This window comes from Mugil cephalus, chromosome 16 (assembly GCF_022458985.1).
Source record: "Mugil cephalus isolate CIBA_MC_2020 chromosome 16, CIBA_Mcephalus_1.1, whole genome shotgun sequence".
NCBI classification, from domain to species: domain Eukaryota; kingdom Metazoa; phylum Chordata; class Actinopteri; order Mugiliformes; family Mugilidae; genus Mugil; species Mugil cephalus.
The window spans coordinates 6,896,382-6,968,470 of NC_061785.1; the positions used below are offsets into that span (position 1 = coordinate 6,896,382).

The 72,089-nt window shown below is 41.4% G+C and overlaps 1 protein-coding gene and 1 long non-coding RNA gene across 4 annotated transcripts; one reads left to right on the forward strand and one right to left on the reverse strand.

Annotated features, from left to right (window-relative positions):
* Window positions 1–785: 785 nt before the first annotated feature.
* Window positions 786–32,585, reverse strand: pax2b (paired box 2b). Of its 3 annotated transcripts, none has more exons than XM_047610033.1 (10): window positions 32,326–32,585; window positions 29,346–29,511; window positions 28,622–28,819; window positions 25,397–25,476; window positions 25,178–25,297; window positions 15,989–16,164; window positions 13,102–13,216; window positions 6,191–6,292; window positions 4,027–4,113; window positions 786–2,837 (listed from the first exon to the last, which is right to left on the reverse strand). In XM_047610033.1, exons 3-10 carry the CDS (start codon window positions 28,705–28,707, stop codon window positions 2,716–2,718), a joined length of 888 nt encoding a protein of 295 aa, XP_047465989.1. In that variant the 5' UTR covers window positions 28,708–28,819; window positions 29,346–29,511; window positions 32,326–32,585; the 3' UTR covers window positions 786–2,715. The 3 variants fall into 3 exon arrangements, with proteins under 3 accessions (XP_047465989.1, XP_047465987.1, XP_047465988.1); XM_047610031.1 differs by lacking the exon at window positions 32,326–32,585 and adding an exon at window positions 31,134–32,268; XM_047610032.1 differs by lacking the exon at window positions 32,326–32,585 and adding an exon at window positions 31,134–31,792 and having other exon boundaries at window positions 786–2,856.
* A 31,508-nt stretch (window positions 32,586–64,093) lies between these two features.
* LOC125022746 lies at window positions 64,094–70,017 on the forward strand. Its single transcript, XR_007114477.1, has 3 exons — window positions 64,094–64,175; window positions 68,594–68,820; window positions 68,906–70,017. It is a non-coding gene; the product is annotated as an uncharacterized LOC125022746 (long non-coding RNA).
* The last annotated feature ends 2,072 nt before the right edge of the window (window positions 70,018–72,089 follow it).

The window sequence follows — 72,089 nt, forward strand, 5'->3', positions numbered from 1 at the left end:
TCAAGAAAATATATGTAAATTATGAAAAGTAGAAATGATCAAGGTGTAGATTATAGATATTTGTGTTTTAGACCTTTTTTGAGAGAAAAAATAGTTACAACAATCCACAAATTCTATCTGTTTGTCTGTCTATCTATTGTGGTTAAGGCCCTTAATTAAAAAGACTGAATATCGAACTATCTCTTAACATCCATCTGATGAAGTTTTGTTTTTTAATCTAAATTGGGTGACACAAATGAGGATTCATTTCATTTCTTTAGGAATTATTTTACCAATGAATTAAATCCTATAGTTTTAAACTCTTCATATGTATGTATATGTATTTAGGTGTTTTTTTTATTTGTTTTTTTTTTTGTCTTGCAAAAAGATTAGTTACTTCATTCTTCATTTTTATCTCGGCGCTTTTTAGTTGTTTTAGTTTAGTTTTATCTATTTATTCTATTTATTGACCATTGACTCCACTGTGTCCCTCTGCATTTTACTTGCTCCATTCAGATTTTTTATTTTTTTATTCTACTTTATCTGTTCCAATCGTATGAGTATTGTGTTACAGTCCGCAAGCTGTCTAAACCAGTTGCTCCTGGTGAGATTAATAAAGTTGTTTGAATCTGGATCCTTCACCATGATGATGTAAAACTGAGTGAAGCTTCACGTTTGAGGAGCCAAAACCACATTTCATACAACTTTAATAATTAACCGCTTAACAGAATGTTTATTGAGCTTCTTCCTCCCTCCGCTCCGTGAACCAACCGCGTGACCCCGTCCAGTCAGAAAACGTGCAGCTCTTTGTTTTGCGTAAAAGATTTCAGACACTTTTATTATTGTACAAGTGATACCAGCATAATGAAAGTGATAATACCCATGAACATGAAAGACATTTTTTCTTACTGTATTTACAGAGAAGTGTCTTCACATCACACACGCACAAAAAAAAAATAATAATAATAATGCTCCTACAAAATGAACAATCTGTAAATAACATAACATTAAATAAACTCCACCTACCTTTAGGTTTACAGCTGAATATGCATATGATGACCATCTCTGCACTGCATAGAATTTATACATAGACTTTTCCTCATGAACAACGTGGGATTATACTAATAATAATAATAATAATAATAATAATAATAATAATACTGCTCTCATGATGCATATAGGCGGCCTGTAAATAAACAAGAACTAAGTCTTTGGCAAATGCAAATACATTCACTTGACAGATGAAGAAAAAAAAAAGCATCGTCCCAGCTTGATTCGAGGGAGTGACTCGGCCTGAAACATGTGAGGGGAGCTAAAGTTAGGAGGGGACATGTTTAAGGCATTTAGCTGAAATCGTCGCCCTTCTTGCTTCTTTTTTCTTTTTCTTTTTTATGTTAACCGGAGTCGTCAGAACCATCTTTTCAGAGTGAGTCCGGACGCTTCTGCTGGCGAAACGAGACGAATAATGATGGCGGGCTGACTTGGTTGGATGGCTGTTATATCCTTTCTCTGTGGTCGGATGCCAAAGACTTAAAAACTTAAATAGAAATGTGAGCGGTGAGAACATAGTATAGTGCACGTCAAGGCAGTGACATGATGGGCCTTGAATTATAACTGTAAAACCGTTAAGTGCCTTTTCAGACTGAGACTTATTAGACTTATATATGCACATCATATTTTTTTTTTCTTCTGCATAATAACGCTCCAGTGTTGCAAAACCTCCAAAAATAGTGCAAAATTAACAGGAAAAAGAAAGAAAAAACAAAAAAGAATTAAAGGATCTTGACAAGAAATAAGAAATAGTAAAACGCTAGCCAAGCAGTCTGCAGTTTAGTCGTTACGAATTATAAAAAATGAAATAAAAAAATTATTTTTAAGAATATATTTACTTGAAATCTTGCAAATAGCGGGGGCCGCGCTGCTATACTGTCACGGCTCCCTCTATTTTTATTTTATTTTTTTTCCCCCCCATCGGATGTTTCTTTATTTATTTCATTTTTTTATTTATTTCTTCTTTTTTTTTTTTTTTTTTTTACATCTTGATTGTGTGTCACAGAGAACGTGTCCTAATCTTCTCATGGCATCAAAAAAAAGCATATCGATTTTACTCATGCTGGATGTTTGGTCGGTGACTGTTGGGGTGGATAAAAACAACTTTAGCCTGCCACAGTCTGCACGTGTTGCTGCTAATCCCGTCTGATCTCCCCGCGCTGCCGTTTTTTTGAAATCAAGTGGGAGACAAATGGATAAAAAGGAGGAAAAGAAAAGATAGGAAAAAAAAAAAGGCTGCTGCTACATTTTAAGCTCTGGACAGTGTCCCTGCTGAGAGCCATCAAGAAAAGGAATGTACAGTATTGATCCACGGTGGGATGAAACTGTGACACTGCAAGAGAGAGGTGGTGGTGGGTGGTGGGGTGGGGGGTAAGTTCTGGGGTATTTTTGTTCTTTTTCTTCAGTTTTTTTTTTAAACCACTGCAATTAGCCACAAGTTTCATCATGATGAAGCGTCTTTCAGTGTCCGTGATGATGTCTTGGTGGAGATTTTATCTTCCTTTTGGCTTTGAGTGTCCAAAAAAAAAAAAAAAAAAAAGAGGGTCGTCCTCGGATCCTCCCCCTTCTCCCCCCTCCCCAAAAAAAGAAGTTCCTATTGTGTGAGACGTTTTGTTTTTTTTTTCCTTTTTTTTCTTAATTTTAATTTTTTTTTTATGATGCTCAGTGTCCAGTGGACCGTGCCGCTCACACCGGGGCAATATGGAGGCTGAGGCCGTGGTCCTGCAGGTTGATTTGGTTTCCATGGTAACTAGTGACGGTCATAGGCAGTGGCAGCAGTGGGAGGGCCGGAGCCTCTCGATGCGGCACTATAATAATAAGGGGAACCTGAAAGTTAACAGAAGAACGAACCATTTGAAACAAACAAATACAGACTTAACCGGCATTTGCCAAATTTATTATCAGAACAGCAGATTTCAGTTGTTAGCCATTGATGAGCTGTTTACCCCGTAGTTACTGTCACCTCGTTAGCTGCAAGGTTTCTAATCTACTCTTATTTGTTTTCTGAACTTAGCATTTCTGAGCAACAAATTGAACAAATTGCAAAAAGTTAGTTTTCTCGGATCATGGATATATCAACTTATACCAGCAACACAATAGCTAGCTAACTAATTAAGCTAATGCTAGGTCCATTGCTACATCTCAAATCCTACTATAACTCAATTTCCCTGTTATTTTTATAAGTATTGCAACATTCAGTATAGTGTATAGTGTGGACAGTGCACTCAATATGGTACAAAACGCTACGTTAGCCTTGTTAGCTTATGTAACGGAAGGGGAGGGACCATCAACCAATTATCAAACTTGGGAGAATGATAAACAAGAAAGCGCCAGCATCCATGACAAACAAATGTAACCTTTTTTTGTTGAATTATTTTAGCATTCTGTAAAAGTTGTGTGCCGCAAAATTTAGCTAGTGCTAAAGGGCAAAAGCCTTTGCCATTTTCTTGCTATCTTTGAACTGAAACACCAGAGTAAACAGTGTACACAGTTTACTAAATGAAAATTAAATGAAAAGTATGATATTTGAGACACGGTGCATGTTTCTGTTAGCATAAAGCTATTAGTCCTTGAGTTGCAGCATGATAAATATATGAAGGATCAGACTATTTGCTGGTTTATCTTCATCTATTTAGCCTAGCTCATCTTAGCTCATCTTTAGGGTGAGCTCTTAATGATGCATTTGGTCAATATAAGGCTATATTTGTTACTGAACATAATCAAATTCAGTAGTGGCTAAAGTTGCCGTCAAAATTGTGGCAGCAACAGCCAGAACCTGCTAAAAAACCTGCGGTACAAAGTTAGCTAGCTACTAGTACAGGCTAATGAGAGAGTTGATGGTTTATTCCATTTAAGATGTGGCTACATTCACATCTCTTTGGCTTCTACAAACACTGAAATCTTTAAGTCATATGTCTGGCTACTATTGGACAATTAATGTCGGGGAGATGACGCTCAATTAATTGTTCTCGTTAGACTTTCTTTCTCTCTACTCACTTAGTAACGCTGGGTTGCTGAATCGCCAGGCTTCGTTGTAGGTTGTGTACTGCGGATGACTGTAGGGGTTCCCCGAAAACTCACTCCCTGCAAAACAAAACAACAAATCAATTAGCATTTCAATGCGTCAAACCATTACCCCCCTCACATGCAGTCATTTTTCGTCATTCAAAACAGGATGCAATTTGAGGGTGGAAATGATAGTCATCGATGTGCGACCAGTCAAGCAAGTAATTTATTTCTTTTTCATTTCACTTAAGTTATGCAACACTGAACAATACAGGGATGTGACACTGAAGGCGGCTTTCCCTGTCCCATTTATGGATATCTACCCATTCTTCTTCCTCCAGTATATTCCAAACCAGTCTAATAAATACAGAGTGGTAATAAACAGTTTCATGCATACATTTTTGATCTGCTGCAATAAATCCTGCAGCCCTTTCTTGGACGATTTTTTTTTTTTTTTTAACCTCTTGCAATCCGAGAGCCGCCCCCCCTCTGGCCCGAGCTCTTCTTGCAACATCCTCACATTGCAGGGGAAGTAACTTGGAGCGTGTCAGTGAGCACTGCTGTTGGTTCAACACGTTTCTTTCTTTTACGAGACAATAAAGGCTAGATTTTATATGAAGCCGGTGAGGAATGGCTTTGCTTTAACAGTGTTTTGTGCCTGTCACTAAATCTTAGCGGTTGTGTATAGGATGAATCGGTTGTAACACAAAACCACAAGCCATGGGATTAAGGTCCTCATCTTTCGCTTTGTGCCACATAAGAACAAATGGAAAGTAAAAGTATGTTTGACTTGACTCCTTTCCACTCGCATGATTTAACAGTTTTGTTAGCTAAAATCTAAAACTATGTCTGGACGGCATGACACCGGCTGCTACAACATCTCCCTTTGGTTTTGCTAGTAGCTAAATGGACTTTTTTGCAGAAGTAAATGATAAATTGTTATTTGTTTTTCGACTTACGTGTGCATCAGAACATACATGAGATATGCACGGCAGATATTTAGTGCAAATTAATTCATATAAAAACTCAATTTGCCAGAATCGAGTGAAAGTCACACAACAAAATTCAGTCTAACCCTAGTGTAAGGACCCTAGTGGTCCTGCAGAGGTACTGCAGGTGGGTCACAAAATCTTTGGTTGATTATAAATCAACATATATATATAGGTTCAAATTTTCACTTAATCTCTCCATCAGTTTGGGAGTCCCCTGGTCTTGATAAACAACTATATGCATGACAGGATGGCAGCACTGGAAAAAGGAAGGAATGTAATTTGGATGAATTGAACTATAACCTTTTTTTCTTCATTGTTTTGTAGCCATGAAATATATTTGGGAGCTTCCCTTTAAGATTTCCTGGAAGGTAAATGAAACCTCCCTGTCTAAGAGGATTATAAAAGATGTTACGGCAGCTCTTTACAATGTAGGTTAAAAAAAAAAAAAAAACTGTCTGGGTTTGATTGGTAAACGATATGCTAACACAGCACACACTCGACTGCTTTCGGCCCCCGTCCGTGTGGTTTAATCACATCAAAGTGAAACGCCCTGTGTTTCCCTAAAAATGTGTCCGGCGGGCTGACGCTGCAGCTCCAGAGCCGTATTAAGCCCGGGACCAAAGCTGGATCTTTTGTCCTGTACCTTTGGCTGTGAAACACAAACCCCGACCTCCTCAGAGAGACAGCGATTTGAATATTTACCGGGCTCTCATGCCTCTGCCTTTTGACCCTTAACTGTTTGCTGTGAACCTGAACTGCAGGTTAAGTAGAGGAGGGGAAAGGGATATGCTCCGGAGCGCAGAGGCTGGGGAGGGCCCCCGGTTGTGCTGTTTATCGAGGCCGGTGAGAACGGCCACTCGGGGAGATAATGAGCAAATAAGGCTGAGGGGAAAGCAGGAAGTAAGCGATAGCGGCTGTCCTCCTCCACCCTCTCTGATCACTTATTCAGCTTGTCTAATCCAATCATACACACACAGCTAATACAAGGATGTGCGCGCCTCTTACTCCGCAGGTCAATATTCATCGCTTCTGCATAATTTGGCACTAAAGCCTCCTCACTCTGCTGCGCAGCTTCTACACATGTTCCCCTTTTCGAAGGGCGCCGGCACCTGTTAAATAGACCCTGGTGACAATACGAAGCGGCGGCGTCATCTCTCACTCACCAGGAACCATTCCAGCGAGCGTGGATGTTGGGTAGCTGCCCTGGCCTGTCGGGGGAACGTGGGGGGGGTACCCAGGTAGGGTTGTGTTGGCCATGTCCCGACCTGCAGAGACAAAAACAAAGCACACAGAAGGCCTGTGAAAGGTGCTGCTGGGTTTTAATTTGTGACTTTTGACGGGTTATCGAGTGGCTCTGCTACTCCCCTTTTTAGGCTTTTATTGTGATTAAAGCTGCATTATGATACAATTTGTTTGGATCTTTGACTTAAATATGCTGTATAACTACTTTATAGAGTGATAGAGAGTTAAATTATTAGAAACACCTCATATAAGTCAAATAAAAATGTTTTTTTTATGCAAGTCTGCTAAAATGCAACCACAGTTTAGCGTAAACATGCTGCGTTTTTTCAGCGTCATGACTCATCACCACCACCACAAGTCAGCCAGCACACGGAACTCAGATTTCGCCGTAGTAGACACTCGACCTCGCCGGAGTAAAACGTTTCAAAGAGCGCTGTGTCACATAAACCTGTCACTTAACACCAGGCAGCGTCGGCCCCGCTTGTCTAACGGTCAACTAAAAACAAACAGCTGATGCAGCTGAATTCCGCTAAATTGTGTCTCCTCATTAAACAGCTCGAACTGTAAATATGGCAGAGGCCCATAAGGCTTCTCTATTCTCTGCTGTAAAGGCCCCTGAAACCCCCCCACCACCCCCCCACTCCCCACTCCCCACCCTCCCCAGCAGAGCGTCACCCGTCTGGCTGCAGATATTCAGCTCTGTAATTGAGAGTGACGGTTGGCCTGTCCTCACGGGCCGCGAGGACATTTGGACCGCAGCACGTAACCCCAATCTGCACAGTGGCTGGGGGAAAGAGAGGCCCCCGCTATATTGTCAGCTGTGAGGGCCACTTGGACTCAAAGGGACAATCATCTCCCGATGGAGATTTAATGAGGAACTAGTGGATGAAATGCACCATAACGCCGCGAGACAACAGTTGTCCGTGTTTGCTAAAGAGGCAGTCAGGAGAAGTTATTTTTATGATCATCCGAAATGGAAGATGTCTCCATTCCTCTGTTTCTTGCCTCGCGGTTTGACTTTGTCATGGTTTAAATACTTGCGCTTCATGTTAGATGCCTTGTTTTAGATGTTTTTGACTTGGCAGCCTGCAAGAGTGGTTAAAGTGCTACTGGAAAGAATCTAATCTATTAATCCAATGTAATCAAATCAATGTAATACGAGTCTACATGTACAACGTACTGTCAAGAGAATTCAACCTTGAAGCACAAAACATATTTATATGGAAAACTGAACCAGACTCAGAACATTGTAAGAAAATGCATAAATACCGTATAAATAAGCTGTATGTAGACGATAAGAGTCGAGACGTGGATGGTGTTCGGAGGAACAGTTTCATTGAGGGTGCAACTACAAACTGGCAGGTGTAAAAAGGTGAAGAGGTAGGATGACAAGTCTAGGAGGAGGAAGAAGAGGAGCCACAGAAGTTTTGGCTCTTTCTTCTCAAATGTGTTACTATGTTTTTGGTTGTTCCAAGTCGTTGGAATCAATTAGAAGCTACGGCATCTTTTGATTTCCTCCTTCTTTTCTAATAAATGTTAGGGTTAGGGGTTAGGGTGACACACAATATGACACACATCGTACTATCTGCTAACACGATACCTTGAAATGAAACTACCAAACTGTATTAAAAGCTCCTCCCTGACCCACTGACCCGCTACACCGTTCAAATCCTGCATAAATGTTAAATGTGGGATGTGATAAACGTAAGTAAAGGGGATGCTTCTGCATCGTAGCAACCTCTTTACACTACTTTTTCTTTTTGTGTTTGTTTTTTCTACTTACTTTATAACGAAATAGAGTCTAATCTTTATAGAATATTGCAACGCAAATGTCTAATGTTGAAGAGCTTCATGCAAAATGCTCCAAAATAAACTGAAAAGATGTGTAATATTACAGAAAAATCAAAGAGGAAGTGAATTTTCTCGTGCAAAAAAAAAAAAAGGTAAAGAACGTCTTTAATGGTCACGACCGTGAATCATCTGATAAAGAAACAATTCAGTCACGCTGTCGAACAACCGCTCTCCATTGTTGGCGAAAAAAGAAACCTCGGGCGGTGATTGCTGTAATTGTACGAAGGCCTGGGCGAGATGTGTCTTTTTGGTTGAAGCGCTGAAACGCTGCGGAGGTAAAGAGCTTTACAGAGAGGAGTGAGGTCATGCCGGACCTTTCATTTGTAATAAGAATTAGTTAGATACAAGCCAGTGCACATAAGTCAAAAGGAGCCGTGGGAGTACTGTAGGTGGGGGGTCCAGCAGGGGGTGAGGCCATTGTGTATGAGTGTGTGTGTGTGTGTGTGTGTGGACAGGGGTAACTATTGTCTAACTGTTTTGTTCATTATTAGCGCAGCAGCTACGGCGTGTTTAATAAAAAAGTAAATACTCTTATCTCTTCTTTGACTTGTGACGGACATAATGACGACTGGAGGAAACCTGTCTTTGCTGCACAGTCTCAGGACAGTTTAATTTATTTTAGTTTTTTTTTGCAAAACGCTGAGACAAGTTCAACGGGAGAAATGCAATTTACTGAAAGCTGACGTTCTGTAACTAAGCGCACGTGCTCCTTGTGATTCAGACGCTGGTTCTAATCCGGGTTGGTTTACGCAGATCTGGGATTTTGTCCGAGTTTCACCGACTGAACTGAACTGAAAATCTCGCACCAGATCCGAAGTCACCGAAGTTTCTAAAAACGGCCGTCTTGGGACTCATACATCATCAGTACTGTATTTACCGTGGGCTGGCCACCTCATCGATACTGTCCCTGCTACCGACCCAGAGCGTCAGGTCAGGGATCAATGCTCTGCTCTCGCTGGCGTCTTCAACCTTTACACCGACCTCAAACACCTTCTCTTTCCCACACAGTTTTTAAGAGCGGAGATGTGAAAATATCCCCATTTTTACGGTAAAAGGTTCTTATCAACGCGGAGCGGAGATGGCATGAGAGTTTGCCGTCCTAACAGCCCGCGTCGAGTCTTGTTTTTGTACATTTCCAGGATGCAGTTGGCAGCGGCTGCCAGCAGCTCTGTGACTGTTGCTTTATGTCCCCCTTTAAAGCCTCTCTTTCAGAGAGGCGCCCGATCGGGAGAACTCTCTGTGCGGCGATGATAGCCTCATTAGCTGCTTCCTAGCCTTTGTTGTTTTTACAACAGAGATATGTGTGTCCAGATTCTCATTAAAAGACGGGCTTCTTCGCATTGTCAGCTCCCTCTGACAGTCCCCTTAGATTGAACGCCAGCGAATCAAGGTATTTATTTTTCCTCTTTTTTTCTCCCCTCTTCCCCTTCACAAAATCAATTTAAAGATTAGTTTTGGCTTGCTGCGATAAAAGCCGGTTGATTTCTGTCTTAATTTGAGAAGTAGATGGCAGTTTCGCTTTTTTTTTTGCTCTTGGTGAAACTAAACGTCTGAGTTCAGCAGATATTTGAGAAAAAGGTTAAAAACAAATGGCCGCAGTTGTTTTTTTTGTTTTTTTCCCCCACACTTGATTCACTGGTTTTATCTCAAATGTGGCGGGATACATTACGCCCGGCTTCTGCATTAGCATCAACTCCGCTTCTTAAAAACATAAACTGAAAAGCGCAGGGTGACCTTCCCTTTATCTGGCACACGAACAAAGTCGTTTGCGAGCGACTCTTTTGCTTGCAAGAGTATTAAATTTAGCATGACAGGGACACCTTCATGTTTGCTACAACAACAACCGAAAATCTCTGACCTCCATTTTCTGGGCTATATACGCGCCGAACGGGGCAATTCATCACCAGCCAAAAAATCTCAGCGCCCTAATTAATTACAACTAAGTAAAGAATGTTTGGAGAGCCAAATTGCTTTAATTCCCCGAACGCCAACTGAAAGTCGTTCATTATCAAATGTGTGCTCAAAGGTTAGTTTGCTTTTGCGAAGACGAAATAAGCATTAATTTTCAGAGCCCGCGTTTTTCTCCCCCCCTTGTGGGAAGACACGCGGGGGCAGTTCGTCGTGAGGCCACACATCACCGGTGGCAGGTCTCGGCCGTCTGATCGTTGCTCGCTGCTCACTGGTCAGCGGCAGGTCTCCGTGCTTTTTACCGCGCGGTTCACCCTGAGAGCACTCGCTCGGCTTAATTGAAGTGCTATTCGCCGGGAGAAAAAAAAAAAAAAAAGAGCGTGCAGAAGGAGCTTCTCGAGGAGGAGGAGGAGGTGTCATTGACACGGGGGCTTTAAGCCTGCGGAGGCCTCCATTAACAGGCCCAGCAGGGAATATGTTTAGAGTCTTCAGCGTGCAGTCGCCGGGTGGAGATGTGGTAAAACTCCCACTGAATGCTCAAGGGGGAGCCTCAATCTCCGTTCCACCGCGCTCGAGGATGGACCCTTAAACCTGAAGCGCCGTCAAGAAAAACAGGTGGGCCCTGACTAATTTCAGGAAATACAGAAGCCCCCCTCCATCTATAGAAATAGTGGACAATTGGCCGTATCGAGGCCATCTCTCCATTTATTTCTCAAAATACACACACACACAAGCGCGCGCACACATACCAAAAAAAAAAAAAGTTCTGAGCTCCTCCCTCTGCTATTCATAAATTCACCCACGGCTCACACTATTTGAATTTTAAGCGGTTCGAACGAACAAGAATAAGAAGCACTTGAGATGAAATCCATCTCTCGGAAGGGAATTCATCAAAGAAATTACTTCCCATATCAACAATAGAAATTACCTCACAATATGCAATTGTCCTATCCACATATTCATGGAACCCTTTGGTGTTTTTATGGGGTAAGAGGGACTATTTAGCAGGTAATACGGCGTTAATGTGGAGGAAAGGGAGAAAGGAAAAAAAAAAAAGTGTTTTAATGGAAGTGGCTTCTTGCCTCTGAATTTCGATGATGTGCACAATGCCCTTAAATCCCTTTCTTATTTGAGGCTGCTTTGCAGGTACTTTTGAGCCTTAATAGGATAAGCAGAGGACACAAAAGATTTCTATCTCTCAAGTCTGCCAGTTCACGGAGAATCCCGATCTCTGCCAGTGAGCAACTTCATGAATCATTCATTTTTAATAGATTATGCAAATTCCGGGACATAAAAATCAACAAGATCAATAACCGCTGGCGTTTTAATTGGTGTGCGAAAAACATTTTAAGGATGAACATAATCTCCAGTTCTTTACCCCGTAAAGACACAATTAATTTGAAATTGGATCTCGGCCTAAATACTGCAGATAATTTACTACTTTTTTTTTTTTTTTTTTTTTTTTTGCATGGCTTAAAATTCCTCTGGTAAGCTTATCGCTGGCAAGTAAACTGTAATGCTCAGCCATTAGAGAGACCACACACCTGAATATCACCTATTATCCACACAGGCGAGCACTGGGGGCAGGGGGGGTTGTGAGGGGGGGGGGCAAGCAGAGGAGCCACTAAGCAAATAGTAATTACCAAGTGGAAGTAAGAGCAATGTTTGTTCCATTAGTTTGACCTCTGCTCAGTTTATTTCTCTGGCTCCACTGAGATCATGCGATGCACAAATGCAAAAGCAAATCATGTGACTTTCTTTTTTCTTTTTTTAAACATGCAAACACGCATGTGCACATTCCGACTCCGGCTCACAATCCCATCTTTCTTCCTCCGCATGTCTCTTTGCACCTGTAAAGCGAGGTAAGGAGACCCCCCCTTCGGCCTTCGGAGACCATCTAAAATATCCCAGGTGCAAAACAAAGCTGCCCCTCGCGGAGCCAGGGCCGCGCGCTTTCTGCAGGGGCCATCGGCGCACAAAGGACAAACACACACCTTTCTTCTCAGGAGGCCTGCCTTACAGGGGAAATCTACCTCCCACATATTAATGAGAAAAGGGCCCTTTCTTTTCTCATAAGGCTGCTTGGCTATCATTTGAGAAGGAGGGCTGCTGCAATTTTCAATCACCCTGTGTGTGTGTGTGTGTGTGTCCCCACCCCACCCCACCCCACCCCAACGCCGAACTCGTTGCCTTTGATGGCTGCTGCATAATTATATGAATTTTAATAAAAGCTCCGTATATTAATCTCAGGGCTCCCGACAGTCATCGTAAACTTTCAGTAAACTTAACCTTCTTCTTGGTAATAACGCTGCAACAACGGGACAATATTTCAATTAGCCAGGCAGTCATTAACTGTGACAAGGAGAGGAGACAACTTGGAGGGGAGGGGGGGACAAAGAGGGAGGTGGGGGTGGGGGTGGGAGAGAGGGAGATAGGAGGGGTGAAATAAATGATCATGGTGTTAGAGTAAGGCGGCAGAAATGCCAGAGCGTATTTACAGAGGCACATTACTCGTGCTTCCAGACACACAAACTGTCTCCTGGTGAACAAATCGCAAGAGCAACACAGCAGCAGCAGCAGCAGCAGCAGCCACCCAGCCTGCATGGTGGCCCTTCTTCTTCTTCTTTTTTTTTTTTTTTTTTTCTCTTTAATACCCCGAGACCTTGCTCTGCTCTGATACACAGTCATAGTTCTGATGTGCTGACACCCAAAGGTCCTTGTCCGGCGGTGACTGAACAGCCCTCCTCCCCTCCCGATATCTCTTATCAACCTGCACGCTCAGCAAAAAAAAAAAAAAAAAAAAAAAAAAAACAGGAGACGGAGGACAGCTGCTAAGCTTTCATCGCGTCGGGGTCGCACCACCTTTTCAGCTCAGAGTGATTAAAAGAGGTATTAAAAAAGTCTTCACACTTAACTTTTGTGGTTTTGCCTTTATTGTCACACATTTCACTTTGTCTTTGTCAATTTGCACAGGCGTCGACTTTTTCTCGTCCTTTTTACACGGTTCAAAACCCCCTCAGCTGAAGCTGTGGCCTGGCGGCGTAAAGGCGGACTGTACGGCACTCGGTCTTACCTACAGGGTAGCTTTGCGACACGCTGGGGCCCAGGTCTGGGTTGGCGCTAGAGGATAAACTGGGCTTGACTTCGTCCAGGCTGGAATTCAGGGCAGGGAGCGAGTACTCATTAGCCTGGGAAAAGGACAGTTGAATCATTACACAACCAAACAATACCTAGATGGAAATCCTCCTTTCTTCTCCTCCATTAAGCGCTCCGCACAGGCCCGCGCGAGTATAAATTTGTATGAGCGCATTGTGTGCGTGTTGGTGCTGCAGGGTGGCAGTTCAAGCATATCATGAATGTATTTTGGTATTGTCTGAGAGGAAGTGGGATTTTGAGATGAGTGAAAAGCCAAGGCGTCAGCTGGCCCTTTGTGCTTGACTGCAGTCCTACCCCTGATCAGCCAAGGGAGAAAGCAGTTCTGCTTTGTTACAGACACACCATGTGGCCCTGTTTGAGAAACACCATTCACTTTCTTTCTTTCTTTTTTTTTTTTTTTTGCTTTTTTTGCTTTTAATTTAGAGTCAAAACCACCTTTTAAATTTCATCGCCTCTTATCTCTGAATAGAATCACTTGTACAACTTGCCAATTTTGTCCCGTCAAAGCGCTTTTTAAAGGTTGTTTGTGTTGGGGTGTAGGCTTAAAGGGCTAGTTCGCCCAAATCACCAAAAAAAAAAAAAAAAGAGAAGAACGTAGCGGTCTTCTCTGCGCCAGCACTGGAAAGGGGGAAGAACTCCCGTCTTTCAACCACTGGATAACGAGATAAGTTTTGTCTATTGTCTCACACTTTGTTTGATTGTCCTGTAATGTTGGTCCATAAAATTATTTTGTTATACATACAGGGGAACTAAAGGATTGTTATTATGCACAGTTTGTTAAATCTGTACTGAGCCTGTCTTTTGCTTCCCAATAAAAAACATAGCGATGTCAAGCTGAGCGACTGTGCAGGTTTGAAACTTGAAATAAAAAGGAAACGCTGCTTTGATTTTTCTGCAAACTGTTTTTTTCACGGTGAAATAATGATAATAAAAAAAAATGGCCGTTCTCTGTATTGTTTTAAAAGTTTTCTAGAGCCAAAAAGTTATGTGAGTGCTGTCACAAATATATAAGATATATTTTTTTTCTTTTTTTAACAAAACCTCTTTTTTATTCAATAAATAACAAAATAACTCTTAAACATTTAATAAAAAATCCGAGCAAATCATTAAATATATGAAACTAACTTATCTGATACCAACACATTACTGCGGTGGAAAAATATTAATGACATCTTCTGTAAAATACACAAATTTCGCAATTTTCATTAAAACTAATTCTGTTTCTGAGTAGGAACTAATCTCCACACATAAAATCCTACCCGAACGACAAAAAAAAAACTTCTTCCTAAAGACACTGACGGCAGATGTTAGCATTTTTTTTTTTTTTTAATGAGATGAGACTTCCGGAGTCTGAGTGTTGACAATGTTTGTCCACGGCCCCAGTGTGAGTGGCTCAGTGGGCCGCGCTCCCACAGGGGGGGACGCCTGTGACCCCGCTCTTGTCTGCCACTATCGCAGATAAACTCTAATTGTCTGCTACAACTGTTCGCTGGCACAATGTCGGATGTTTTCCTCTATTCTCGCAGGCTTCAGACGCCAAACAGCCGTTTTATCATGCAGATAAAGGGCAGGAGGGGGAAAGCTGAAAAGATAGGTCTGAAAGGGATGGCCAAATGGCTAGCAGAAGTGTGGGAGGGGTGAATCCATTCAGTTTTGCATCTCCAGAATGGGCTTTTAATGCCTCGCTACAGAACCCAGACACTGGCTAATAGGGCCACATTTTGCAGAAAGGTGGGGGGGAGAAGGAAAAAAAACAAAACAAAACATGAGGCACCCATGAAAGGGACAGAGCTCTGATTAATATTGCATTAAATTAAAGCTGATTTTTCTGGACTGTTCGTGGCCTCCTTTCTTTTTTCTTACTTACTCGCGGCTTTTTTTTTTTTTCCTTCTTTTTCCAGCCCCTTTTTCCCTTCGCCTTTTAATACTCTCCCTGACGCTCTTTGTGATTGCAAGTCATTTCCAATTCGTTTTGGTATTGATCTTCCAGTAGAAATCAGTTTTGTAATTAGCTGCAAATTAGGCCCTCTTCTGGAGGTGAGGCCTGTCCCACTGATTTATCACCTGCGTAATTCGCCCCGATTGGAGAGAAATTAAAATGAACTCAATTAGGCGACTGCTTTTGCTTTATGGGTCCGACTTGTAGTTTGGGTGGGAGAAATTAATAGTCTCTTGTTGTTTAATAGTATAATGAAAGTAAATAAAGGTTATCCATTGTAATAAGCCCAGAGCTTTTAATAAGCTTTGGTTTCTGGCTGTCGTTTTGGTGTGAGGGAGGGAGGGGAGGAGGTTTGTGGCTGTTTCCCCCAAATGCCTCTTAATTTTTAAAATGAGGATGGATGGGAAGTGTTTTTTTTTTTTTTTTTTTTTTTTTAAATAAGGACCGTTTGCGAGGCGTGCTGCAATAAAAGCAGCTTTCAGCGGCGCCGCGTCGTCGAGACGTGTCGGGGAAATAAACAGCAGCGGGTGAATAACACGGTAAAAATGAAGAAAAATCTAGGTATCGATTAATTTCATGTTGCTTTACTGTTATTCTCAATTACAGGGGGTACAGGGAATGTGTTTTTCATCACAAAATCAATAACGTGTGGGAGTTTTCCTAGTGATCCCTCCAGCTTTATACATGCTAGGACTGTAATCCAGGGCCCGTCGCAGACGTTTGTTTAATTAGCTTTCTGGAAATGGTTTGGGAATATTTGTGACAGAGGTGTTTTTTTTCTTTCTTTCTTTTCTGTGTGTGAACGCTCCACTACAGTGTTTGTGTTTGTGTTTGTTGTGTATGCGTACAAAGAAGTGCGACTCACCTGTTCGGGTTTGATATGCTCCGACGTAGGGAAGACGTCAGGGTACGAGGGGCGTTCAAAGACCCGGTCCAGCGCTTCCAGCTGCTGCTGGGTAAAGGCATCTGCCCTCAGGTGTTTCCGTAAACTCTCCACACTACCCTGAGAATCACTGTTTGGGCCAGAACCATCTGAACCATCTACAAGAAGAAAGAGCAACATTCGAGACACTGACCCCGGGAAGCTGGCCTTAACTTCAAGCTATGCACTTTATATTCTCCTCATGTTTTTTTTTTTTACTCCTTCTGCACCGCCTCTGTGGGGGACAAAAAGGGATGGAGTGCAGGTTGTAGTGAGCCACTGGCTACATCACACAGACCGTTCCTCCCCTGCACCCCCCACAGTATTAACACCATCATGATCTGAAAGCCCTCTGGTAATTGATGGATTACCGTCACTTGCAAATATATACATGTTGTGGCGAGCGCGTGCGCTAATGAAAGCAGCAGCTAGCCCATTATAGCGTGTTTTTTTTTATTATTATTATTATTTTTTATTATTTATTCCAGCCAGGGGATTTTTTTTTCCTTCATTCTTTCCTCTTCAAAAAGCCCCAGTGATGCTCACTGACGCCATGAGCATTTTTCTTTTTTTTTTTTGGTTAAAAAAAGCAGAATTTCCTTTTCACAATTCAATACCGCTTTCATTCTCTGTGAGCGCGTGGTTCCATTTGGAGGCAACGGCGTACGGCGAGAAGCTGAATAAAATTGTACAGCCTGGTTCATTCATCCTGTTCTCCAAACAGGAATTTTCTCCCGACTCCTGACCTGATTACTCGGCTGTTGGGAGAAGGATGCCTTAGCTTTTTTTCTTTTGTGCGCGTGTGTGTGTGTGTGCAATGCCTTAAAACCTTTACAGAGCATCCTTCCATATCTCCCTCCCTCTTCTCCTTCAACCCACCCTCCTCCCTCTCCTCCTCCTCCTCCTCCTCCTCTTCTCCTGGCTGCTGTAGTGGCTACGTCGGTAGGTCTCCTCCCCGGATCCCAGAAAGCTTCAGCTCCCTTACAAATCTGTCATTCTAAATTTGCGGCAGATTATGTTCTCCCCTCGGTGGGAGAGCGGTGATATATGATATGCAAGGCCGCTATTGATTGCCTGATCTGGTGGCAAGAGGGAGCTGAAATGAACTTGAAATGAACATCATGCCTCAACTCATTGTGCGTATAATACTCTACTTAATCCCACATTTTTCTCTGCCATGGAATTCAATTGATCAATCATGTCTGGGTGATAGTACCATTTGGGAGGGTTATTGCCATTCTATTCTGCTGCTTGACCTTTTTCCACCGGCTGAGGCCAGAGGATGAACCCGACTCTCCACAGTAGAGCTGGAGGAGCTATAACAGACAGTGTGAGTTAAGTGTGTGTGTCTGTGCGTGTGTGTGTGTGTGTGTGTGCACGTCTGGTCGTGTGCAAATGTGAATAATGGCCTGAATTTGTACTGAAGGCTGCAAAAAATATCACGCGATATAGAAGTTATGAGTTCTCGCCAACTATTTTTTCCACTATACAAATAAACGCATTCGGATTTTGGAGAGACAAAGTCGCACCGGAGCATTTTTCGCCCGTTGTCGTCGTCGTACCGATTTATGTGTTGGGTCTATCCACGCCACCATAACAACCTTCTACAGTTTTGGATTTTCCAGCTGAAGGCCATGACACATCCAGGCCTCAACGAGGAAACTGATTATTCTCCTTTTATTACATTTGTTTGGCAGGGATTTAAACGCTGCCTTAGATTTAGCTTATAGGTGACAAGAGCATTTCTTTTCTGTTATCATCACCTGTTTGTTCATGTGCTGGTTCATGATGTCACTTCCTGGTATCACTGGAATGTGATGTATTACAACGTATTAGCTACTTTTAATACATTTTTTTTTTTTTGGACCTCAAGAGTGCCTTGGTTACCTTCTTCTTAGTTTGCCACAATTGATCACCCCTACACCGAAGAGCACCTTGAAGGTTTTTTTTTACTTTTTGTTTTGTTTTTTACACACAACTACTGCTAGTTTAGCAAGTGCCTTAAAATGGAATTGCACAATTGCATGTGAATATGCCAGATTTAAAGGGAAGGAGTCAGGATGTGGGCACCGTAAACTTTCTGGTTTCTGTATAAAGTCCAAGTGTAGTATTGTCCCGTCACGTTTGCGCAGGATTTGGTTGGATGGAGACGAATAATCCGCGTGGAACGTAAAAAAAGACTCAGATTATCCTGTCGTACGCTGTCAGCAAACACGTTAACATGAAGTTGGACTTGAGAGACAACATGTATGACCGGACATTTACGCGAGAAAAGCTTTCTTTCTTTATTCTTCTTTGGTTAGACTTTTAACTGTGACAGCAAAGGAACTCTTGACCCGCGATGCCGCAAGCCCAGCAGACTTTGCCTGTCGACCTGTTAGGCTAATGCCGCGCCACAGTACCAGCAAGAAGTAATTCTCAGAGGAATAACACTTGTGATTGGGAACAACAACGAAGAAACAACGTCAACCGGCTACAATCGGTCGTTTTGTAACTTTTGAACATACTGTATCATCAGTCATAACCGATGGTTTCCCACGATTGTGATGGCGGTAAAGGGAGAAAAATCTGTTGAATATGCAGGGATGCAGCAACAAAGTACATGAGAGTCCAACAATTTTATGTGGACGACTGGTGTTTGTTCTTTCTCTGTTCCAAAACACTGATGGCGTTAAGATGATTGCGTCATACATGAGATAACTGAGCAAATCCATATCAATCCCAAATCTGTATGCTTAATATACACCATAACATTATGACCACCTTCCTAATATAGTGTAGGTCTCCTTTGTGCCTCCAAAACTGTTGTGACTCATCAGATAATGAACGTGGGCCTTCTGAGGGGGTGGATCAACCCACAGATTCTTGATCAGTTTGGGATCTAGTGAATTGGGAGGCCAGGTCAACTGTCCAACAGTGAAATCAAAGATTTCTTCTTTTAGATTTATTCTGTCCAAAAAAAACAAAGGATATGAATCATTTTACATCGAGAAAGGAAGTAAATAAACACTTCCTTTCTGAACAGAACCGCACACCTGCTACACAACAAACTAACATGATTTCTTAATTTCTGTAGCTACAGTTGGACACATTCAGGTGACTACTCGGTGTGTTTTCTGCACACAGCCACCGTGAAGCCCCTCACCTAACGCTGCTGCTGCTGCTGCATGTCACTTTATCAAACCCAATTGTTCTCTTTGCTACCAAAGCAAATAGAGTCATTAATTACTTTCCATCAGCCGGCCTGAGCCACAACACCTGATCAATACCCCCCCACCATATTTGTCATTCACCACCGAGGAATACACTTCCCACACACAAGACAAACCATCCTGGGTCAACCTACACACTCTTCCTCCCACTCAAGCTAAAGGACAGTCCCACCTGCCCCCTCCACGCCTCTCGATTCTCATCTGACAAACCAGCGGAGGGTCGCAGGTCTTTTTGGTGATGAAGACGACGCCGGTGACATTTAGCACATCTATGAAGCCGTGTAATTATGAGTACGCGAGCGTAGATGGAGATCATGCATTCTTAATTAGTTTGGAGGCTCTCCTTCCAAGAAAGAGTTAAAATAACCCCAGAACATGACTTGTTTACACTCAGTTTGATACAGATATTTAGTTAATTATATGAGTTCTGTGCGTAAGATGTTATTATTTATAGACTCAATAACTTTATTATTGAAACCATCACTTCTCTGGCCTCAGCTAAGCAGTTATTTAAACTTCAACCACAATCTCATACAATGAAGAAGTACAAGAAGATAACTGGGTAACAAGAGCCATGATATATAAAAGAGATTTCTGTTATGATTTGTTGCCTATTTGACAAATTGAACTAATAATAACGATAATATTTAATAGGTGTTCAGTTTTGCAACTCCCGAGGCTTTTGTTTGGTGTACATTTTTAATTTCTCCAAGTATTTGGGATCAGTAGGACCTAAGACGTATAAAAACTAAGTATTATCTTTGAACAGGAAGTAGTAGATTTGAAAACAACAACAACAACAACATCCTCATATGTGGACACTGGGATTATTTTAACATTTATATTATAATAAATCTAAAACTGTTTTATTTTAATAACCAGAATTGTGAACAATGACGTCCCAACGTCCTCAAACGAGTACTTGCTAATAAGCGAGGTTGTAGCTTGTTGCTATTGATAAAATTGGTGAAATTTGTGCATCAATTTGTGCATACATAGTATTTGATGGGGTTTTGATCCTCAACCACGTTTGTCCCGTGATCGTCTGTAGAACAAATCTGATGAAATTCCCGCTATCACGTTATTACCTTCTAGTGTACTGACCCTTTGCAGCCTCTAGATAGCAGACTAAAGTGTCCACTAACGAGGACAACGGGTTTAAATGAAGTAAAATAAGCTGCAATAAAACTTCAAACTTAATGTCCCCAAATGAGGACGCAGGGTCCCAGGAGGTTAAGTTAAAGTTATCTAGTGGCATCAGTCGCCACTCAAATCCGCCCATTATGCAGCAGAGATAATACTCCCTGACCACGGTGGCTTTGTTACACACTTGTCCCGCTCCGTGGCCACTTATTGATCACTGCTGGCGCCGAGTGTATTCATCTTGACATCGGTCTGTATTAACACTCTGGTAACGAGGGAGCCGCCTCCATCAGATCAGATAACCAGCTCTATGAAGCAGACTCCTCTCCGCGGGTTTGGCACCCAGAGGTCACGACCCCCGGCGGGACGCTTTAGCCAACGCAACTCCGGGGACTGCAGTTACGTCTGAGCCACTTCCCAACAAAAACAGAACAATTATTATGAATGAAGTGGAGTAAGAGGAGTAGTTTTTTTCCTTGAATCTCAAATAGAGGAAGAGGAGATCAGCTCCTGAGTAAAAGTTTAAAAACTCTTTCATGCAATGAAGATGGAGTTTCTGAGTTCTTGTTAGCGGCGCAGGGGAGTCCGAGCTGGCACCTCGAGGTCATGAAAAGCCCCCCTCAGATGAATGAGCTTCACCCTCCTTTTTCCCCTTCCCCTCACCTCCCTTCACTCCCACCCAGCCCCTGCTCCTTGTTTAAATAACATGTCAACATACGTACACTCTCGCTCCCTTAACACATTGTTATGTATTTCACAATAATGCGGCTCCATAATTTCCCGCCTGATTCGATTCTTGGCTAAATGGAATCAAATTAAAACTCATTTGCATCAAATTGGATGAACTCAAAATGCATTTTGGTTTCTCAAATTGAATGTTTTGATTACGCCGACGTAAATGAGATCTGTCTTCGGATGCGATGTGTTTGTTTCTGCAACGTCAAAGTTTGCCGATTAGCGCCGCAAGTGACCGGACGACAAATTAGACTGAAAGACAACCCGAGTATCGTTCATCTGCAGCTCCCCAAATGTAACATTTTGCAACGTTTTATCCCTCCACACTGAATTTCTACACAATATTTGACAGCTGATTAACAAAACAATTCATTTCTCGCACAAAAATGTGATTAATCCTAAAATTAACGATTCTGCCGGTCACTGATTTGTCAGGACGTTCCCAAGACTTTAAAGGCTTTATTAATGCGATTTGAAGTTTGCACTTCGTCGCCGCCGCTTTGCTGCACTCCGAGTTCCTGTGTTGATTCTTCCTCTCCCCCAAAACAGATGCTGATCCACAGAGCAGGGCTGTGACGGCGGCCCGCTCCATCACTCATCTCCATCCACACGCGTCGGTTCAGTCCTCATGACGCTCAGAGACGAGAAATAATTAATTCAACAGCTACTGAAGCAAAGAATCACATCCATTCTCGCTGCCACTGGCTATTGTTGTTGGCTTTTGAAATGTATGATGATCATCTTATCATGAAATTTCTCTCTTGGTGTTTCTCTCATAAATCATGAAGAAAAGCCCCGACAAAAAAAAAGCAAGAAAGCGTTCAGAATGGCTGAAATTACGAATCGTCTCCTGGTCTGATTGTGCAATTTGTGAGGCCGCCCTGAAAGGACGCGCGTGGTACGACTTTGAGGGCCCGGGCACAGTTCATGGATGGACTGCCGGATGTTATGAACAGACCCCCCCACCATCCCCCCGCACCCGAGATGTCTGCTCAGGTCAATTCAGCTCTTAATAACGCAAGAAAAACATCCACGAGCGAATTCGTGCTTAAATATAGCGTTTCTTTATTTCACTGCGGGTGATCAGCCTAAGCTCTTTTGTCTTTTCTGAAGCCCACGGTGTCAGGCGCAGTGGGGGCGGCGGAGCCGGGGATGCAGGGGTGAGGCGGGTGGCGGGGTGCTTGGATGTTAATCTGTGAGGTAATAGCTTTTCTCTGCAGAATTGCAAATTCTAATATATGTCAATTTGTAAAACGTGCGGACAGCCGTGGTCACCAAAGACACCATCTCCGGGGGTCTCGCTCCCCCCACCCCTCCCCTCCCCTCCCCTCTCCGCACCCCCCTCCCCCACCCCCCTCTCCCCCGCACTCTGTCCGTCTGCAACAATGGCTGCCAAGTGTAACATGCTACTTTTAATTTGCAATAACACGTGACAATAGCAGATTAATGGCTCTTATGACACCTGTGTCCCTGAAGCTCCTCTCGCCGAGACCCAGTGTACATAACGTGTGTCACACTACATTATCTCTACATCCCTCCCGTAATGGGGGACCCGTTTTTTAAGGGCACTGCTGACTTGGAAACTTAGGAGCTGTCTGCCTGCTTGGCAGAAAGCCACAGCCACTGCCTAAAACAAATACTCCGCGCTGCACGGCCAATCCATTTCACCGGGGCTTGTGTTGCACACCGCTGCCACCGCCGCCGCCCCCCCTCCCCTCCTCTTCCACCCATTCCCCCCCTTCTTTTCTCCCATTTTTGTTCATGTTTTCAACCCTTGATAATGACTGCTTGTGCCATAATAATCATGAGGCTTACCAAGTTAAATAGGGCTCAGGCAAGCTACTGTGCTGTGGGGAAATTTAATCCAAGCATTAACTGACTATAGACTACCGAGCGAAAGCAAGAAAAGCCCGCTTTGCAACCACAACACATGGTTCTCTGAGTAAAGACGATTCAAATATTAGGGTTTATGCGAATGAGGAGGAGCGTTTATATTCGTATTTGCTTAGAAAAATGACCGACCAGCATGTTTACGACTGCAGCGAGTGACAAAAGTACTGATTGTTTTCATGCAGATGGTTCAAAAACGGCTTAGAAGCATGCGAAGAATGTTTCTCTTTCTCCAAAAATGGCATCAACAGCGTTGATTCGCTTTGAAAAATGCAGAAAATAACATTAATAATATGCAGCAACATGGCTGCACGCACAACAGGTAAAGACAGAGGGAGGCTGCAGCCTGAATGTCAAAATAAAAGCGCTCGCTTTTAACGTAATGCACACAGATTGGATTAAAATGACGCTTCGCGCGGCTGCAGAAACCCAGGACTTGGCTTCCGTGTCGGTACATTTCAACCCCAGCAGTGGCAAAAATCTTTAGAGTCTTTTTGTTTGGTAAAGTGCACTTTAAGAGAAGACAGCAAACAGGACAATTGTGTCTACAGGGTAACATCGTATGTAATATACTATTCTTACAAACTGTGGCTTGAGGCAAGACATTGCTTCTGCAGCTGAGTGTGTGTGTGTGTGTGTGTGTGTATGTGTGTGTGTGTGTGTGGCCAAGGCCTGAGGTTTATGTTTTGGAAAGATAAAGTATCCGTGACCCTGTGGTTCCAGGTAGGCACCAGCTGGCCGTTGACAGAGTATATAAGAACCAAAGCCCCGCCCCCCACCTCCACCACCGCCGCCGCCACCGTCACTCTCAGCCCTACACACGCACACACACACGGGCGCACACATCCGCACACACGCAGCTTTCTTCTCTTTCACCGTAATGCCGGCCGAGCACCTAAATCACAGAAATGGCAGCACATCAGGGGAATCATTTGAGACGGAATAGCCATAGAAACATGGCGCTGTCACCTGGAAGACCTCCACAAAACAGGCCGGCTCTCCCGCTCACGCACACACACACCTTCCTCCTCTCCGTGCCCTTTAATACCTCTTTGCCCTTCAGTAGCAATCTGCATAGAAATGTGTGCATTCTATCACTCAGTGACTAGACATTACACCCCGGCTAATATGAGAGGTCCTCGAACGGCTGAAAATGAACCCTTGAAAATACCAGACGTGTGCATTATGCCTCCGCGATTGCCTCTCTTACAGAGAAAGACTTGATTATGTCATTTGCCATGTCCACGTCATGCTGGTTTTTATATCTTTGCCAGGAAATCTACCTCTGACAGGTCATTAGTCATCCCTCCCCTCCCCGCACGCACATAAAACATCAATTCCACTCAATATCCCGCAAACCCCTGCGCTTCTCAACAAACGCTGGAACAAAGAAGATGCTATGTAAACTGCCGCCGTGCTCTGATTAGCTCTCATTCTGGAGCACTGCAGAAATAAGGCACTCATTCCCCACCCTGTTTGAGATAACTGCCCCTTTTTTCGGCATCCACATCATCCCCCCCCGCCCCTGTACCCGCGCGCGCCTCGTAACATGAGTGCATCTGTTTAGCTATTCTCATCAGCCTCTTATGTAGTGACATTAAGGAAGCCTATTGCTTACAGAACCAATAATCTATATCGCCTCAGGCTCCCTTATATCCACTAACCTAGGACTTCAGCAGCAGAAGTGGAGCCACTTTTGTTAAAAAAAAAAAAAAAAGAAAAAAGAAAAAGAGAAGACAAAGCCCTCCACAGAGCTACAGCGGCTTTCTTGACTGACCTGGGTGGTTGGCTACATCATCTTGACATGTAATTATCTAAAGCCCTTTAATCACTTCCATAAAGATTAATTGCAGGAGACAACAGCGGAGGTCGTGTCTTCAAATCAAAAGACTCCTTGGCAGGTTGACACAGCGGTGTAACAGAGTTCAGACTTAGGTGTTTTATAAGGGTCATCTAGTGGAACCGAAGCAGGTTTTTAATGCCGTAATTGCAAGTTCAGCAAAGAGGGTTTTTATAGCATAAAGCTGCAAAGAATCTTTTTAAGATATTTTCTCCTGAGCTTGTGTATTTTTTTTTTGTTGCTGTTTCGCTCTCTCAAAGCAAAAAAAAAAAAAAAAAAAGAAAAGAAAAGAAAAGAGAAAAGGTCCCTTACCTTCGTCTCTTTTCCTCTTTTCGCCGTTGGAGCGTGGAATACCCAGAATCCCGTTGATGGAGTAGGATCCCGCAGGGTCGTTGGAGGCGCTGGTTACAGGTGGAGAGGCTGTGTTTGGTACTAGAAAGAAAAAAACATATATATAATAAAATCTGCTCTTGCATTAGAGCAAATGCATGCACGTACAGCACGTGAAGGGGACGAGACGCGTGCATTTACCAATTGTGTGGCCTGGCGTGGACAGAGATGACCCGTCAGGAGACGGATGGAAAGGCTGCTGGACTTTTGTTCGGATGATCCTGGAGAAACAAAGGACAAGGCGGATTGTCACCGGTGCTCTTTTTTTTTTTGGGATTATTTCAAACTGCCGTTCGCTCACAGCAGCTGCTGCGGCGACGCCGCCGCTGCTGCGATTGAGATGTCAAGCCGTAACTCATAACGCGAGGAGGGATCTGGGTCCACCTTAAAGGTGAGGTCTGGAGAAAAGTCTTCATTGCACTTTTGGTCTGAGCGATCTCGCAAACAAAGCATGAAATCACATCAATTCACCTCAATGATCGGCTTCACTGACTCTACCTGGCCCCTCACTAATCAGCCCCCCCACACCCCACCCTGCCCCCTCCTTCCCTTTCAGGGGTGAGGCTTTCAGAGTGGCCGATCGCAGCCCAATAGCAGCCCTTCTTCCCGGATCAAACATCTCCGTAGCAGGCCCCCCCCCCCCCCACCACCACCACCACCACCTCCCATGTGCCAATGTGGATGAGGTTGTATTGATCGGGGCTCGGGGAAGAAAAAGTTGGGGATTAGTCACACGGGCAAACAGATGCAAATAGAAAGCTATAAATTATATGTGACAGGAAAGCAATAGTTCCTTATTGCCTTGCACAAGCTTACGCCAGCATTAGATTCCTTTAATCTGAATGGCACTTGGGGGGGAAAAAGGGAGCTGTCACAATAATTTGTAAACTTTAAAACTATTCGTCATGTACGCCACGAGAGCCATTAAGAGCAGGAGAGAGGGAGGGGGGGGTTTAAAAAAAAAAAAAAGGTCAGGAAAGGATCAGATTTACTTCTTCTTCTTCTTCTTCTTCTTCTTCGTTCAGCTAAATGTAAATATTCAACGTGCGCATTTTAACTTTTAAATAAATAAATGCTCCTTTTTCTTTTCTTGCCCTCCAATAACATCCAGAAACACATCCACTGTTTTGGATATTGATGTTGCCGTTGGAGCCAGGAGGCTTCAGAGGGATAAATCTGACACTGTCACCAACAATAATAATAATAACAATGAAAAAAAAGAAAAGAAAAGAAAGGAAAGAAACTTCCCCTTGGAGGCAAGGCTGCCAAACAACAAGCCCTTTTCCAGAGAGGGGGGGAAAGGGAGAGCGCTTATTGATGTTTTAATTTTTTTCACTTCTCCCCATAACAGTTATTCGACCCCTTGACTTGTGTGTGCTACATAAATTCAAAGACTTTATTTGATATCCATGTTCTTGATATTGAATAAGCAATTTGGGAGAATGAATTAATGACCTGGCTGTTGCTGAAAATCCCCCGAAGAGATATTAAAATTGCTTTACTTCTGAATCAATAATATCGAGCGCCATTGAGGACCCACCCTCCCCCCATCCCCACCACACACCCCCACTTTTGTTGTTGTTGTTGTTGTTGTTGTTGTTGTTGGTGTGTGTCTAGCAGCGAGGTAGCGTTACTTGTTGGTTGCGGTGGCCCTGACGCGCAGTCAGTACAACACTATCTCTGTAGCTTTTAATAATGCATGCGGGCGAAAGGTGTTTAAATCGAGCATCGTCTTTTGTCAAACAGTCCTGGGGTCAGGCTGCCTGCCACACAAACCCACAACCGGCCCCAGTCAGACTCATCCGAGTGGAAAAGGCTCTGGCTCCAGTGTTTAGTGTGCTGATGATTGGGGGAAGCCCTGTTTAAGAACCTGGAGCGAATTTTATTTTAGGGGCAAATTGTAACATCAGATTGTCTGCAAGTTCATTTTTATATAAATTTTCCTCCTTTAGGAATTCAAACGTATTTTAAATATTTATCCCAATCAAAACAAATGTCTTCTCATTTGTGGATTACAGAGAGGAAATCTTACATTCCTGCTGCTGGAAAAAAAAAAAAAAAAAAAAAGAAAGTGGAAATATTCAGCATTAAGCCATAATAGAAATTCAAAGTAGCTCTCATATTTGGCTGATAGAATTACAGCTCTTTGTATTCACAATTTAATTTCCCGCATAAACAAAGACACATAAGGCTTCCCTCCCGAAAATAGAAAGCTTTAATTGGAATTGAAAAAAAAAAAAACTTTATGGGGGCTCCTTTAATGATATTAATGTACATTTTGAATTTATCACATACATGTGTCTGAGCCTCCTTAAATGGGGCTTTTTAAGCAGCCACGAAGCATGAAATGAATTTTCTTCAGCCTTTTTTTTTCCTCTTCTTCTTCTTCTTCTTTTTTTTTTCTCTATTTAAAAGATGTCTTGTGTGGAGCTGTCCATGCTTCTCCCATCAGCTCATTAAAATGTAATGCTGATGCTGGCTCTATGGAACAGTGCCTCTTAACCAAAGTTCATCACCGGGGATCTCTGGTGGTGGAGGGGGTGAGGAGGGGTGAGAAGGGGTGAGGAGGTAGTTGGGGTGGGTGGGGGGGATGTCCTGAGTCCTCTTGTAGGTGCCATTCTCAAACCATAGCCATTTTTGACAAGGGAAAACTAATATTTTTGCTCATTTCATATGATAAATATCTGTATTTTAATCCCACAATCAGCTCATAATTAATATTGCCCCTGAATGCATCATTTTAATATTTTATCAGCCTTAATTTCAGCAAGATTCCATGTTGCATTTTGATCATTTAAATTTTGAGTCTTTTAGTAAACATCATACGGTATATTAATGTATTTTTCCAACATTTTCCAAAAGAACATCTTGCAGCATTGCTCTGTCTCCCTCTTTTTTCTCCCCCCTCTGTCTCTGAGCAGCAGCTCCAGCACATTAGATGTGCTAAAGAAAATTGGCCTGCTTTATTGCGCCACGGGATCTGGTCACCGAATATTGATCGGTTTTCATCTCGACAGATTCACTCAGTCCTGGATGTACTGCTGATTGTTGAGGGAGTTTGGTCTGAAAGATTGAATTGCACCTCTGAGACCGCAGGCAGCCTCGGCGTGCCGGGCTGCACAAAGTTGGTCAAACAATATTCTTGCTGTGGTTGGTGCGCCCAGCACAGATATGCTGTGATAAATGATTTCCAATTTGCGCTCTGCCGGCCCTCTTCATTACACGTGTTTACACTGGGCAGACCGTTGTTTGACTAAACTACATTCGCACAAAAAACACGCTATACGAAATTTGGTTCTATTTTTAGGCGACGTGTGTGTAAATATATATATATATATTTTTTTTTTTTTACATTTCCCATCCTACCTGTTTATTGATGAGACGCTGGGTACAGTGTCGTTGTCGCAGACGCCCTCTGCCAGCAGTCTGTCTCTGATCTCCCAGGCAAACATGGTCGGGTTTTGTCTCTTGTAGTCTGCGATTTTTTCCACCACCTTTGGCGTGGCCACTTTGGGTTTAGACCCGCCAATCACCCCTGGTTTGATGCTGCCAGTCTCGTAGTATCTGTAATTAAAAAAAAAATAATACTCTCAAATGAGCGGTTGGTAGCTTGAAATGTGGACGACTGTTATCCACCTGGAGATGCTGTATAATCATACGATTGTAAAAGAGTTAGTTGGATGTAGGCTACGTTTTGGACTTGGACCAAAAGTTTAAGGCAAAAAATAAAAAATGGCGGTGTTGGGAGTGTCTTGGCATTTAAGAAAAAAATAATTTCTAATAAATTAACGTGCAAAAAAAAAAAAAAAAAGAAAGAAAGAAACGCGGACGCAGATATAGTCTATTTCTGTTTTTGAATCTTTTCGTGCGCAATTACGCACACAAGAAACAGACGGCTACCTCGCCTAAACTCGCACTAACGCTCCTTATAATCAATCACAGTAGATTCCACCTTAGCGTGATTAACACAGAATTAACACTGCTCCTCAAATTAAACTGTAACTTTAAGTCTGTATTGTCTAAATTCTTTGGACACCTCCTCCCTGCAGCGCCTGCCTGCCTGCCTTCCTGCTGGAGAGCTTCCACCTACCTGCCAAGGATCTTACTGACGCAGCCGTGGCTGACCCGCAGCTGTCTGGAGATGTCGCACGGCCGGACGCCCTGGTGGGCCAGCTCCACTATCCGCTGCCTCACCACGTCCGGGAGGGGTCTGCCGTTCACAAACACCCCGCCGAGCTGGTTCACACCTCCGTGCCCTACGTGGGATACAACAGCAGCACACACACAGACGTAACATTACATAAGGTCGTAACCCACGAGGAGGCAGGAGGGCGCAGGTGAGAGGGTTTTTTTTTTTTTTTTTAATAATAATATCAGAGAGCGAGATGGTGCGGAAATAGTTTCCATAATATATCAGCTGAGTTCAGATTTCTTAACTTGTATCCACGGTGCAGACGGGTCTTTACGCGTGTTTATGTTATTATGGGAAAAAATGTAATGTTGCATAAAATTCCTGTATAAAAATCTATTTTAATTATTTAGTTTTTATTTTATTTTAGGAAAATAGACGGTTGTTTACTGCCGACATACAGGCGCATTTCAGAAATCCATCATCCTCATAGTGAGATTCCAGTCATCTGTCATTTTTTTTTTAATAATTAAAGGTTTCAGTTTGTCTTTACAGATGTTCTAAGAGTGTAGATAGAATCCCAACACAGCAAACCAACTATCCAGAGGAGCATTCGTGTGTAATTTAAGAAATTTATTTTTATTTAATCATTCGCAAACGTGGACGTCCCAGCTGAAAACGTAATGTTTTTGTGCAGGCTGCACCTCCTGTGTTTAAAACAAAGCAAATGATCCCAAATAATAACATTTTAAATGGTAGAATGGCAGCTATAACACATTTTTAACGAGATTTTAAACAAAAATGAAACGCAATGTTTAATCTAGGTGCTGAACTATATTTTTAACAAGCATATTTATAGATATTTTATATCATATTATTTTATTAACAATTTCCTCCTTTAATTCAGACTAATTTGACCCACCGAGCTTTCTCCACAAAATAATTTCACATCCCGTTATGAATTAAAATATATATACACATATCATCCTCTCCAGCACCTTAAAGTTTGCCACAGTCAAAACATAAGAGGTGGTATTTTCCACGCAGCTCCGCGGCTCATGTTCACTATTAAGTTACAAGCTCCTTCATTTTCCCTACACGGTTGTTTTAAATAATTGAACGAGCTTTGATCACTCATATTACATATTATTTAGTCAACGAAGAGGTCGTCAATTATTCAGGCGCAATCGCCAAATTACGCGTAAAGCACGCTGCGCGTGGACTTAAGCTGGACTTAACACAGCTTGCAGTTAGTTGGATAATTTGAATAATAGATGTGTAACTAATGTGTCCTGACTTATTAGGCCTCCGCACGCATACGCCGCGCGGGAAGGGTGATAACACGTGTAAATTACAGAGTACCTGCCAACGCATGTTCTTTGTTTACAAGTTTAATTTCTGCACATGACTCTTGTGTGTGTGTGTTTATATATATGTGTGTGTGTGGAGGAGCTTTGTTGTGGTATTTTAGGAGGATTTAGTTAAAGTGTGCAAAACATAAAGTGAGGTGAAAAAGATGAAATATGGAACCGTCGTCCCACGTTTGGCTTCGTTTGTCACTTTGTCTTTTTTTTTTTTTTTTTTACGCGATAAGATGCTGCTTCCATATTGCGAATCGCGTCTGCGAGCCGCTCAGCTCGGTGCTGTGCAGAAATAATATATTTCCTCAAACTGCTTTTATCCGCATGCACGCAGGAAGGAAAAAAAAAACAGCTGCAGTGGCAAAGAAACTCAGGTTGTGCTACTTACGGTGCATCGCTGTGAAGGGGTCTGCTTTGCAGTGAATATCCATTGGATAGCAAAGGAAAGACAGATAATCAACTGAAGTCGCCGTTTCGCCTTCCTATTAAGGATGAAAATGTGGAGAAAAAAATCTGATTCGACTCGATGGAGGGACTTAGTTTGCCCCTCCACCCCTCGGCTCAACGACCGATCGGATGGCAACTTCTTCCCCCAAAGTTGCCCCTCTTTTCTTTAGCAGTCCGGTCCGGTAGCGGAGGTCTGGCAGGTGCGCAGCATGACCGAAGGATTGTTTCAGCAGCGCGACCTGTGCTCAGTTTGTCGGTATTTTTCGGAGCCTGCGGGGACCAGAGGTAATTCTCACAGCACGCCAGCGAAGCAAACCGCGTCTCTCGTACAGAAATGAAGCGTTCAGGTTCCAGCGTGCAGGGCCCGGTTATCTCCTCAGTCCTGGTGGCCTTGATTCACGCGTCAAAACGGCGGAGAAACGTGCGCGCATACACACACACGCACACACACACACTTCGGAGGTTTCTCTTTCGCGCTGGATGCGTAGGGCTGGATCTTTGGGCTGGGAATGAAGCCTCTCTCTGTGTCTGTGGTTCTAAAAGCTGCAACCCTTCCCTCCTCCCCCCTCTCCTCCCCTCCGCGGACCCCCCTTTTGCTTATATGGATGACTTGTCAGACAAAGGCAATAGATGCCAACACTTTGTGATTCGCCAACGCAAAAAACCGGGGGTCCAAATGAGGAGGTCTCTGGGTCTGACACACCGGCAGGAAGGGGAGGGAGATAAATAAGGAACGGATTGGAGTTACAAATATCAGAGTTTATTAGACGTTACAACAGCTGTGAATCATGTGCTCGCTTACTGGAAGTTTTGAATAATTGAAATAGATTTTTTTTTCTTTTCTTTTTTTTTAATTTGTGCTTCTGTCTGATCTTTTTTTTGCCTTTATTTCACGGACCATCTCTGGGAATATAAAGGATCTCTGTGCGCCCACATCTCTCCTCAAAGCTAAGATTTAGTTCGACTCTTCATTCAATTTTCTATTTTTTTTTTTTTTTTTTTTTACCATCGTCATTCACATCAGATCGTCTGTATTTATGTCGGGTCTCGAACCCAAGTACAGGCCCAGAATAATTTGCTCACATTTCCTCCTTTCGTCTGAAAGCTGCTCATGTAAATGCAGATGTACTGACCTTTATTACAGTCAGCTGATGGTGTGATGATTGCAGTGGTCCGGACTGGGAGTAGTAGTAGTAGTAGCAGTAGTGGTGGTGGTGGTAGTGGTAGTGGCAGGAGCAGTGAAGGTGGTGCTGATGGTGGCTGGAGGTGAAGCTGCTCTGAACGCAGCAGTGCCGCCCAGCTTCTGTAGATGGCGCTGTATAGTTTCCCAAATTTAAAGGCGTCGTCAGGGTGGTACCCCCCCTCAAAAAAAGTAAAACTTTGGGGCGAATGGCTGCAAACTGAGAAGTCAAAATATCCCTTAGAAACCCATTAACGATTCATGTAAACAGCTGATGGCTTCACCTGTAGCAAAACTGAAACAGAAAATTAAACTTCAGACATGACGCAAACATAAAGGTGCAACCATGATATTATCATATATATTTAAAAAAAAAAAAAAAAACAAGGCCAACAATATTTTTTTAGTAAATCTCAGGTAATTAAAAAAATGTTTATTCATAACATTTCTTTATCCATAACTATTTAGATGCATTATGCAAACACTGTATCACCAGTAACGATAAAATAAATAAACAAATAAATAAGGTTAATTCAGAGAAAAGATGAGACAAAACAATATTAGTATAAAATGCAAAAAAAAAAAAATTCACATTTAAAAAAAAAAAGGTGTCAAGTTGATCCTAATGTCAGTTAAGTGTTATAATAATATTAAAATAAATCAAAATAAATGGGTCAAAATAAATCAATAATAATAATAATAATAATAATAATAATAATAATAATAATTTTTAAACATTGGTATATCTTGCCAGATTTTTCTTCCAGTTGGGAGGGGGGTGGGGGTGTGGTTGGTGGGGGGGTCACCTCTTAGGGGCAGACGGCCACATCTCGCGCTCTGCCTCCTGGTCAGGTTAGAGGATGATTTCTCTTTTTGTTACTGTTTTTGGAGAGAGCTTCTGGTACAATATGTAGCACTATAGGCTGTAATTTCACACCCGGCTGCACAATTCCCTTAAAGCTACATTCTTTTTTTTTCTTTTTTTTCTTTTTTCTCCCCCCACCCTCCTATAAGACCCCCACCATCACCAACACCATCACCGTCGTCACCCCCCCTCCCTCAGTTTTTTTTTCTCCCTCTTGCCCTCCTGCTCCTCACGATTTGATCTCCCCTCTGCAAAAAATAAATAAATAAATAAAATAAAAATTAAACAGGAGGAGGGAGATGAGGGGGGTGATGCAAAATTTATATATTAAAAAAAAAAAAAAAAAAAACAACAACACACAAATCAATACAACGCTTTTGTGTGTTTACTTTTGTTTGGCTCGTGTCTGAACAGCACGTGTGTAATAACCCCTCTCCTTTTTAGGAAGGGGGCCCGCTCCATTCAGCAGCTACAACTCGGGGTCATGGAGCTTCTAAAAAGCCATTCAGGAAAAAATTAAACAGAACAAGCCAATGACTGACTGCTCTTTTGTTTTATTTATTTATTTTTTAAATAATAATAAATAAAAAAAATCCTTTAATATTTACACATCTGATTATTGAAGACAAAAAAAAAAAAAAAAAATGAGATTGAGGGGAAATTAAATTAGTGACTCGTTTCCACTGTGACGCACGGCTGCAGCATTTAAGACGTTGCCACTGCATGTCAAGAGTTTGGAAAATGTTTTTGGAGCCTGCGTGCACCCATTAGGAGAGGTGTAATGTATTGACAGAGAGCAATTTATCTTTTGCCCCGCTTCCTAATGGCCTGTGCAGAGAGGAGAGGTGGCATGGAGGAGGAGGAGGAGGAGGAGGAGGAGGAGGAGAGGGAAGCAGGAGCACCGATGGGTCCAAGCGGCTCCGCGTACGCCGAGCATGAGCTCACACTTTCAGGCAACTGTGGGGACGATGATGGAGGCTCACGAGAGGAGGTGGAGGTGGTGAAGAACTTTTATCTCTATACATGTGTCATATCAGTCTCCCCCCCCCCCCCCCCCCCCCTTCCCCGTCCCACCCTCACCCCCCACCCACCCCTCTTTTCTTTCTCCCGTGCAGGCTGCTGGCTGCTTGTCTCGCGTTATTCTAACGTCACCAATCGATCCCTGCAGAGGGGAGCTGACACCACTGGTTGTAAGTTGAATATTAATCCTTTTGGGTTTAAGGGAGGAGTTTGTTAGGGATTTGGATGGATTCGTTGCGAAAGGTCTGCACATTCTGTAAATAATAATAATAATAAAAAAAATAATGGCCTAAAATAGAGCTGATTTTCTGCATGCCTGATTACGGTATAAATACAGATAACCAGGCTTTTTATTTGACACATCCTCTCCGAAATATACGCCAGACGTTTCATGGTTGCTCTTAAAACACATGAAAAAGAGCAATAATGATATAATAATAATAATCAATTTAAAAAAAAACAAAAAAACATGGGTAGATCTCCATCACAGTCCTCCGTCTACACGAAACACAAAAATAGCTCTGCGCGCTGTAAGTGTGTGATGCTCGTCCCTCGTCCTGGGCTCCAGCCTGAAGCCTGTTCACTACAACTCTCGCTGGCGTGAACAGATGGAGCATCAATTTGATTCCGTCGCGGACACCGTGAAAGATTGATTTTGCACTTGCTTTTAATTTTGCTCGTAATTAATTGGATCATTACAACTGTTTTGCCATTGATCCCCAAGTTAAAAAATAAAATGAGATATTTAAATAAATATATATTTGTTTTGTTGAAGTGTATCTATCTATCTATCTATCTATCTATCTATCTATCTATCTATCTATCTATATATATATATATATATATATATCTATATCTATATATATATATATATATATACACACACACACACACAATTTTCATTATGTGTATTATACTATGTGGCCTTTTGATTTTAGAAAACACATACTGGTTATTTATCTCCAGCATCTCTTAACGAAAGTAGTTTGAGATTTTCGATTATTTACTTATAGGTCCCTGTAATGTGTCTGTAGTAAATACAGTATCATTCCTATGTTATCATATTATTAATATTGTCATTTCTAATTGTCAGACTTCAATTGAGGCAACCAAGCTACTCTGAAAATAAATTAATAATGTATTCAGCGCACGAACAAAACGAGCTTTTATTGGGTTTAATTTCGCGAAGTCAGCTGCAATTCGACTTCTGCCTCTTTCAGCCCGATTCATAATTAACCAAAATGTTTTCTACATCGACGTCAAGGATGTCAGAAGTTTAAATAACCGAGAATCAAGGCTAAAATTGATCAACGAAATCTCTGGAAATGGATAAAATATCGCGATTCGGTGACATTTATTATGTAGCTTTGTGTCCGTCTGATGCCACCGTGAAGCCACATGTCGTTGCTTTGCACTTAAAGCAAATGTGTCATTCTAACAGCTTGATGGCAAATCATCAAAAATTAAGAACAGGCGTAAAAGTCAATGCGAAAGTTCCCAGCTGCCAGGGGTCGTATTTCAGATGATAAAACCCACACAGGGAGAACTTTTTTTTTTGCTGCTCTGAGTCTCTACTCTCGCTACAAAAACCCAGACTTTTGAATAAATAAATAAATAAATAAACCAACAAAAACTGTTATCCAATTAAACTCTTCTTATTTCTGCAGCGTTTTCAGGTTGGCTGTTCTGCTGATGATCTGTCCCGTCATTAGTCCTCAACACACACACACACACACACACAAACACTGCAATATCAGTGGTTGATATTGCTTTAAAGATCTAAATGGAACAGAGAGAGATCAAGTTTTTTTTTTTTCCCACTTTGATTAGAAAACACTTTGTTAAATTACTTTTCATACCCTGAGCACAAAAGCAGTCAGACACTTGAGTTTCTGAGCTTTTCCATGCCGCAGGTAGAGCAAATCATTAAGAAAAATTAACATCTAATTTGCATTTAAACGTGAAGGAAAACCCAAATTATTACTATTACTATTATAAAAAATAATATTAATATTATCATAAACATTTTGAATCCACTGCCAATTTCAAACTAATTCCACTTGTCTCCATGTCCCCCATGCTTTTAGACTCCAAATTGGGGGGAATAAAGCGCCGGCTCTTCATTCATTATGCAGATTTGCCAGTAACTGTTAAATGTGCCCTGCAGTGCCGGATTAAAAATAGGACTGTATCTTGTCATTTTCGGAAAGAAAAAGTATTCTCTGTGTTGCACGTATTGCACTGGGAACGGGGGCTAAATCCCCTCTCTTCCCCATCAAAGTTTCCACATGAATAGTTAAATGTGCGCCCCTCTGGTTGTAACTTAACGAAGGGCATCAGGAACCCAAGTCAGGAATACTGCTTTACCTACAAAAGTTAATTATCACTTACATCCGACTGTTTCCAGAGTATTCACTTTTATTATCATTATTATTTTTTTTACTTTTTCACGCAAATGAAAATAAAAGCCTCGCGTAAAATCTTGCAATCTCCAGCAACCACCAGAGCTTCAGCGGATAAAGGCGCCGCACATTAGCCAGCCTTCCCCATAAGGGCCCTGGGTTTCGTCGCTGTGGGAGAAGCGGGATCCTTCAGTGGATCAGTGTTTCTCCGCGTGTGCAGCATGAGATCAGCCCGAGGCGGCTCAGAGGTGTCCCGCCAGCTGCCTCTGTCCCAACCAGACAGCCAACAGCTTCCAATCACATGTCAGCAATATGGGAAACAGAGCTTCTGTCCAGTGGGCCGCTGACATGTGTTAGCCTATGGCATGTGAATGCATAATGTAGCAGTCACCTCCTGGTGGCAGGCTTTGAACTCACAATTTCTTTAGTTTTTTTTCTCGCCCCCCCCTCTTTGTTTTTGTTCCCTTTCCGTCTTTGTCCTTCCTCCTCCGTGCGATGATGGCGTGATAATATGAGGAATGATGGCCGCGCAGTGTGATTTGCTGATTAGTTTGTGTGTCTGCGTGTGTGTGTGTGTGTGTGTGTGCGCCGCTGTGTACACACATATATTCCTCTCCCCAGAAATCTACGGATGAGCAGCTCCCACATAAGCTCCTGATCACTTCTGTAAATGCTTCCTGTCACCTTCAGTGGTGTAATGATCATGAAAATTGTGACCTTGATCTATGGAAAGCCATAATGTGACTGAATGGCCTCCTCCCACGCACTTTCTCGCCCGGCTCCGAGCTCAGAGGTGCGCTAAAGGACGGCTCTGAGGAAGATTGTTTAGTGGTAATAAAAAGCCAGTAGTTTGGCTTGTAATGGTTCGGGCATTCCTCCTCTCCGCAGCCATTTGGCTAAATCTTCGGTGATGGAGGCCTCTGCGAATGTAGATGAAAATCTGGGAGACGCTGACGCTTTGTCCTCGGGCACAGAGGAGATTTTATTGTCTGGTGGTCCAACATGATCAAGCACATAACTGTGTTTAGGGAATAGAAGGGTGCGACGCTGATGTTATGTCCCATACTTATCATTTAAGGGCAGAATTTAAAAATCCCTCTCCCATCCTAATGTTATCGTGCACATGGTGTCGTGTTGTCATCTATTGGTTTATTGTCATTGTTTACTTCTGGACTGAGAGGGGAGAGCTGTAATCTGTGGCTATGACCATAAAAAGAACACAGTTTTATGGTTTCAGTCGCACCAGATCCAGATCTGCAGTTTGTTTTCTGAAATGTTTTTTTTTTTTTTTTTTTTGCCGTTTTAAATAAACTATGCATTTACATGAATGTTAATGAGTGAGAGTCTGATTTGTTTGGCACAAGAGCAACTTTTTCTGCATTTGTTTTTCATTCCTGTTCTGCTCCAAGTGAAGACAGGGTGGGGTGGGGGGACGAGGGGGCGGGGGACAAAAAAAAAAAAAAAAAAATCCCCCCATCTCTGGAATGATGCTGCTCGAATTCTCATTTAGTCTGGAAAATCTGGTTTGCGAAACATTGTTTATGATCACACCCTTGCCAGCTTTTCATATTTAAACGAGCAAAGGTTTAATTACCAAATGATGACAGTGTCATATGGTGCCATGATGGCACAGGGTGTCTAATGAATGCAGAGGAGCGAGGGATGCGTATGCGACACTGAGTGACAGTGGGATGCACAGATCAAAACAGGAAAAAAAGAAGGGGGAGAGACAGTAAAACATCTGTAATTTGCAATTCACTAATGTTCAATGGTTGCTCATGGATTAAGAATTTTAAACTATTGTCTGCCAGATGGAAGAGAAGAGGGAGGGAGGGAAAGACGAGGAGGAGGGAGCTGCTAAGCAGCGTATTTACATCTGTATATCAACCCTGGATTTAATAATCAGACAGAGGAAAAACCAACTGCCTCCAAAAACACTCTCGGGGCATTGCATCCATTACCTATTTTCCAGCAGTGCAAACATTAGAGAATGATTCTGCCATTCTTTCCAGAGGTGCATTTAAATTCGCCGGGACAGCTTGTTGACTGTGGGGAGTTTTGTGCACAACTTGCTCGATCTATCTCGATATAATCACGAGACAGTTTAGAGTGCGGACCCGGGTCTGCTCGCACATCAGAGTTAATTTCACCAGGATGTTGATGCGCTCTGAAATATAGCACCGAAGTAATATCAGTTAGCGGGCCGCCAAAAGATGTACATGCTTAACCAGGCATGAAACCTCGCTGAATTATGCCGTATTTATACTTATCTCAGATCAGCGCTTTTGTCGTTAAAATTCGGTCCGGTCTCCCCCGTCTGTTTTATGGATCTGTTCAATGTTGCACTGTGTAATAGTCTCAGAATGCATAGCTCAGGCACTGAAACATTTCACTCTGTGGCTTCCATAAATAACCATGGCAACCTTTAACAAGTGACGTGCAGAATACTTGATCCCGGGTGCAGAAGTGCTAAGTTCCAAAAACCTATTACAGCATTTTAAGAGAAAGTTCAACATTGAAAATTTGTTAAAATGAATCCATTGTTATGTTAACATTTAACAGCTGTTACTATTCTTATATCAGAATGGAATGGGTAAAAGAAAAAGTGCTATAATTTACATTTACACAAAAATGATAATGTGATAGAAGCGGTGGAATGCAGAGTGTAATATTTATGTCCAATTAAGTACAAATTTTAAAGTAATATATGGAAATACTCAAGCAAATACCTCAAAATTCAGACTTTGGAATATTAGCTGAGTTAATGAACAGTACATGTTCCACCACTGTGCTCCATTTTTTTTTTCCAAACTGTATCCAGAGTTGTTTTGACTCGTTTAACTTCCAAGCAGGCCACCATTGATTTCCATTCATTTCCAAACGGTATTAAAATCAATGAGCAGGCTTTTTTTTCTTTCTTTTTTTTTTTTTAAATCATTCGCTGCATTATATTTGATTTGACAGAGCTCACAATGATGAATTACAAAACTCAAGCAAGTTTCAATTGTCTGCCGATTGATTTTTATGCCATACGGAAATTAATGGAAACCAATGGTTGCCTTTGGCGATGTTTCCCCCGGACATGGAATTCTACAACAAGCGCGAGAACAAATTTCTTAAACCTTCTGGGAAATTTAACATTTTCTGGTAAACGAGGAACGTATAATCACACTTTTTAAACCTGAACTACGACATTTATGAAAACTGTATTCCTGGCACAACTTCCAAGGTTTGTTTCCTGGTTTCCAAACTTGTAGGATGTGGATCAACTTTATAAGACCAATGAGTTTTGACTACGCCTTCACTAGGGTCATCCTTTGAGGTAAAGCAAAGACACATATTCTTCTCAGGGTTCACAACTCTAAACGCTTGGCAACCATAACAATATTTATATCAGTTCAATGCTTTAGTCATTAAGAAGGCATCCTGGCAGCCTCGTCATCCGGCACTAGCATATCCTTCCATCTTTGCTGTCTGTCAGTACTTAGACAGACTTTAATGATCCACAAGGGAAATTAAAGTCTTATTTAAAATTAAAATTTGAAATGATTTCTTTAGTAGAATTTAGGCTTCCAGAGGATAAGCGAACCGTAGAAAGCTCAGCCTTTCATTACACACAAAGTATTGTTGTCGTGCTTTTACTTATTAACACGGCCTTCCGTCCACCAAGACCTCCTCCCATTGTATCGCACACACCAGGAAAATCCATACTATAAATACTTGATGGAAGTCTTTATCGTAATGATGTCTTCATACAGAGGAAGTGAAAAAAAAAAAAAAAAGAGGCTGACTTGCTCTTTTCAGTGCCGGATCTACACCGTGCAGACACATGTTGTAGCAGTTGTTGCCAGCGATAAATCCAGGGCCCTCTGACTGTACAGGCCTCCCATGGCTCTCTCCCCAGGACTGTGAAAACATCTGTCACGGCGGCTGCCATTTTCCTCTGTGGTCAGAGCGTCAGGTGAAGGTGCTGCCTGCTAGCCTCATGACATGGTACACATGGGTACCTCCAACAACAGTGCTCATTAACAGGCAAATGGAGCAGGAGCCCCAGCAAATTGAGCAGCGTTTCGCCAGGATCGGCCCTGCCAGATTGTTCGGATAGCCAAAGTGACATCACCGAGTGCCAGCCCCCTCTTTCGCCCCAACCCCGCTTTGCACCCCACCCCCGGAAAAAAGAAAAAAATTAACATCCCTAATCATCTGCCAGGCTAAACATTATTCTTCATGATTCAGATCAGCCATGCTTGCCCTCCACTCACAGAGTATCTCTCCTCTCTCTCTGGGCCAAAGGCAGCCAGCCTTGGACTGATTGCTCAGCCTTTTGTGCCCTTCGTTTGTGAGAATGGCAAATCGATTCAAAAATCATCACCCATGAGCAGCTCTTGTGCAGAGCCGGGCGCGTGAGTGTTGCAGATATGAAATGGAAATCAAGGACAACATAAAGTAGGAGGTGAGGCGGCTGGTTTTGGAATACCTCCAAAAAAAACAAACTTAACAGAAAGTTTTAATGGTTAAAAATTAGATTAAATGTGAACGAAAGGGTCATCGCACATGCAAAATGAATACGACCAGTTCTTTACCATAAAATGACAGATTCAGAATCAGAACCACTTTATGGATCCCAAGGGGAAATTACTTTTCAGTTACAGCATCTCCTACTCAAAGTGTACCCGAACAAAGGGCAATGTAGGCAATAAAAATATGTAAGAATAAGTAGGTAATTCTAATAACAATACATGCATCAATGTAAAAAAATATATATTAAAAAAAAATATGTACAAGAATAAGTGAATATGTGTTCCGAGTTGTTGCTCTAAACATGGGATTATTGCACATGGTGAGTCCAGAGTCCAATAAACATATAAAGAAATATGTACAAGTATATATATACTCTACTGTCAAAAATCCTCTGGTATAGTTGGTCAGAGCTTCATCCTACAGCAAGTTAATGACCCAAAACTTAAGTCCAAGCTCTAGCAGAACTTCCTCAGGATAAAAACTAGATGAAAAGCCTGAGAACATGGAGTGGACCATGGCCCTGTCTCTAGACTTTGGTTTGCGAGGAACTGGACAAAAGAGTGAAAGCAAAGCTCCCTACAAGTGCCACACATTTCTGGAAAACTATTTGATTTCCATTTTAGAAAGAAAGAATGTGCTCGCATGATAAATGAGACAAAGATGCTACTTTTATGAGTGGAAAGTTTATATCGATACCACGATTTTTAATTTTTTTTTAGCTTCATTTGTTTGTTTGCTCTATGCTTCCATTTCAGAGTAAAATGAGATATTAAACTGTAAACATTTCAATAAAAAACGTTTGACCTGTAGTGTATATAACATATATGAACTAAAGTTAAATGTGAAGAGTCAAAGATAAACTAGAGTATCATCGACATATACACTGCCAGTCAGAAGTTTGGCCACACCTCCTCATTGAATTGAAAGTGTGTCCAAACATTTGACTGTAGCTGACACTCGTTTGCTGGTTGAACTTCCTGCTTCTGAGAGAAACAAGCAGGATAAATATTGCTAGAGCTACTCCATGTCTCACCTGACAATTTCAGTCAGTTTTGTGGTAGGAACCAAAGTTGTGTTCCTCCCATTGGTAATTACTCGAATTGCCTCAAAGCTCTACAACCACGTTTTGATGAATATTTCATGATATCTTATCAACACAACGCTCCTAGTCTCTTAAGGATTAGTACTTTGATGAGGCTTGTGACAATTTGGGGCATGATAATCGTTTTCATAATGTCAGTTAATGGTATTTTTCTGGGATTCTTGTATAATATCTATATTAAGAAGAGCATCTGAATTTACACCCGAGGAAGAACCCTGTGCATGGCCTTAGTTAGAAAAAACAAAAAGAGGACTGACATTTCTATAAGCCTCACAGTTTAACCAGGTAAAGCGACCAAAGGGAGAAAAAAAAAAAATACTCCTGAAAGAAAGATCAACGTGAACAGAGAGGAAGCTTGGCATATTTAATTAATTACCGCATATTAGAATGTTTGTTTACAGAAATGAAGTGCTACAAGAGGCCTGATGTTAATTAATTTAAAGTGTACTTCCCCCCTCACTCCCTGCAATGTGTTGATGACTGCTGCCGAGCTACTTTCATGGCAGGTAAACCTATGTCTCATTGGATTTCCATCAATGGCTCTGAGGTGTGTATGGAACAAAAGCTTGCCACACAGATTAGGGAGAGTGTTAACATGATTGCTGATTAATAACGCCAATTAGAACTCGCAGCAAGGCTACGAGAAGAGCACCTCGGCACGGTCATGACAAGAGGAAGAGAGATTGTGAATCACAATGTACGTAAACCAGGCATTTATTTATCACGTTTTCCATGTCCAGAGGTCGAAAGTAGAAAAACTCAAGACGCTTAACTGCTTCACTGTTGAGTACACTATAAAGCAGCACCGTTTTCTGTCCTCTGGCTGTATTTTTAGATTTTGCAGAGCAGTGAAAAGGGGTAAGAAGTGCTTATCCATGTGTCCTGTTGACTTTTTTTGTTGCCACTTCATCAGTGTGTCTGGGAGTGAGGCGCAGGGCTGCACACACAGTATAACCAGAGTCTCAGGAGGGCCTCTCGCTGGACAATGATGTATTTAAGCCCCTACAGAGGTCAGATGGACTCTGTCCAGAACATCACCTGCAATCAATAGTGTTGGTAAACCAGGCACAACTGAGCAGACATGGAGGGTCCTCTTCTAAACACACTGTGAGGGAACCGCATGGGCCATTGCACTGCTAAAACTGGAAGAAGAATGGCTTGACGCGCTGTTACTTAAGCACAGGCGACTCAGGGAGTACTTATTTATGTTGGGCAGAGTCACACTGTTGTGAAAACACTTCCTCAAGGTGTGCTGCAGAGATTTCACCTATCCTACTGGAAATAATGCATACACATCATTATATTATAGTATAATGTAGGGGCGGGAAAAAATATTGCTATGGCAATATATCACGATACTTTTTCTTCTGATACAATATCGATTTTAAAAGAAAAAGTCATGTTTTGGGCCGATCATGAACGACTTCCGCACCTCAACAACCACTTTTTCTGTACAAGTGCAATAAATTGGAAACGTATTTATTGTTGTTTTTTTTTCTCAGTGAACTATGTAGAATATTGCAATATATCGCAATATCATAATATCACAATAATGTATCATATCGTGACCCAAGTATCGTGATATGTATCGTGAAGTCCTTGCCAATACCCAGCACTAGTATAATGTAGTATTTTTTTACTTTCTAGAATACTTTCTGATTCTTATTAAAGAAGACAGGAAGGAAGACCTGCAGTAAAATATTGAGGATAAATAACACTAAAAGCACAGGAAACACGGAAAGATACTTTGTTATATGGTGAATAAATCACTCACTACTTGGCCTTTTTCATCGCTGACTTAAACATTTTATAAGTCCTTTCCATCATTTTATCAGTCCTTTACAAAAGAAGTGAAATGTGGAATATGCCATTTTCTACAGTGACTGGACGACAATATGAAGAAAAGCTAAACATATTGAAAATGTAGTTGTTGTAACTATGTGTTTATATTTTGCATTAATTTGCATTTTATATATAGATCAAAAATGTATCGAAAATTCTTCTTTCCCATTCTAGTAAATATACTTGTTATATAGTAACCCTTCGCTCATAGTGATAAATATTAATCCCTGGCCAAATTTATTTTCATTCTCTTGTCTCTTTTGAGATCTTTGCGCCGTTAGAGCTCGGTAAAGTAACAAATATGTCCGCCGTGCGTCTAAATGTTTATCGTGAGCAAAGCCTCTCTGAAGTGGGCTGGATTCAATCATGTGTCTGTGAACTTGAGCCCCCCAAAAAAACAATGAGTGCAGAGGCACCGAGTGTCAACTGCAAGTGGGTTTTGAAGAATTGGCATAGTCATTTAGGCAGCACCTCACATCCTTCACAAACAAATGAAGCCCCGAGTGCTTCAAAGTGAGATTGATCTCCTTTTGAGGCTCAGCACAGAACACTGAGATTCTGAATATTGAGAAAGGTGCCTCTTTTCATGGAAACCCGGTATAAAGCTCGCCCCCCACCCACCCCCACCTCCTCCCACACATACACGTCCAATCCTCCACTGGCGTGATGTAGAAACAGGGACCCGGTGGAGTTTTTCAACTTCATCAATATTCACTCATTCATCGTGAATCCTGGCAGCAAATTCTCGACTGTATTACTGGATGGATGTTCCCCCGTTGTCACCGTGAGGAGTGTCTGAAATGGAATTTTAAATTAGAATAGAACAATTCCCAATTTTTATGGACTTCGGTCACAGCCATATATATCACTTAATGATGGAAAACTTTTCAATTTTCCTGTGTAGGTCTCTGGCACTATCCAGCCATTAAATAGGTCAGGGATGAATGTGCATAGTTTACTCTCAGTCCTATAAAAGAGATGGGAAATCCTGTGTTGTGTTGATAAAACAGCTTATTTGAAAAAGCATAATCAATAAGAAAAAAAAAAATAGATTGCCTCATTGAATTTCATCTGCCTTCGTCCTGTTTTATTGTTTCCTGTATTTAAAAAAAAAAAAGTCACTGTGGTAAAATATAAATCAGCTGCTGATAAAGAGGTTTAAAAGTCAGTGAACCCACTAAGTGAACGGATCATAGCTGGTCAGCCTCGCTCTCACTGACCCATGTGAGCATGGGTCACAAAGTCTGCAAAAGCCTGTGACAGAGAAGCAGGGAAACTCTTTCTTTTTCTTTTTTTTTATGGAGCGCTGTCGTTGCATGTTGAAATTTGGTTATTGCATGATTAGCATGACAAGCTGCCTGCAGAGTTATTAGATTAGTGTTAGCATAAAAAAAAAAACAGGCCTTTCTCTTTGTTTGTAGGGTTTTAACATCCAAAACCACTATTTTGTGACGCTACAAAATAGCATAAATAATGTTCTACCAACATTAGGGTTTGTTTTTTTATTAATTATTCCTTGGTGTAATCCAAACCTTTAAATCCAGATTAAATGTTCTTTTAATCACTCAGCTTGAAGCCTGAATTAATTACAATTCCGCAACAGAAAGGGTATTTTGTCATAAAAATGTTAATTACCAGGGGGTACTGACCTCCCTTTTGGCGTTGTGTATCCCCAGCTGAGGACAGGGCGTTTGTCCACTGTCGCCACTTAATGACGGTAATATTAAACACTCGCAGAATGTTGTCGCGCTTTTGTCTTCATTCATATCAAAATGAAGTTCTCGGAGGCCCGCATTTATCAATCACGGCAGGGCTCCAGCTGTTCGCGAGTCTTTGGCCTGGCTTCAACAGCCGGGCTTACAAATTGTCTCTGAATAGCGTCGAGCAAGGCCCCTTCAACCCCCTTTTGTCACTGTCTCTTGACAAATGCTCCTCGGCTGCCTCTCCCAGACACACGCCTCCTTTCTACCTTCTGCTCGCTGCTATCAGATGGCCTGCTTTGCATTCTCGTACGGCTCACCGTGAGTGGCTTTATCACCGCGACTGCTGGAAGCCCAGCATCAGACGGGGTTATATCAAACTCACAGTTATGGTCTGTGTCCAAACTGCTGATGTCTCTCTCTCTTTTTTTTTTTTACCTCTTCCTACTGTTTTTTCGATTACAGCATTATTATAGTGTCTGTGACAGGTCTTAGCATCTGCAGCGAAATATCTGTAACTCAACTCTAAAGCTACACGACAAAAACTAAGTTCAGGAACTATTATCTGTTCCTTAAATATAAATGTGACACAACAGAGAATTTTAAGAGGATTTTTAACCAAATTTGAAGGTGAGAAAATAATTTCATAATTTAGTTATATGAACATTTTTGTAAGATAAAAACACTGACGTACCCATTGACTTCCACTATTCTTATTTAGTTCAAGGATTCACAGATTTTTATTTGTCATTTGCAACCAGATGCATGAGATGGAACGAAATTATGCACGGATTATTTCCCATAGTAACTATAATACATAGATACTTTCATAATCAGCACAAAATACATTATATTACAAATTAAATCAAATTAGGATTTTCTCTGAAAAACAAATGCATTCACCTCTACTACATTCATCATTCCCTTTAAATTGAGAATAATCGGCCGTTTTTTACTACTTTTGGTTTTACATTTATATTTCATCTTAAAAAGGGTTTACATTGGGTTTCATTCTTTTCATCACAACCTCACCTGTGTCATCTTACAATTATTTTTTCATTTTGACAAACTGTATTAACACATTGACCCTAAAACCACAATAAAACCATAAAACGTTTAACGAACCATTTTTAGAATTTAGATTGCAAATCTAAAGTGTAAATTTCAAAAGCTTATGTGCAAATTTAACAAACAACAAAGCTATTTACAACTATTTCTTTAGCAACCACTGACACATCATTTTCTGATCGGTTCCGCCAATACGAAAGGGGCTGTCATGTATTTTATTTATTTATTTTTTAAACATTGGAGCATTTGAAGCTGGTTAGCGATCTCCGCCTGCTAACGCTTTGCTTTTCACCGTTTCTCCCGTGCACCAGACGCGCAGCAACATGATGGCAATATTCAGGAAAAAGTGTGGTGTAAATTACTTATAATCAGTCTAGTTTTACTTAGCCTATCAACACAATTTAAAACTGGTAATTAATTTGAAGTTAGCACTTTCTACAAAAGCTGAAACAGAGTTTCAGTGATGCTAAATCTTGCTGCTACGTCACCTTAAATTGGTCATGTGATTTGGACGCACCGACGCGTCCCTCGACTCAGGGGGTTAACATACAACCCAACTTAAAAATAAATTTAAAAAAAATCAGAATATAGCAGGTATAGCTAAATAAAATGGGCCTCAATTACAAACAAATGCAGAGTTACGAGATAATCACAGTTCTGTATGTTGGAACAAATAAAAGACATGTTAAAATAAACCAATCATCTACTAGTTGAAGAAAATCTTTGTCATCTCAGCCACCCGACCCACCTCCACCCTCACATGACTGTCAGCCGGCGCCGAACCTACGCATTGAACAGTCTGTCAGACCCTCAAAAACTCCCGCTGATGGAGACCAAGTGAGAATGACAAGCTACAAGTGCTTCCCACTGCTGCTCAGAGGCTCTTTGTAGCTGACAGCAGACAGTTTCAGCCTCGAGTGATTCAGTGTTGAAGGACGGGCAGAGCCACAGTTATTGCCCCAGTAAAGTTAAAAGCAGGACACCTCAGTCATATCCGCCATAAAGGCCTTCACATCCACTAAAATGATCGGTTTATCAAATCAGAACGGGGGCAGGAGTTTGTTCTCAGTGATCATCACTTCACGAGCGATATCTGAACTTTTTAAAATCAGGTCTATAAATAAAAAAAAAAGCATAGAGCTAAATAATGTTTCTTCTACTGCATGAGGTGTGAAAGACATAATGTTAAACTGCTTGTGAGATACATCCTGGTTGTTACATAAGGCACAGGTCACGTTGACTAGCATTTTATCTGATATAACAGTTCATCAGGAGCAATAATGGAATTATGTGCTTGAACTCATGCAAAACAACATGTATAATATTTAATATATATAAGTTTTTCCCCCTTCACATAATGTTAAAAAGGAAATGTTAGCAACAGACATCTCTATTATTATTTATAAAGCTTATTTGCTTTAATATTTCTGGGGCAAAAAACAAACTGATACACACTGACGTGGGAGGACCACACTGTCTGCAGCCTCATCATTGCTTTTCCTAAGGTACAATATGTCACAGGTTGCCAAGCAATTTTCAAGCAATGTAAGGCTGGAAGTAACCTGGAGAGGAGACGGCTAACATTAGCAACCGTGCTAATGTTAGCAGATGTTGGTAAAATTTCAGTTTTCAGCAGTTTCCTGTTTTTATGTACGTTTATTTCCTGCAGCCACACTTGTAGACTGTATGTTTCTTTTTGAAGATTTACAATAAAGAGTTTCAATGCAAACCAAGTCCACAGGTTTTCAACCTTTTCTCTATGGGAGTGGACCCCCGCATTGCTATAGTTTGTCTAACCTAGCCAAAGTCAGGACTTGACAATGAGTAGGAGTCCTCTTGTTGGAGATCAGCAGACCAGTCTAAAGGCCAACAAAGGGTCAATTACCAAGGTTAATTCAAAGGACCACTGTGTACGATTACAGCCGACTGAATACCCTCCTCATTCAAGTGTATAGGTGAACTTAAGAAGGCTAAAAACACAAAAGGCCTTCTCCTGAGTCACTGTTTGGTTGGTCCACTCTGGGCTATTGTAGAAATACGTTGCGGGGGCGGTATGTAAGTAAGAAAATAATAAAAATTTCCCTAAATCCCACAAACCTTTCAGCTTGACCAAACTGTCACAGCATTCCTAGACGTCCAAGTCCTGGCCTTGAATTGTGAACCCCTGAACAACTGTAGGGTTCATTGGCCAATTCCTAGAATCCAATGAGAAAAAAATGCTGCATCACGTAAGAAAAATGGAGGCGTTGCAGACAGGTAAAAAAAAAAAAAAAAAAGAAATTGTCACATGAGAACAAATGAAATGTTCAGGCTGTCTTTTGTATCCATTTCAGATGAAATAATTAAGACGGATGGGCAAATGAATTAGCTGTCCTCCAAGGTCAAACGCTGATTGTCTTATTACTCTATTATTTGACTCTGATGGAACTACCACTGATATTTTTTCATGATATTTGGTACATCCACATCAGAAGAGAGAGAGAGAGAGGTACAAATTGATTGTTTGGTGGTCAGATCAGTCATAGTCATGTTCGGCAGATGGATTAATGGGTTTGATGGCTGTTGCAGGTTGAAGCAGAGAGACTGGCTGGAGACAAGAGAGATTGGTTTGAACCCCAGGGAGCTGAATGGATGTGTGACTTGCATGTAAGGTTGCTTGGTTTTGTTTTAGAGGGAGGGGCTGGTGAAAAATGTGTGTAGTGGAGTTTGGCGCATCCTCGAGATGCACTTTTGTTCCTCTGCCATTAGAAGTGATTGACTACCATGTTCACACTTCCCTAATGTGTGTCAGGCCGCCTCCCTGCTCCTATACTTAAGATGTCGGCTTTAATACCTTTCTTTTTCTTTTCTTTTCTTTTTTTTTAGCTCCATGAAGTTAAGCTTTGCAGCTTTTTGCATATGGCACAAGATTTTAAACACGACAAGTCTGATTTCTCTTTAAAGCTAGATAAGGTAATATGGTAATATTCAAGTTTATTTCCTTAAGTAGCTCAGATAGTAGGAATTGTATGACTTAAATGATTTACTAACTATTTAAATATGATTTACTTTATGACGTAAATCTTGAGATACACTGATCAGGCATAACATTATGACCACCTTCCTAATATTGTGTAGGTCTATCTTGTGCCTCCAAAATAGCTGTGACTCATCACAGAATAGACTTGTACTTTCAGAGGGTGTCCTGTGGTGTCCTTAGTGGGTACTATGAGTTGTGTGGTGGGGGGCCTCTGTGGATCATCACAGATACTTGATCAGCTTGGGATCTATTGAATTTGGGAGTCAGGTCAACACCTTGTGCTGTTTTCCATGTTGTTTTAGTTGTTCCTAAACCTTTTTTGTGTGTGTGTCTGTGTCAGGCTGCATCCTGGTGGGGATGGCTGCTGCCACCAAGGAGTGTCGTTGGTATGGGGTGGGGGTGCCTGGTCTGGTCTGGTCTAGGTGGGTGCTACATGTCTAAGTAATGTCCACATGAATGGATGCCAGGTCCACAAGTTTCCCAGCAGAACACTGAATTGTCACAAGATTGTTTAAATGTTATTCACTTCTACTGTCAGTGGTTTTAATGTTGTGGCTGATCAGTGTACAAAATGTAAAATATACCAAGTTCAGAAACAAACTAATTTTGATTAATTTATTCAGCTCCAGTAAAGATCAGAACATGTAAATTAAATTCTTGAGATCAGGCTCAAAGTTCTCTCTGTTAGAGAATTGAAACTGTTATAAATTATGGCCTTTAAAAGCAACATATTTGCATGCAGACGTGTTCCTAAACGTTTGCGTCCACTTACTCTTCTAGGGACACGAGCATTTCCCACGTATCTCCTCAAAACATCTCCAAATCTTGTGAAATTAATCAGCTCAAGCCTGTAATTCCAAATATTTGTTGCAAGCACTTGATTGGGGTCAATGCCTCAATACCGCATCAGGGGGAACAAGAAGTCCCATAATGATTTATTACCAGCCCAGCTGCACATATTATTATGAAATGAGTTTATTAGTTTTAAAGCTTGCAGTAATGTGCTTTTGCTTTAGGGGAGCAGGCATGGGTGACGAGAGCCTGCATTAACCACTTGACGTGAAGGCTGCATTGTGCTACACGTATCCCTAATTTGGCTCAGACAGCGAGAACAAAATAATTCAGCAGCGTTTGGAACAGTCGATGATTGTGAACGTCACACCATTTTCTATCACAATTACATGTCATTCTTTTATTGTTAGGCATTTCTTGAGATAAATTATTCGGCATCTTTATCTACTGGCATCTTAAATGTTAACAAGATTTGCTCAGGTCTATTCTAAGAAGCAAAAGTTTTCCAATAGGAAAGTGCAGCATGTGGCCCCTCACCTCTTGTTTTCATAGTCACAGGAGAATAATAACTAAACAAGAATGTTGTTACTCTGTAATGGGAGTGAGACAAAATGGTTTCCCTCGCCATTATCAACTCCATTTCTTCCTTCCATTCCTTCTGATGATCAATTAGATCTTAATGGATAGCCTGCTGTGCTGTGAGATGATGACCAACATGTTTTTGTGTTGAACTAAGTAAATGACAGAAACATACACAGCAGCGCGCAACTGCACCTCCCGTTCAAACCCGGCATCTGTATGTTTCAGTCCTTGATTACATCATTTTCAAATGTGTCAGTGGATTTGCTTTAGTATTTTCAAATCATTTGTTTACGCTGCTGGTGTTTAATGAAAGTTTCCCTACCAGTAAGTTCTTTAAACTGAAAGTTGAATTCTTCTCATTCTTTTCCCCTGCAAACTACATTCATCATTTTCATTTCATTTTTTTATTTTTTTTTTTGGATACATACCCTGTTGCTGAGAGATATCCTTTGCTCTTTTTTGAGGTTGCCTATCCAAAAACTGGACTCAGTCATAACGTAGCAAGCTAGGCTAACGTACGATCACACAAAAAAGTGAAGATTGCTTAAATGTACGACTATTCCCACTATATATCCAACTATGTCACCAGAACAGGACACCCGTTACCTGATTACAAAAAAGGATGTAATCAGTCATTTTTGTCATAGTGTGAGTGAATTAAACATTATTCATCACTGACGACACCTTTTTGTTTGAGAGAAGTGTCGCCCTCTTGTGGTATTTTCAAGCGCGACAGTTAAAACTGTCAGAATGCTACGCTAGTGCTAACATGTTTGCTAGCGTTTTCAGAAATGGGGGCGGCCATTTTTGGTAAATCACAAACAGCTAAGTTATTGTAAATTAGTCGTGTTGTTTTTTCCGCAACCCCTAGGGGGTCCGCGGGGGTACTGCAGGGGCGTCGCAAAACCTTTGGGTGATTAGTCATTTTTCTTGTTTAAATGCACATTAACACAAATCCAACATATTTTAGTCAAGGAATGAATCGAGATCTTTCTTTAAGCCACCACTTCACTCATTCAATGATACAGGAACTGTCTCAACAGCGCACTGTTTCACACAGAGCGCCACACTAGCCGATACCTGTCAATCTAAACCTCCTGTACACAGTAGGCCCCGCCCCCATCGCTGCCGATCCAATCACGAGGCTGCATGTTACACACTGACTCTGTCAGGTTCCCCACAATTGGCCAAGAGCCTATTCAGTCTCCAAGCGAAGTAGAAGAGAAGCTAACGGTGCAGCTCGCTCAGCCAACTGAGGCCAAAATGTTTTGATGAAGCACTGTCCCTGCTACATTTGTTTTAAACCCTACAGTTGCATGTTTTGGGTTTTGACTCTGGGGTTTACATCCAGACCGCTATCAGAACTTTGGTTAGGATTGGCTTCAGTTCAGTATTTACAATAACAATTCAAGTCACTAAGGGATATGTATGAGGATTAAATTGATGGGTTTGAAGGTAACTATAACAAATGTGAACCACTGTCAAGATTGTGCACATTTTGGATGAATACAAGTGTACAGTAGACAGAGGCAGTGCTGTAATTTCTGTGACTCGCCATATACGGTACTTAAAAACATTTTCACATTATATTTTGTTTAAAAACTAATTTCTGCAAATTTCAGCTCCTGCACACTGAGGGTTGCATTTATTCTGCACTGTGCAAAGGAGGCTGTAGCATTGGCTGCTTCTCTTTCATGAATCCAGTTGTGATGATGGCAAATATGTCCTGTAACCTCAAAACCTAATGTGATGCAGTTCGAATGATTAAATAAGGATTTTCCTGCCTGTATATCCTTTGTAAAGTGATATTCTGCACAAATGTTTAGTGCCTTCCCACCTGTACTATACTGAACCAGTGAAATTACAGTAAGACACAACCTTTGCATCCACTTTCAGCTTTAACCTAAAAATATTATTGGTGCATTACTACTTCAAATAAAACATTAAGCTGCACAATTTAAAAAATAAAACACACGTCTTCCACATGAAAAGTAAGTGCACAGCTTTTCTCTTCACACGAACACGGACAGCTAACTGGATGTTAACATCTGTCTTCATAATAGAGTGAAACAGTGTAACATGGTGTTGCCGTCCTATTCTCATTTTAGCACAAATGGCAACTCCCTTTTTCAAATGACAGCACCATTAGTAGGATAAATACTCTGAATGAGAGCAGCTAAAATCACCAATATCCACCTGGTAGCCCAGCGCACATTAACAGTCCTGCTCCTCACGCAGTGCTAAGTCCTCTGACACAAAAGCCTGATCAACATCCAGGGCTGCCGCTTGTCAGCCGAGGAATATATAAAGATAAATGATATTATGTTAAATTCCACTTAATGACAAATTTTTAATTTTCTGAACATGGTCATTTTCTGGCTAGTGAATCAAGTGTAAGGAGCTAATTACGTGAGGATCTGAGCAAAAATAACTCCTCATTTTCAGGGATAATGGAAGAGAAATGTTGTAGATTAATGGCACTATTTATCTTTTTTAAATTTCGATCTTTCTCTGGTGATGGCTGCGCTCCCCAAGGAAAATATTCATAAAACGAAATTGAAGTCGTAACTTAATAGGTTATTAAAATTTTTGAGTGCATATCACTTCTCTTTTCGCAGCGCTGTAAATTTAAATTGAAGTTTGTGGCATTCAGAGTCACCAGTAGTGGAGTTTTTTTTTTATCCTTTTATTTTTTTATTATTTTTCACGATGGCACAATAGAGGAGGAACATGCATCTTTGTCAGGAGGTATTTGCTATTCTAATTTTATGGCAGGCCAGATTATCAAAAAGGAATGTCACAGTGTTGGCTGCTGACAACACCTCAGCCTTCAGCCATGTGTTTCCATTAGGGGCTCTGGGCTATCCAGGGGTTTGTTCCCCCTATTATTTTCCATTTCAGTCTTTTATCTTGATTTAAAGTGAGGCTTGCTGAATATCCCCGCTTCCCCCCCTCTTCCCCATCTCTGCCATTCTATTCCCCTTTTAGGAAGTGAGAAATGCTATACAGTGTAAGGTTTCACGAGAGGGACTTGTGCTCTCGCGGGAGGTGATGTAGATCGGTTCAAGGTGGAATAACTATCTTTAGCCATGCGGCGTGTTTGGAAACGCAGAGAGAACCTGGAAGGAACGGAGAGGAAAAGCAACCTGCAGCAGAGTGTTCCTCTCAAGGTCATAGGGCATAGACCTTTTCCTCTCAGCCAAGTTTATGATACTTTTTTTTTTTTTAATGACAGCATGCTGGTTATGTTTATAACTCTGGCCACTATCCTATAAATTTGTCTCAGTTGTTGGTCAACACCAATGAAACCGGTTTTATTTGACTTTCAAAGGCAAAGCTTTATGAATTTAGTCTTACAGACAGATCAGCTTTTCATATGTCTCATGGATCTACTAATGCATAGGTCTTCAACCCCCGTAGGGGATCCGTGGAGGTCCTGCAGTGGGTTTGCAAAATCTTTGGTTGATTAGACATTTTTTATATATATTTTTTAAATTTTCCCCCACAAATTTAAACAGATATGTGTTTATGTCAGGTATGTTTATGTTGCACGGCCATGCTACTGTTGCACGTTTGAAATAAGAAAAAAATAATAATAATATTTGAACCTGTGCATTATTTGAACAGCTTAATGTTGAATGCAAAAAGGATAAAATCATTATAACTAGCACTAGGCTGAATTTCATATAGAACACATATAGTAGGTAGAGAGTCCCTTCTTAATCTCTAATATTTGGCCTGAAAAACGTTGGAGACCTCTGTACTAACGCATGAGTAAAATTAATAATTGCATTTGTTTAATCTTATTGAATGTAAAGTTGTGACCTTTTTTTCCGCAACAAACCTGATGACGGATGTCAGAAATAGAACCGTAAACAAATGTCATTACACCAAACCAGGAAATGGATCGTGTTTTATCTGCCCTCTGCGCCCCTTTAACAGACGAGACGCGCACAGACGTTGGCAGCGTGTTTGTCTAAATATGGTTGTCGCCGTTACAAAAGCCCATTCACAAAAAAATAGGATTATCCCAATTGGGATTTTAATGGATGTGCCATGCAGCATCAGTCAAGGATTTAGCAAAATTAGAGCAAATGCATGTTTGTACAGACACAAAATGACATCAGTTCAAAATCATGCTGAAGACCTGAAGATTAGAATAAGTATTAGAAAAAGGTCGGAATCAAAGTCGAAAAGAACTAAGTGATGTAAATATTGGCTTCACAAGGTCTTTTAAACTGAACATTTATTTTTAAATACTATTACGGGCAAGTCTACTATACTTTATAAAGCCAAAAGTGGTTATGACCTTATAAAAATCAACAGAGCTATAATTACCCAATCCAATCATCTCGTTTAATACAAAGTGAATTGAATATAAGCGACAGCTAAACGAGCAGACTATAAGCTCCGGCTTTGACCGTCTCAAGCTATATAAATACAGCAGACTGGCCTTGGTTTGCCCAATTTATCCTGAGGTCTGGATCCAGCCTCTTAATTGAGTATCGTCGGCCTGTTAGGAAATTGTATTAGTTTTTTTTTTTTTGTAAAGTCAGAGCCCTTTAAGAGGACAAGGCTTGTTATATAATTTGACTGCTTCAAGACAAACTGGGGCGCTGGGATGCTCCGAGACACTCAGCCCGCACAAGAAGCCACAGACTGGAGCGCCTGTCAGTCAATCATCCTTTCTCCAGGAGAGCCATATTACTTACAGACAGAGAAATTGTGATACGAGGGTCTCCAGCTGGCTTCGAATTAATAACATTTTGTTCCCCCGTTTCAAAAGCGGACACACTGCAAATTTATCATTTCTCGTGCAAGAGGCTCTGTAGCATCCCCTTAAGGACCCCTTTCTTCCTCCCCCCTTTTTTTCCTTTTTTCAATTTCTATTTAGAAATTCCGCGAGCTCAAAACCTTAACATATAGGAACGCTCACACAGTCCTGACCTGTTTATGCGGTGTAAAGTTGATAGGTTGTCAGGCCCCCAGCGAAAAGGCCCGGAACGAGGCGAGCTATCCTTTAAATTGCCGGGGTGATATTTGCAGATAATAAAAGAGATAAATCAGACAATGTGGCTGAATATTTCATTTGTTATCCATATTCCTTATGGGCAAAAATGGTACAGAAATGTAAAAACAGCAATTCCACTTTACCCCCTCTGGAATTGTAACACTTGAGATGCTGTTTTCATGTCTGAAGACAAAGTGCATGTTTTCCCCCTCAGCCTGCAACAGATAAATCTAATAGGCAGCCAGAATTACTGGTTGTAATGTTGTGTAGTCTTAACCTAGTCTGCTCTTTCACTAGTTTTATTTCCGTCAATCTCTCAAACTAATGGATGCTCTGCAGGAATAGCTGGGGACGGCTTTCTATTTATAGATTTATTGAATGTAGCACAAGGCCAAAAAGAGGTTAAGAATAAAAGTACTTCTTCTTTTTTTTTGTTTTTTGAAGTCTAAAGCAGGAGGTAGATAGGAGAGTTGCGTCACGCCACCGTGCACGACACACATTGCACTTGAATTTTAAATGTAGATGATTGTCAACCTGATCTGATTCGACCCTTATTATATTAATAAGAGAACCCAGACTGAGGAAACGCGACGTCCTGCTGCCGCTGCTGCCCTGTGATGGGTCTTTTGCAGCACGAGGCCCAGAGCACATCGCTCATCACCGAAGCCATTGTACATTACGTTTCCGAGCCGACACCTCAGACCTCCCACAACCCCTGGGTGAGATTTCCTCCCCTCTGCAGCGGCGGTTTAATCTTTATTTCGTCATGTCCGTCCTCCGCGGACCCCTAATATACTGTCTCATTTCTTTCTCTCTCTCTTTCTTTTTTTTTTTTTTGCCCATTTTCTGCTAATTCACCGCCATCTGCCTTAGCATCTGTTTGAGTGGGGAGAAAAAATCCTCACACTTTTAGGGAAAAAGTCTGTTCTTTCTTCTTCTTCTTCTTCTTCTTCTCCTCCTTCTCCTTCCAACTTTCTCCCTCGCTCATTGTGTCTCTCCGCTGTCTTTGTCAGAGCCGAAGCCTCCCGCCCCCCTCTCTGTCTTCCTTTTTTCGCATAAGCCTCCTCAAACCCTTTTTAAGTCTAATGCTACATGTAAACCCCGAACCTGCTTCCTCTCTTGTCTCTTCGCGGTGGCCCCCCAAAGACGAAAAGGGGAGGGAGGGGAGGATGGGGGGAGAAAAAGGGGTGGGGGTCACATCCTTTCCATGTCCAACCGCTTAGTCAATAACCACTGTCAACAGGGGTGGACAAAAGATCAGAAAAGTGCAATTGTAATTTTTGGACAATGGCGGGGAGCTCTCATAAGGCCGGGCTGAGAAAAGGACAACACCTCCCCAGTGCCTCGATCCTCCGCCGCCCCCCCTCCCTCCTCCGCCGCCTCCCCCTCCTCTCCTCTTTGAGCGTCGCTGACAATAGGGAAGCCTGCTGCATTGCCGGGGAGAGCCACGGGATCACCTCAGTCAGTCTGCGGATTACAGACATTCTTTGGCAAGGCCAGTGTTGCTGCGGAGAGCCCGGGTCCTCGTCGGGCCCTCAGAGGTTGCAGCGCTGTCTCGGGTCCACCTCCCCCCCCACCACCCTCCGATCCTCACCCCACCTCCCTTCCTTTTTTGTATTGTGTTCACATGTTTGACAGACACAGAGCCCATAATAATCTCTTTCCCGCAGGGACCTGCGCCATTTGTTTGGCAGACCCTACAAACAGTTTCAATCCCTTCCTTCCCTGCCTCGTCTTCGCCGCCGTAGCCCATCGCCGTCATCTAATTAATGCATCCCTCCCTTTTCATCTCCACTTCCTGTTCATTGTTTGATCCGTGCCCCCCCCCCCCCCCCTCCTCCTCTCCTAAGTCTCAGATTTAAAAAGCCACTGCCTCCGCCGGTTATCAAACCATATTTGAGTGGCTGGGGGATTAAAAAGGTGTCTTTTCTGTGGATTATGACTTCCTTACATATTCATTGTTTTGCCATTACTTCTGTCAATATGCTCAGAGATGCACTTAAACAGGTCAGGATTCATTTTAACGGCGTAAAGGGATTAGCCAGTCCGCGCTCGCCTGTTACTTGAAGCAGCTTCGTGTGATTCAATTTGCAGCTAATTGTGTACTTTCGCATTGTTCGCGAAATTAGCATTTTAATTAGGATGTCCCGAGAGGCATAGCTGTATTCTGAGACTATATGCCTGAAATAGAGGAGATAGCTGTTACATAATTATATATTATCTGATTACCAAGACAACAAGCTACTGAGACATCATAAAATAAATAAATAAATAAATAAATAAGGGCCGGGCTGTAGCAGGAATTTGAAATGTGCAAACAGAATTCTTCGAATGCAAATCCAAAAAGTTTTTTTTTTCCATTAAACGTTTATACATAAGTTTAATTTGAAATACTCATTTTAACTACATAAAACAGACATAGTATGCACCTTAAGAAAAAATACCAAAATCCAATTAAATCCAGATTGATGTGCACTACTAGAAACAATTCATATTTTCCAGACTTGTTTGAATTTACTGGTTTCTCCATCTCATGTATATATATTTTTATTTACTTCCACCCTGTCCTCTGTATGAATTTAGCTGTTCTGTGGTGATAGCCTCATTTGCTTCCAACATTATCCTACACATTTATTCACCAGGTTTCCTCCAATTTCAAGATATTTTTTGGGGCGGTGTTATAAAATATATAAATAATACATTTCCATCCATATCCTCTCAATGATAGATGGAGAAAGTTGTTTTCCATTGCTTCCCAGTAATCTCTACTATACGTTTATTTAATTTCATCTGCAGCTGCAACAGTCTATCTATCTATCTATCTATCTATCTATCTATCTATCTATCTATCTATCTATCTATCTATCTATCTATCTGTGCTATACATTTCTTTGGTCTACAATAAATGCTTATATTATATTTCCTGGATTGTAAGTATGACATGTAATAAGTAAAATCAAATTAAAATGAAAGTAGAATCACTCATTTGAAATCTAGAACCTGTTCAGCTTTACAGATTTGACCAAATGTTATTTTTAACCAAATTATTCTACTTTTATTTGAAAACCTTTGTTCCTGATTACTTTGCACATTCAAAACATATTAATTATGACGTACTATTATACTGAAGATGTTTCACTACTCAACCAAGTGGCTTCTTTAGTCGGCTGCCTTCAGTGTAGGTTAGTGTTAGAGATACCATGGCCCGGATGAGTGAGAATCTACCCACTTATATGTTAAAACCAATTATCTGCACCTTTAACGGTTGAAAGAAAAAAGCAGTTACTTATATTTAAACCTGTATTATTCATTTAATATAATAACCACGGCTCATAGACTGGTGTTAAGTCCATTCTGCAGCATTACAAACTGCTCCAAACATGCAGCCAGTGAAGAACTGTCAACAAGAACGAGGAGAAGTCCGGCAACAGATCCTCAAAGAGCCCTGATCTCAACATCAAGAAGTCAGCGTGGGGTAACACAAAGAGACACAGAGACAGACAAAAAAAAACACAAAAGACCTTTGGTAAGTTATCCAAGAAGCTTGAAACTACTCTACATACCTGCCAATATACTGATGTGACAGTGTAAAGAGGGGAACTGCTGCTGATCACGGTAAATATTGACTGGATTTAAATATTTTTTTAATTATTAAGTCAGTTAATAAATAATAATTATAATAATAATAACGATGAATGCCTTCTACATTTAGTGCATCTCACAGGCTGAACCCTTTTGACAACACTGTTTTTCTGCAAGAACAAAGAGTTACTTTTGATAGTTTAAGTATAATTTATATAAAAATAATTATATAAAAAGGGATTTTATGCATTTTCACTAGCAGGACCTAATTTCTACACAGAAACAATGCAACTTCTATTTATGCAATCAAAATACCTGGGTCTTCCTGTGTTAAGGACACATAAGTCTATTCATTTGATTAAAGTTGTTCCTGAACTTCAAAGTGTTTCTGGAGTTTTCACCACTTCGTGCTTCTTTCCCTCCTGCACGCACCAACACAACTTTTTGACATTTGGGCTTAACTCAAACCCTTGACCAAGCAACACCACACTAGTGTTTTGTTTCCTGAACAAACGCACGAAAAAGTTTTTCCATCTTCGAAGTTTGTTTCAGGGTTTTCTCCATGCTCCGAGCTTTTTACTGTACTCCCAATATGTATAGCTGTTACCTTTAATGATACAGACAGACAAGAGTCACCATATGGAGACATATATCATGAGCGCACACAACTATAGCAATCTATTTATGACCTCTCCCTCTGAGAAAAAGAGATTTGAGGAGCTATAATTGGTTCTCCTCACATGTATTCTCCCCAGTGTGCGCTCTGCTCGCTCCACGGGGAGCACTTTGATGATAACTTGCTGCATTACACGCTAACTTTTCGACAATGGCTACACGCTCTGTCTTTATTGCCCCGACTCCTAATGGCTATCTTGAAGTGCTGCCTCTGGCAATCCGGTCGCAAATAAATAGAAGCTGACACAGTAATTTACTCAAATCTTCTCTACAGTTTTGCCCCGTTCCCCCTCCAGAGATTACCCCTGTAACAACAATTATTTCAAATGTCATTGATTCCTGCCTGTAGGGCACAGACGAAATGAACATAAAATCTTTTCACATGGTCAGAATTAAAATATTTAGGTGTTTCCGAGAACGGAGAGGGTCTCACGAGGTGCTACGGCGCGAGCGTAACCCTTGCGTGGTCGTGTTTGTGCTCTGGATCGGACATAAAATCAGCTGTTTTCTTCACCAAATGACTATTAACCTCTATCTAATAGGGGCAATGGCTCTCATTTAGAGAGAAGACCCAGCGGAGGACATATAATTCCCTTTCAGTGGAGTCTTGTCAGCTCAGAGCACTAAACAAGATGAACACATGGCCACAGTGCTGCCGTCTAGCTGAACAATAAGCCTGCAGAAGACGTGGAGTCATAATTCCACGCATCGTGTGAAAACATTACACTGAAATCAGAATTTAGCCGACACTCGTATTATGACGACGCCGCATTTACAGTTGTTGTTGTTGTATTGTTACTATGGTGTTTGGACGCGTGTGTCATTTGTGCATGTGTGCGCCGAGTGTAGCTGAGGGGGGGGGGGGCTGCAGGAAAACGTTTGTGGCTCATTTCCTTGTTTCATGTTGTTGTGCAAGGCACAGCTCAGTGGAGGGGATCTTAACATGTCACAGTGTCATGCCAGTGTCTCAGTCTGGTTCTACGTGACCTCTTTCACCCTCCGCTCTCCTCTCCGAGGACTCTGCTTGGCCAGACGCACTAGATAATGTAATAAAGATATTTCTGCTCCAATAGGGAATAAAGAAGGTGTTCTCGTGTGACCGGCTGGCATCGAACTGTGCTCTCCTGCGGACCTGAGCGGACCTGCCGAGCGTGCGCCTGTAAGGCCGAGGCTCAAGCGAAACCGAAACAAGATAGTAAGGTATTTACTTACAGTTAATACAGAAGTTACAAAACGGGAAACACACCAGTTCTGCAGAAATGTATTATTTTATAATAAAAATTGAATTGGATAACGGATCCAGGATCGTTCCAGAGTAATTTAAGCATGCGATTTGGTTCAAGTGTAAGAGTGACGGAAAGCAATGTCATGGTAATAAGAATTTAGTAACTCGCAACGTGAACATTGCACAGAAAATTACGTTTTTAAGGCACTGCTACTGCTGCCTTTAAGGACTCTTTATTTTCTTGAGTTTTTTAGCTTTTGATTTGTGTGATACTTTCAGCTTCAAAGTTTTCTCTCTCCGCAGCGTGCCATATTTAAATTTGACTGCGCTTAGACGAGCAAATAAATGTGTTAATCTGAATAAATACATGTTTTTTTTTCTCCACTTACTAAGGCTTACAGATGTAAATCAATACACTGCATACAGTTTCAAATTTCTAGCTAAAAAGACATTTTGTAAAGATTGAAATTAAATTTGTATGAAAAAAAAAAAAATAAATAACATTTGCCCCATCATCTACACTGCAGCCTGCCTCTCTGGATCTTTATTCAGCCGAGTTGGGAAAGCGCCTTGCTTCATATGATGATCAGCTTTAGATGAAGCTCCATAACAACCTCTCTCGTGATTATTCCGCTTTATGGCTATTGTCTATCAAACATTACATTCCTAGATTTGGCTGTGATGAGCTCTAAAGCACACCCCACCACTGTCCCAGATTGCTCAATATTCTGCTTCTGGCCCAGTTTGTTGATTAGTTAGCCTCTTTCACATAAATACTCACTCACACAGACAGACACACAAATGAGAATTGCACCCATGGGACACAATGAGTCTATCATACTTTAGCTAAACATAGACTGGGAATTAGTTGACTGGATAATCAATTTGACAGAGTGCCTCGGCAATAAGTGAGTGAAATGCACAGACACTGCATGTCTGGGTAAGCTTGTATAAGTCCAACATTTGTCACACATGTAATCTGCATGGAGAAAGAGCCCAGAAAGTTCTGAAAACCTGTGTTTTATCACCACAAAATAGAAAAACTAACCTCACGTATGCAGGAAAAAAGACCCACATATCTAACAGAAGCCTAGTGTGGGGACTTTTGACTATTAATTTATTTTATTTTTTTTGCTTTATTAGCCTATTATATAAAAAGTACAGCTATTGTTTTGCATGTCTTGTTGTCTATGAACATCTTGCTAAGAAATATCTGTATAATGTGGAAAAAAACATGTGGGCATCATGTCAGCATTTTAACTGAAAAGAAGATAAGCACTAAACACCTCTAAAAGTAAATGACTTCTGAATAATTACTGTCTATAACCTCTGTTCTCAGGGGAGCAATTCACTGAGCCCAGATGGCCAGCAAAATAGGATTTAGGTGCCAAATTGACAACATTACTCACACGGGGATTATCAATTGCCTAAATATCAATTGCAGCGCGTTCTTGCTGAATAGGTGGAAGGCGTCTTGGAGGAGGTGTCACTGACAACTGGGGACTGCAAGACAGGAGACTCTGACATTGTTGTGGAAAATATATTTTTAGAGCGGCTTCAGTGCCACTCACACGTTCACTTCACGCTTATGTTGCTTTATAGCTCATGCGTGTTGTGTATACGTACATTTATGGAGGTAGCTGCACCTCTTCCTTTAGCTACTATGCCTGCAGAACCGTGCACAATAACCACGGTCAATGGTGGCATTAAAACGTGTCGGAGATGCATAATTATAATTCTAAAGTCATGATAACTACACTAACTATATAACTATATGGCAGTATGAGATACAATACTAATAACGCTATCAGAAGCTAAATGCACCAGTAAAGTTACATGAACCTTTTTCAAAGTCAGTATTTTACACTTTGTTTGATCGACAGGTTTGAGGCAATGATATATAACAAAATACCAAAAACTGGCTGGAAAGAGACAGCTAGCAAAGGAAATCCCTCTAAAACACGACCATTGTGCTAATTAACATTTCTTGTCCCAAGGTTTGTGTATATTTTGACAAAATGGCGACCTTGAAAAAATTAAGCCAACATGGAAGTGCTAAAATATTTAAGTTCCTTGAATGTCAGCAAGAAGAAGACAATCTCCACAAACCTCCATGTTAAAATGTCCAACTTTATAGCAGGAATAAGCACATTTACGGCCTGGTATCTGTGGCTACTTCACCAGCTTATGACATTTGAAGTATATGAGGATTATGCATAATTATGGGTCATGCTTTCTTAAGGTGAAGGGTTGGTGTTGTCAGACCTGAAGCTCCACCTCTTTTCCCATATTTGAATTAGAAGAGTTGACCCAGAATCACTGCCAAGATGGCGGCAACCAGAGACACCACTACAAGCTTCAAAAAGAATCTTCAGGAATCCTCTGACATCATCAAAGGTTTGTTTACATAAAATCATTTCTTTCATTTTGTGGAATTTTTGATGGAAAATATGCACAACCATTGAGTTAGCCAAAAACCAAAATGTTTGCATGGAAAAAAAAAAAAAGAAAACTACTGACAAAAACTGGGGGACATTTTTAAGCTTTAGCTAGCTAAGCTAACATTAGCTGCCACAGCAATATCTGCACAACCTTGGCTATAGCTGAGCTCCACAAGAAACATGTTTTACAAACTGTAAGTTACTGTGATGTCAAGATTTTGGAAGTTTTTGGTCCTGATTTCAGACAGTTTGTCTTAACCCGTTATAGGGCAAGGAACCATATAAGGTAACTTCTGCACACATTTTAAATTGCGTCCCATAAACTGATTTATTACGTAACTCAAAGAGATGTCCGAATGCTGTCTGATGTGATGATGCTGAGAAGTATAAGCTTGTCAGTTCTTTCTCAAGCCAAACCATTGACACAAGAGAAGCTAACTGTGCTAGCCCTTGATGCCTATAGTTTACTGCTTTTGACAAACATTAAACCCGAGAGTTAAGATCTCACCTCTGCTTCCCGCTGAAGGACCGACATCTTGAGTTGACAGCATTTCAAAAACGTTTCTTACCCACACTCGCCTGTTTCCAGCGTTGTCGTAGTGTTGTTGTTACTTTTTTGTTTGTTTTTACCTCATTGTAAAGTTACAGCAAGTCATTAAACACAACGTACGTTTTATTTATATCCGCGTTCCCGCGAGATCACGTGAGACGGTGCATTCAAAGCCCCCTGATCTGGCGGGACAATTGAAATAGCTGCCTGAAACGCGTGTTGCGCATTTAAAATAGTCTAATGAGTGTTGATATTAAAAAGAATAATGAAGTGAAGTTTCTCCCCAAGAAATACAACCGATATAAAAACCAGGAAGGATTTTAAAACTCCTTTCAACTTAATTTGTCCTGAAAGGAAATCAATCGGGTGCAAACAGGAGTCACATTTAAACAATGCTATAGGAATGAATGTTATAAATCTAAAATGCACTTTTCTTTTGTTCATGAAGGACTCCCTACCTACTCTTAAGGTCTGATACTGAATGAATTGTGTCCAGTGATCAGAAAAACAACATAAATGTCCCAGGGAAAGTTTAAACTACTCATGGAGGACAAACCCATTCCCTGACCGGATCTGAGAAACGTCTGGTGCATGAGTGTTTTATTTTAGTAATTACAAGTTAGAAAATGCACACACAGATGTGTATTTTATTACATAAAAGCACTAACCAAATGATAACAATGCAATCGATGATAAGATTGGCCAAAAGAGGACTAATATGTTTCACACTACTCATTTCTAAAGACAATAGAGGATCCTGCACTCGTAATTCTGTCTTCAATTCTGCATTTGTCCAGGTGTGGAATCAATTTTATGGTAATTTTGCACAGCATCAGTGTTTGATGATGATATATTATAACATCTGTATCTTATTAACACGTGTCAGCGTTAAGTTTTCTTGAATTATTGATTCGCTCACAGAATGCAGACGATTGCTGGAAACTGCAGATCCACCTAAAACATGATCTTTTCTGAGTAAAAATGAACAGCGTCATATGGCTAACAAGCTGCTGGGTGTATTATTTAGACGCTTCACGACTCCGGCATCTTGTTTATTTAAGTTGGTAGGTCTCTTATGAAACCTTTCACCTTACATGTTATTAATTTTCCGTCACATCTGTAAAGTTTGTGTGCATGTAATTAAGAAGTCAGGGAATGTAAATGAAACATTTCAGTAAGTTCTTGTGACAGTGATATATACTGCATAGATCATCTTCACTTATTTTGACTTGCTAATTAATCAACATTATTTATTCAAGGGGGGGGAAAAAAAGCTAACTTTGTAATTAGCAACTGGCTTGATCTGTTTGAGCAGACCCGACGAGAATTAGGAGCTCCGAATATGATCTGGAAGTCTAAATAACCCATTAGCATTATGATTTAGTAAATGTTACATGAAGCCAGCGCTGCTAATGCTCAACACAGTGATGATTGTATTAGTCGGTAAATTAGCAAGCAAATAAAATGCTGGGAAAATAATTGTATAATGTGCATGGTGCATATTTTAGTGACATGAGACCCAGTCCAAAAATGTGTCTGCACTGACAGTCACTTAGAGATGTCTGAGTGGATAAAGCAAAGAACAATATACTGTATTGTCGAGGACTTTTTTTTTCTTTTTTCCCAGGCAAAAGTCAATTACCGAGATGCTCGATAGATAGGAACTCGGTCTAGTTTTCCGAGCTGGAATAGAGCTTTGTAGCAGGCAGTGAGTGAGCACATTAATCTAATGCATCAGCAGGCTCACATTTGTTTTAATGCAAACTGAAGAGAAGAAATGCACTGCATCTCAAGGGAGAAGAAGCTTAAAATTTCAGACTAATGATAATAGATGATAATGTTAATGAGTTGTCCAAACATAACAAATGGAATGAATTACTGCCTTAGAACCAAGTCTGTTTCATTAAAATACAATAAAAGGGAAAGATTAGTTTTATATGGGAAATAACTTTCCTCTTTTGCGTTATTGATGAGAGTGAGGGGAACGTATCAAGGTTGGCTTGAGCCTCTGGTCAGTATTGATAAAATATTGTTTGCGTGTGACCTTAAGGTAAATTAAATTATCATTATTATTATGAGTGGTAACTCCTCAATAGGCGATAACTGGTCAAAGTATTCTTTAAAGTTCGGTGTTTCTTTTCAGGAGGCAACTTTATCTAAAAATACCACCCCATGCCTTTCTGAACACGAGAGAAGACGGATATATTGTGGATCATTTCTTGGCCAAAACCATACGCCTCCATCTGTCTTGATGATCTTATTCCCCACAGAACGTTCTTCCACCTTAATCAATTTTGTGGCCGGCCTGTGTTCATAGTAGTCAGGAACACTGGGATTATGTGCTGAGGCTACTCTCTCTTTCTCTCTGAGACGACCTTGTCTGTGTAACAGTACTGTTAGCCCTCGGCCTCGGGCAGTCAAACACACACTCAATCACCCCTGTAACCCTTGCAGTCAACAGCAGACTGTCGCAGCCCCGTCGCTACAATCTCAATTTGTATTTCGTCTCAGACCGTGATGACTTGACAGAGAAAAATAAGAGGATTTGTCTTGATCTTCAGCTCTCCCTTGAGGAAATCGGTCTTCACCTTGAAGTTTGGCAAACGCGCGGGCCGCATTCTGAGCCGGCACTCCGTGTTATTTTAGAAAGGGGAGGAAACATTGACCTGAACTACCTAAATTATTTACCGTCATTTACTTTGCAGGATATCATGAAGAGGTTGTTTTTGGGGATTGTCACACATTCAGGGGCACGTTGTTGGTGGTGTACTTGGGTAAACTCACTATAGTGAAGTTTTTCCCTTCTTTGGACTACAGATTTCAATACATAGCTATTGTAAACTCTCTCAAAATGCATCAACAGTAGCTTCAAAAGCAACAGAAGTCTCTAGCGCAATTAAAATGTCCAAGTTCTTACTTATAAGATAAATACAAATACAAATAATACAAATGAAGTCCATGCATTAGAAGAGGACCATGTACATTAGTGATGTACGGATCGATACTGAAATATCGACTGATCTTTATGCTCTAAAATCAATCCTCTAAATATCGATACTTTCGATACTTCAGTCATTGGAGATAATGTAGGAACACATTGGAAAGTAACTAAACTATTGAGTTGTTGCAACACAGCAAACCTTGTGAAACACCTCTTAAATGTCAGAAAGCAGATGAAATGTATTCAGTTTACAATTATATAATAACGTATTGCAGCATAACCTCAGCTTAAATTGCAGTGCCAAGTCAAAACGATTGAAAAACTATTTTTTTATTGTATATTTCTTGTTTTTCTTCTAATAAACTAACCATCTAAAATGCTTGGTGCTGTATCTCAGTGCCCTTAGTGTGGTTAAATCAAAATCGCCCCATTCAGCTCTACATAGCTCCAAACGGCAGCAGCCCTGAATGGTAGCGCAGACCTGTGCCAAGCCTGCATCAGTAAACACTGCAAGCCCTCTAACGGTGATGCACTGTGATGGCTCAGGCCTGATCCTGGCCAGGGCGTCGCATGAGGTGCTAAACAGTGAGCGGCTATAAATATAAGCGGCGAACGCTGCCAGTTGCACTCTTGCGGCTTGAAATGAGCCCGATGATGGGAGCTTGAGAAAGAAAGGGGGGATATCAGTGGTCACTAAATCATTCTGTAATCAGCTCTCTATGCAGGATCATCCATGCATGTTCAACGCCCCATTCTGGAAGGCTCCGGCAACAGAACACTCCAGCTGACCCCATCTGTACCCCATCTCGTTTTGCATTATCCCTAACCCATAAAAGTCCCGTGCAGCACAAAGGAGTTAATGATTCTCTTTGTTTTGTTGCAGGGAACAGAACCAAAGCAAATGACAACAACAAATCCATCAAACTTAGCAGCATTGAGCACATCAGCAGTTTTCGCCAGCCCACCCGAGGCCTAAAATGCACATATTGCACGCTGGCCCCCCAAGCAGCAGGCGGCCCTGGGACTCGCCAGCCCCTCTGTGGCCAGAGAGGACTTGATAAATGACTGGAGCAAACTTCTCTGTCACCAGCGAGGGAGGAGTCCCCCACAGTAAGCTACATCATCCTAACAGCATTATTCTTTTCATGCCCGTTGTCGATACGGCGTCCTGTGATTGGCGTCACGCTTTGCACAGGTTAATTGGAATCCTGAACTGGAAAACGGCGGGGGAAAAGAGCAAATATCGTCGCCTGGAGATCCACCGCGAGAAGACAGCGAATGTGTGTCGATTGTGGCGAAGACATGAAATGTTAACAATGGAGAGCGTCTGTTAGGATCCTCGGCGCGAGTTGCATTAACTAATATTTTCACAACTGCGCTAAAGAGTTGCTAATTGTCGGCGCATGATGCGAGATCTATGAAAGAAAGAAAAAAACATTGAGAAATCAGTTTCAGGGTTATGGGCGCGCTATGTTTAATGGTGTACGGCAAACAGAGCAACACCTCGATATAGTAGCTTAATGGAGATGGAAAAGCACCAGGACATCTTACAGTTGGCCCCTTTAAACCCGTAACCAGAAATGGAGTTAAAGCTAATGCGCTTAGATGCGGAGGAAAGGTGACGCGCGCTGTCAAGGTTGCCTCTGCCTACAACGGTTTCGAATTCTTTTAGTGTCAGGATGCGGGACAAATGCGGGGCCGTCACACTGGAATGGACAGCCCTCCTCATCGGGGCAAGCTGAAGACAATGTCGGATGGCCTTATTGATAAGTTAATGAGGCACAAAACACTTCCTAGAAGACCCGTCCACCACCCCCGCAACCATCTCCTCAAATCATTGATTTACACATTATTCAGTGTTTACATTGCAGAAATAGTCGCTGGTAATTAAACGCTTTAGTCCACGTGAGCTCAACTTAGCTGTTTCTTTCACTCCTCATCCTCTGTTATCCCACAAGGCCTCTCGCCTACATTCTGTATTTTGCCACCGGATTTAGTCGACGGTCGAGCAGCAGGGAAATCCCTAATGAGGGAGCCCGAAATACTTGTTTCATGTTTGAGCAGTAACGAAAATGACTTTTTCCTTTTGGAATGGGCGCGCGAGAATCACAAGAATCACCAAGACGGCAGATCAAGAGTAAAATGAAGTATGCAAATGTAATCATATTTATCAGAGAATGCTTATGGCAGAAAGCTATTAATTTCTCCTCTGCTTCTTGACACTTTAACATATGCATCACCTGCTTCTCGCAAATGATTATTTTTGTGTTTTCCATCTCCGTTGACAGAGCATTATTTTCTTTTCCATTGCGCCTTGTTATTTTTTCGAAACTTTCTCTGTCTGAAAGAGTGTAATGGCCTTTGATTGAAATTTCATTCAGAAAAAAAAAAAAAAAAAACGGGGGAACTAAGTGAAATACATGTTGTGTATTTAATGGGAAAAATAATTGCACGTCAGGTGAAACAAAGCATGACGCATAGTAACCAGGAAGACTGACTGAAAACACAAGTCAGCAAAGGGGTCAGGCTGTTCGCTCTCTCATTTGTTGCAAATACCCGCTATGCACGTTCGTTTACTCATTGCATCACTCTTGCTTTGCCGGCTCACTCACCCGCCTTTCATTGACAAGGATTGGAAAAAGCCTAAGATTCATTTAAGTGGTCAAGTTATGACCAGCTTGTTGGATTTTTGACGAAAACTCTTCTACGTATTCTACGCAAAACCATCCAGTATTTGTATTTGTTGCAGGGAAAATATGTAAAAATTCTAATTTAGGATAAACATGTGTAAAAAGAAATTAGCCACTATAATAATTATGGACGTATATGCAATATTGGTGGATGTTTTGCATTAAATGCAGTGATGATTTGGTGCTTGTGGGTGACAATAGAGGAGACTATGGTGGTTTGCGGTACGATCCCTGGAATGTGCCACATGCTGAAGTGTCCTTGAGCAAAACACTGAACGTCCAGTTGCTCCTATTGGGTGGCACTGGTGTGTGGGAATGTGGCAGGGGCGTCGCTAGGAATTTTGGGTCCCATGTCCCCCACCCTAAAACATAAATAACTAAAATTCTCATGTACAAATTATTTTTTAAACCTATTTTTTGGGGCCATTGGAATCGTCCTAACTTTTCCCCCCTATGTGCCGCCACTACAATGGATAGATGTGTCTGTGATTGTAAAGCGCTTTAAGTACCAATAGGTAGAAAACAACTATGTGAAAGAGACCATTTACTATTTAACATTACCAATAGACAATAGTCTAAAATACTGAGCTAACAGACGAATGCTAACATGAGAGAACCTCACTGCAGACGTCTCAATATTAATATAACGTGATGGAATAATCTCCCAGTCAAACTCTCAAAAGTTATTTGTTGCCTACGCAACCCAATTAAGGTAAAAAAATAAATAAATAAAATCCATTAGACAGGTTTTGAGCCGGCTACGTTACATCGAAACTTTTCACTCTGACTCCTGAACGTCACTCAGTCTGTTTGTCTTGTTCCTGAATACAAATAATCTTAACACCATTTGTTTAAAATACACATTTGTAAAAGAAAGAAAGAAAGAAAGAAAGAAACAAACAAAAAACATGTTATTTGTGCCTTTCCAAATCCTGTATTCAGGTCTGGCTCCACCCCTAGTCACTAGGATTAAAAGACCTCACTGGCAAGTAGCATCTGACCTTGTGGAGATGACATGCACAGCCATGCAGAGAGAGAGAGAGAGAGCTTGCACAGTTGCCGCATTTGGATGAAGAAGAAGCAACATTTCCCGTAACAGGGCTTCTATTTCAATTCATCCCTGGAGCAGCCCAGAGGAATGAGAGTCCATACCGGACTCCGGGAGCGGTCAGGAAGATTGATTCCAGGGCTAGATCACCCCTCACTCAAGACTGAAGAGCATTCTGGTTTGAGTTCAGGCGTCACGTGACCTTATCGGCGTAAAAATAAAACAAAAATAAGGATAAGAAAATAAAAAATAAATGCAAACAGCGTGACTCTAGGAGTCTCACCACTGGTCATGGTGTAGTATTTTCACCGACCTGTGGGTTATTGCTGGGACGACATGCCGGTGATCGCTGCATCTGCCAAAGTGCCTCTAGCCTTTTGAGTATCACTTATAATTAGCGGGGAGAAGACACGCAAAAAAATACCAGATGGTAACATTATTTGATAGTCTCCCAAAATTACTACCACGGTCCTTTTAATTCTTGTCTGATAGTTTTAATTAAAGTGGCTTGTCAAAACGACAATTTATGCTAAATTGATGCTATGCATGATGCTATTAATACAATGTTGCTGACATTCCTATTAATTACCCTGACTGGTTGATACCGCGCACATCTTCATTATCGACATAAAGATTAAGAT

Bases quoted from the DNA above. Each gene is read 5' to 3' on its own strand.
- pax2b (XM_047610031.1), bottom strand. From the start codon at position 31,176: ATGGATATTCACTGCAAAGCAGACCCCTTCACAGCGATGCACC. The intron at 28,820-29,345 runs GTAGGTGGAAGC...TTTTAATTACAG, and splicing joins GTCAGTAAGATCCTTGGCAG to ATACTACGAGACTGGCAGCA. The intron at 25,298-25,396 runs GTAAATGCACGC...TTTTCTTTCTAG, and splicing joins CACGCCAGGCCACACAATTG to TACCAAACACAGCCTCTCCA.